Here is a 72,089-nt window from a genome sequence, read left to right on the forward strand (position 1 = left end):
TGTACATGTGATCAATTACTGACTAGTTTGTAATAATGTTAGAGAGAGAGCTCCAGGGTGCAGTCTGGATGGAACTCTTAAATAAAAGGACTATTCCTTACTTTGAGCTCTTTGTGTCTCATATATATTTGTCAGCACATCTGGGTGTCATTGAGGTGGAATACACAGAGAGTGTATATTCCACAGCAAACAAATGTGCTTTGCATGACTCATTCTTAAAGGACAACACATGAATTATTCCAAACATTTTATTGCCAACATGAGTACTCTTGGTATAATAAATTGAAATGGATTATAAAGTCATTTTTCATCAGACTTCAAGGATATTTTTGATTACTTTTGGTTAAATCCAAAAGTTCAGTTACTGTAAAACTTTAACCCTTATGATTTTGCTCTTTTTGAAACCTGAGGGACTTCATGATACTTCTTCAGAGAGTTCAACTCATGCCGCATCCCTTCACTAATCTCAGTCAACTTGACAAAGCTTTGCACGGACCAAGGATGATCTTATTTACGCTCATTGAACGTAACATCCAATCTATGATTTTTGATAAGCTGAGAAGTATCTTGGACCTGAAGGGTTAACATGTTGGTGGACACTTACTAAATAAGGGGAAGTTAGATACAAAACGTCATTTTTGTTCTGAGTTATTTAAAATGTGCAACTAAACAATTCTATTGGGTGTTTCCTTACCAAGCAGAGAGGACATGAGTGCCTTTGGATTTGAATATCTGTAATTTTATTTTCTTGAGGAAAGAGTTGATGATTAATAAATGTCCTGGGACCAAGAATGACATTTGCATTGAGATCGACTGATCATTAATATTGCAGCGACACAAAAAGTGGAAGAGCTCAAATTACATATTTGCTCAAATTAGGTAAGTACAGCACCCTTAATTTTTAACGCCTGTTTCTCCATCTAAGTAGGACTTTAATTACAGTGGTAAAACAGTAATAAGAAATTGTTAAATAAAAATTTGTTTCTATTTTAATGGTTTAGTGGCACTTTTATTTTCATCCTCATTCCCTAGCCCAGCCACTGCTCAGCTTTTGGGGATGGGATAGGTTCATGTTTCAAAAGTCTGCAACTGTACTCTAACCCCAACCTGCACTACTCACTCCTTTTGGGTACCAGCAAGGTAATAGCAACTATAGAACAGAGAACATTACAGCACTGTGCAGGCCCTTCAGCCCAGAATGTTGTGCTGACCTATGTAAACCTATTCCATAACCGTCTAAACCAATGGCTTTCAAACTGCCCCCCGAAACTCATACTCCACCTTAAGCAATCCCTGTGCCATACATTCTCTGTGATAAGTAAGGGTTTGCTTAAGGTGGGATGTGAGTGGGAAGGGAAGGTTGAGAATCACTGCTCGCGACCCAATTGTCACTGAAATATTTTGCTTGAGAAAAATTGTCACTGGCCCATTTCCTTTGCACATAATGAGTCAATTAGGTATGATTAAAACAGTGGTTTTCAAACTTTTTTCTTTCCACTCACATACCACTTTAAGCAATCCCTTACTAATCACAGAGGACTTATAGCATAGGGATTATTATGCTATAAGGTGGAATGTGAGTTTAGGGGGCAGTCTAATCCTTGCCTACCTCATACACAATATTCCTCTACATTTCTTACATCCAAAAAATATATATTTTTAAATGTCCCTATTGTAGCAGTCTCCATCACCAACCCTGGCAATGCATTCCTGGCACCCACCACTCTCTGTGGGGGTAAAAAAGATGACCTCTGACACCTCCCCTAAACCTCCTTCCATTCATCTTAAACAGATGTCCTCTGGTCTTGCTATTGTCATCAAGGGAAAAAGATGCTGGCTGTCAACCTCATAATCTTTTATACCTCCATTGTCAACTCTCATCCTTTGTCGTTCCAAAGAGAAAAGCCCTAGTTCTGTCAACCTTACTTCATATGACGTGCTCGCCAATGATTTTGCTTGATGGAGGTACACCAGTTATTTAAATGCAGCGAGCTCATGTCTTCTGAACCCTGTCGTGGCCTCTCCCAACTTGTCATCTGATCACCAGTGAACTTGCACCGATCCATGATCATTCCCAAATTCTGGACTTAGCTCAAGTCATCATCTGCTCCATCCAGATCAGTGATTGTTGCCGTTTAATAGCCTGCATAGATCTGAGGTCAGAAGATTCTCTCTAACCTCTTTGGTTACCTATCTTTCTTTCTTGTTTTAAGAAGCTCCTTAAAATGTATTATATTTTATTATTATTTACAACACGGTGAAAGCTGATTCTGGCCATTGACACCCGTTTCCAATTAACCTGTAATCCTGTACGTTTTGGAGGGTTGGAGGAAAGCAGAGCACCAATGCAGATCACGGTGAGAACGTATAAATACTTTACAGACTGCACTGGATTCGAACCTGTGTCGCTGACTCTGCAATAGCATCGTGCTAATTGCTAAGCTAACTGTGCCACAGGGATGGTGCAGAGTCTGATGTTCAGACAATGGTCAGTAGGATCTGCTGTTTGATGATGTCTAAGGTCAGAGGGCATAGGTATAAGGTGAGGAGTTGCCATAGAATGGCTATACGGCCTCCCCTTGGGTGCCACAGCACATTTAAGGGAGGCCAACGACTGAAATTATGATCTTTTAAAATGTTTTTTATGCTGTCTGGAAGGAGAAAAGTATGGAAGAAACCAACTAAACTGCTTCACAGGGAAGGGGGTTCATAAACTTTGAGCAGAGTCTTAAGGGGGCTATCGGCATAAAACAGCTAAGAATGGCTGCCATAGAACATAGAACAGTACAACACCGAAACAGGCCCTTTGGCCTAAATGCCTGTGCTGAACATGATGTCCTATTCAAGCTAAAAATGTGCTGCTTGCACTTGATCCCTCCATCATGTGTCTGGAGACCTCTTAAACGCAATGCCCATTCCAGGTATCCACCACTCTGTATAAAATATCTGCCCCATACATCTCCTTTCAACTTCCTCCCCTTTTTCTTTCTAAAATATTTTTATTGGTGTTTAGATAATCAACAATTAAACAGAATATTCTGCTATAAGATTCAAGAGAAAAAAAGAATGATTACAAAAGACTTCCCTCAAAATCCAGAACACAATCATGTTAAGGAAATAGAATCTAACAACACACACATTCCATTTCTTAACTTCTTCCCTGTCACCTTAAACTCATGCCCTTTGGTGCGTGGCACTTTTATCCTGGGGAAAGGATCCTGACTTTACACTCTCTCATGATGTTATAAACCTCTCTCAGCCTCCTACACTTCTCCTCATAACAAATCCACCTTCTCCTCATAACACATATCCTCTAAACCATTTTCCATTTCTAAGGACTCTCCCATTAAACATCACAAATAAAGAAAAACAGAAAACATTATCCTGAGATATTAGTTTTGCTTCTCTTGTCGGATTTATTGAATTTTTCGATCTACCTCTCTTTCTATTTGCTTTTTTTCTAAAGCGTCTCCAATATTCTCGTTCAGCTCCTTGATTTCAGTGTGTGAGGCCTTGGGAGAAAAGCACCTATGAAGTCATTCCCAATGCTAATTGGCTTCTCTCTATCTCTTTCCCTTGCCTAATTCCCAATGCTCTGCCTCCCATCCCAGTTTGCAGTGTTCAGCCTGATTGCTAATTACTTAGATCTGGTGTTTCCACAGTTACAGAGGTCTCCTTTGTTGCACTTGGGAGTAAAGTGCATGTCTATCTCCACTGAAATGTAACCCATGTGTAAGATATTTTTCAGTAGATCAACACTGATATTTTAACATGTTCCATTTCACATATTTAAAAAAATTTAAATTTAGACAGACGTACAGCATGGTAACAAGCCCTTTTGGCCCACGAGCCCATGCTGCTCATACCCCCAGTATGTTTTTGAATGGTGAGAGCACCTGGAGGAAACCCATGCAGACACAGGGAGAACGTACAAACTCTTTACAGACCACACGGGATTCGAACTCCAGTCCCAGTCAGTGGCACTGTAACAGTTCCTAAACTGTCTCCAGTCTTCCCCAAACATCAACTATGAGGTTAATGTTACCTGAGTAAGACATGGAACCAGATTCTAGCTCCCCTATTCAGATGGGTGTTAATGATACCCTCGCACTATTTTTTAAAGATGAACACCAGAATTGTGCTGGTATTCTGAGCAATGTTTAATTCTTAAACTGGTCATGTTCCAGATCATTTTCATACTTTGCGTCAAATTATTTTTCTCTCACATTTCTACAACAGTGACTGGTTTGTTGCTGGAACTCGCTAATCAGTAGTTATAGGTTTGCAACCTAGTCAAATGCACAAACAGATTCCAATTTCTCAGGGAGCAGGAGCCATCACTTTAAAGAGATGGCTTCCAGAGCCCGGCAAAGTTAAAGAGGCTAATTACAGCCTTAAACCCATACAGTACAAACCAATCTTCTCAGGTTGAACTGCAATGGAACTGGGCAGTAACTTTTGGTTTCATTCCACTGTTTGAAATGAGTACGAGCAAGTTTGGGACTTCAGTGCCTACTTAGTGGGAACTTGTTGAGAGTCTCTTTTTTTTAACAGTGCCAGTTGTTTCTAATGAAATCTTGCAGCAGAAGAGAAACTTGCCAACATTTTCCAGTTACTACCACGGGGAAACTGAAACTGATCTAGGGTTGGAGTGGTTGCCAGAAGTCAGTGCTGCTGCCTCACAGGTACATTAGCCCACGTCTGAACTTGAGTATGTGGAGCTTGCGAGTTCCCTCCTTTCAGTTCCCAAAGTTCTGCTTCAATTTTAATTTGAGATAAATAAGAAAGTCTGCCAGGCAGATGCTGAGGCCGAGTGCAAAACACACGAGTGCTGGATAAACTCAGCAGGTCATACAGCATCCAGAGGAAGTAAAAGGCAATCAAAGTTTCAGCCCTGAGCCCTTTCTCAGAAATCTTGAAAAATTTGTGGAAAAAAAAAGAAGGGATAGGGGGTAGGAGGAGAGGAGAGGAGAGAGGAAGGGACAGAGGGATGAGAATAGGTAGACAGGTAAGAGGTGGAAACAGCTGGGAGGTAGAGAGAATATAAGCTGAGGTAAAAGAAGGAGAAGGGTAAGGGGAGAGGGTTAATGTTAATTAGCTATTGTTAATTCATCTTTGATGTCAAAGAATAAAGAGAAAGCCAGAGACACACAGGAGACTCCAGAAGCTGTACAACTCTGTGAGATGTCGAACGGCTTGCACAGCTGCAATAACCTCAGTTGAAAGCCCATAGAAGTCCTCTATACCTGTGTAAGGGACATCTCTGCCCACAGATCTGAGAAACATGAAAAATACATTTTAAAATGTCGACCATTCTTTTTCTCCCACTGATATTACTCGACTCTGAGTTCCTCCTGTCGATTGAGTTTAGCATCTGATTCCAGCATCTGCAGTCTCCAAAAAAAACATAGCCTTTCATCATGTATGGTTTAGTGCTCCCTAGCCCTGGCAAGCTGCTATCCAATGTAATCAACCTGAAAAAGACCAATACATATGATGATAATGAGTTTATTGTCATCGACATGGTACAGTGTACATATGCCAGAAATTCTTATTTGCTGCAACCAAACAGGTATTTGTAAAACAAAATCTAAAATAATTAATTAATTCATTTCAATTAAAAGAGTCAATAAATGCAAAAGATAACTATTCCATAGAACCATAGAACATTATAACACAGAAACAGACCTTTCGACCCTTCTAGTCCATGCCAAATTATTATTCTCCCTAGTCCCACTGACTTGCACCCAGTCCATAGATGTCCATACCTCTCCAGTCTCTGTACCTGTCCAAATTCTTCTTAAAAAAATAAAATTGAGCCTGGAGACATGCTTCAGGTGTGGAGTGGAGCAGGGAACATTCGTTCATGCAACCTGGTCCTGTGCAAAGATAGCCCCATTTTGGCAGGATTTGGCCGACATACTAACCAGAATTAACGACCTTTCTGCCAAATCCAACATTGATTCTGCGGGGGATCCTTATGGACATGAGCAATAAATTAACTAAATTCCAAATTCAATATATATTTATTACTTTGACCATAGCAAAAAAATGCATATGATGACCTGGAAGTCTGACACCCCTCTTCTTATCAGTAAATGGATGACCGAGATGCATAGCTGTATTCCCATGGAAAAAATAACGTATAATCTTAGAAACTGACACAGCACCTTTGTTAAAATATGGCAGCCATATCTGATGCACACGGCAGCACAGCTGTAGCCACACCCCGATAAAATGGCTTACAGAGCTCTACCAATAGAATGATTAATAAAAGGGGGTGGCTCCACAGCCTCTATGGACCCTTACTGGAAATGCCGACAGCACATCTAGCCTCCTTCTTTCTTTCTTTCCCCTTTCTTTTCATTTTCTCTGTCTCTCCCTTTTTTTGGGGGGGGGGGTGGTGGGAATGGGAGGGGGAAAACACCACATGTATGTAGATTGCTGGGAGATGTTGATATATTCTGTAACAGTCAGTGATGTTATCTCCTTGTTTATTGATGGAAAACGAAAAATAAAATATTTAAAAAAAACTGAGCCTGCATTCACCACTTCAACTGGCAGCTCGTTCCACACTCCCCCCCCCCCCCCACCATTCTGTATGAAGAAGTTCCCTTTAAACTTTTCTCCTTTTTACCCTGAACCCATCTCACCTACCCTCAGTGGAAAAAGCTTATCTAACTCTGTCTAACCCTCTCATAATTTTAGATACCTCTATCAAAGGTATTTATTTCCCCTTATTTTTCTACATTCCAGGGGATAAAGTTCTAAACTGTTTAACCTTTCCTGTAACTCAGTTCCTAGTAAATCTTCTTTGAACTCTTTCAATCTTATTGATACTTTTCCTGTAGTTAGGTGACCAAAATTGCACACCATTCTCCAAATCCTGTACAATTTTACCATAACATCCCAATTTCTATGCACAATATATTGAGATATGAAGGCCAGTATGCCAAATGCTCTCTTTATAATCCCATCTACCTGTGACATCACTTTCAGGGAATTATGTATCTGTATTCCCAGATCTTTGTTCCACCGCACTCATTAGTGGACTACCATTTACCATATATGTCCTTTCTTGGTTTGTCTTTCTAAACTGCAACACCTAGCGTCTGAATATTTCTGACTAACCTCCCATATGAGACCTTGTCAAAGGCCTTACTAAAGTTCATGTATACAATGTCCACAGCCTTTCCCTCATCAACTCTCCTGGTAACTTCCTCAAAAAACTCTAAGATTGGTTAAACATGACCTACCACATAAAAGCCATGTTGACCATTACCAATCAGCCCCTGGTTATCCAAATATTTGTATATCCAATCCCCAAGAACACATTCCAATAACTTACCTAATTCTGACATCAGGCTCACCAGTCTATAATTTCTAGGGTTACTTTTGTAGCCTTTTTTAAACAATGGAACAATTTGAGCTACCCTCAAATCTTCTGGCACCATAACCATGGCTAAAGGCATTTTAAATATTTATGCCAGAATGCCTGGAATTTCTACACTAGTCTCCCTCAAGGTCCAAGGGAATACCTTGTCAGGCCTTGGGGATTTATCCGCCCTTATTTGCTTTAGGACAACAAGCACCTCCTCCTCTTTAATCTGTATAGGCTCCATGATCTCTGCTATTTTCTGTACTTCCCTAGACTCTGTGCCTACATTTTGAATAAATATTGATGCAAAAAACCCATTTACGATCTTCTCCATCTCTTTTGGCTCCATACATAGCCGACCACTCTGATCTTCAATGGGACCTATTTTGTTCCTTATTATCCTTTTGCTCTTAATATACCTGTAGAAACCCTTAGGACTTTAGAACATAGAACAGAACAGCACAGTACTGACCCTTCAGCCCTCAATGTTGTCCCAACCCTTATATTTCTTAAAGAAATACAAAACCTCCCTACCCATAACCTTCTATTTTTCTTTCAACCATGTGCCTGTCTAAGAGTCTCTTAAATGTCCCTAATGTTTCAATTTCCACCTCCATCCCTGGCAAGGCATTTTAGGCACCCACAACTCTATGTGTAAAAAAATAACGTGCCCCTGATATCTCCCCTATCTTCCCTCCCTTCACTTTGAACAAAAGTCCTCTGTGTTTGCTATTCCTTCTCTGAGAAAAAGGCGCTGCCTCTCCATCCCATATATGCATCTCATATCTTGTAGACCTCTATTAAGTCTCCTGTCATCCTTCTATGCTCCAAAGAGAAAAGTCCCTTGTTCTGCAAAATTTGCCTCATAAGACTTATTTTCCAATCCAAGCAACATCCTGATCAATCTCATCTACACCCTTTCCATAACTTCCACATCCTTCCTATAATGAGGTGACCAGAAATTAACACAATACTCCAAGTGTCATCTCACCAGAGATTTGTAAAGTTCCAACATGATATCTCGACTCTTGAACGCAATCACCCTATTAATGAAGCCTAGCATCCCATAGGCCTTCTTAATTATCCTATCAATCTTTATGCCGACCTTGAGGGATGCATGGATTTGGACCCCAAAGTCCCTCTGTTCATCCACACTCCTAAGTAACCAACCATTAACCCTATACTCAACCTTCTGGTTTGTCCTTCCAAAATGTATTACCTCATATTTATCCAGATTGAACTCTTCCTGCCAGTTTTCCACCCAATTCTGCATCCTGTCTATATTCTTTTGTAACCTATGACAACCTTCAGCTCCATCCATAACTTCTCCAACCTTTGTATCATCTGCAAATTTACTGACCCATCCATCTGCTTCTTCATCTAAAAAAGAGAAAGGGTCCCTGAACAGATCCTTGTGGAACTTCACTAGCCACTACCCTCTAGGCAGAATACTTTCCTTCCATTATTTCTCTGTGCTTTCAATATGCAAGCTATTTTTTAAAAACACACAGCCCAAGATTCATGGATCCCATGCCTCATGACTTTCTGAACTGTTCTCTCATAGGGTACCTTGTCAAATGCCTTACTAAAATTTATATGGACCGCATCCTCATCAATTTCCTTTGTTATCTCCTCAAAAATCTCAATTAGGTTTGTGAGGCATGACCTTCCCTTCACAAAGTCATGCTGACTATCCTTGAGTAGATTGTACTTTCTCTATTAGTTTGTCTGTCAAAGCAACCTTGTGTCTTCTTTTAGCCTTCTTGATTTTTTTTCTTGTTTTTTTTCTTGCATTTTTATACTCCTCGATTATCTCATTTGCCCTGTGTTGTCTAAACCTGCTATACGCCTCTTTCTTCTTCTGAACCAGATCCCCAATATCCCTTGAAAACTAAGGCTCCCTATCCCTGTTTACTTTGCCTTTAATCCTAACAGAATCATGCAAACTTTGTACACTCAAAATTTTACCTTTGAAGGCCTACCACTTACCTCGCACATCCTTGCCAGAAAACAACCTATCCCAATCCACACATTCAAGATCCTTTATCATTTCCTCAAAATTGGCCTTTCTCCATAATTAACTTGGAACGAATGGCATTATGATCATTGCACCCAAAATGTTGCCCTATACTTCTGTCACCTGTCCTGCCTCATTCCCTAATAGGAGATCCAGTCAAGTTGGTTCATCTATATATTGATTTAGAAAACTTTCCTGAACACATTTGACAAACTCCAAGTCATCCGGCTCTTTTACAGAATGGGAGTCCCACTCAATATGTGGAAAGTTAAAATCTCCTACGATCACAACCTAATGTTTCCTGCAGCTGTCTGCTATCTCTCTTCAGATTTACTCCTCCAATTCTCGTTGACTATTGGGCAGTCTAGAGATCATCCCCATGAGTGTGGTCCTACGTTTCCTTTTCCTTAGCCTCAGAAGATGAGCCCTCTGGTCTGTCCTGCCTGATCATGACTGTGATATTTTTCCTGATGAGCAATGCCACTCCCCCCCCTTTAATTTCTCATGTTCTCTCACGTATGAAACAATGGAAGTCCAGAATATTGAGCTGCTAGACCTGCCCCTCCTGCAACCATGTCTCACTGATAGCCACAATGTCATAATTCTGCATGCCCTCTATGTAATTGAGAATGGTTCCATCACATACACCTCTTTAACCTCTGATGTTACCTGCAATCTTCACTTCATCTTGTTCCCACCCCCCCCCCACCACCCACTCCCCTATCTACTCTGCTACTGTTGTTCCCATTCCTCTTCAAATCTAGTATAAACACCCCAGATCAGCACTAGCAAACCTTCCCACAATGCTATTAGTCCCACTCCAGGTACAAATCGTCCCATTGGAATAGGTCCCTTCTTCCCTGGAAGAGAACCCAGTGATCCAGAAACTTGAAGCCCTCCCTCCTGTACCATCGCTTTAGCCAAATGTAAGCTGCATAATCCTCCTATTTTTAATCTCACTAGCACATAGCATGGGTAGTATCTGGAGGTTCTGTCCTTCAACCTAATGCCTAACTCCCTGAACTCTCCTTCAGGACCTCCTCACCCTTCTTACCCAAGTAATTAGTCCCTATGAGGACCACAACATCTAGCTGCTCACCCTCCCTCCTGAGAATGGTGTGAACTCGATCTAATATCTCAGATCATGGCACCAAGATACCTTCCGGGATACTTGATCTCTTCCACAGAACCTCTTATTTGTCTCCCTATGGAATCCCCTATCAATATAGCTTGCCTCTTCTCCTTCTATCCCTCCTTAACCACAGGACCTGACTCCATGCCAGAGGCCTGACCACTGAGGCTTATTTCTGGTAGGCTGCTCCCCTCCCTCCCAACATTATCCAAAAAGGCATAGTTGTTATCAAAGGGAACGGCCACAGGAGAGCCCTGTACTGATTGCCAGTTCCCTTTCTCTCTCCTGTCACCTACCTACCTTCCTCCTGCCAGTAACCCAACGCAAAAATGACTTGCAATGGGCAAACAGTCCATGAATAGTGTACCAAGGGGAGGTTTAATAGCTTGATAGAAATAAGCTGTTCTTGATCCTTAAGGCGCTGATTATTAGGCTTCGGTACCTTCTATCCCATGGTAGCAGAGAGAAGAGGTTGTGAGCAGGGTGATTGGGGTTGTTGGCTGCCTTCTTGAGGCAGCACCTCATATAGCTGTTTGTAGTGGATGGGTGGTGAGCCTGTGATAGTCCCTATCATGTCCACTGTCTTCCGTAGCCTTCTGCATTCTCTGGCACATGCATTGCTAAATCAGAATGTAATGCAGCCTGTCAGTATACTTTCCACAGTGCACCTATGGAAGTTTGATAGGGTAGCTAACCACATGTCAATATTCCTTAGTCTCCTTGTTAGTTAGAAGCTGTTGTGTACCTTCATGGCTATCTCAATTTGCTGGCTCCAGGAGAGGTCTTCTGAGATATGGAGTCTCAGGATTCTCTCCACCTCCATCTCAAAATGCAGACAGGTGCGGTTCTCCTATCTAAAGTCAACAATAAGTTTGGTTTTGATGGCGTTAAGTGAGTGACTATTGTTCTGGCACCACCCAATCTCCACCCTGAATTCTAACTCGCCATTTCTAATTATTCGGCCTATAAACATATAAACTGCTCAGTGTATGAGACTTTTGATGGTTGTCTACCTGATTTCCCAATAACTTTGTTTGGCTAATAGGCAACTTTGTATTTTATTAGCACCCATCATGTTAGCGGAAGGGTTCCTCACAAGGATTGGTTACAGCTACCACCACGCTGAGTGTATGGAGACGGATGGCTTTAAAGACTCCAATAGGAAACCTCGGACCAGCAGCAGTTCTTGGGAAGAACTCTCCGACTTTCTGGACTGCACAGAAAGCAATGAGCTCAAGCAAAATGTTGCTGAAGAAAATTTACAAGATGGATCAGGGACCTCAGCTAACGCCACCCAACAGAAGGGCAAGCCAATGCTTGGTCAGAATGAAGGGGAAGCAACTGGAGAGAATTCCTGTGTGCCATTGTTTAATAGGGAAACATCTGACAGGTTAGACATCCCAAAGAACTCCACACGCATTGAAGCTGAGGTGGATCTGTACCAGTCTTGGTCCACCACTTGTCAGAGTTACACTGATCTGCAGATGGTAGGAGATAATATGACCCCACACAGTCTTCTGAGCTTGTCCACTTGCCCGGAGAGTGACAGTGAAAGCTGCAACTGGCCTGTCTTTCATACCAAGAGCATGTCCATGAGGCCACACCTGTCTGCCTCTTATTGCGAAGGCCTGCGATGCCCCAGGTCAGAAATATTCCATCAAAGTGACAGAAGCATTACCTTTCAGAAGGAACCATTATCCAACTCGGTGCTCAACAATTACATGGAGCAGAAGATCACTGAACTGTATAAGCAATACCTTGAAGAAAGCATGATAAAATATGCCTCTCCAACGAATATACTGGGCTCTCATTTCCTGATGAACAACATTGATCAAATTAGCCTGCATATTTCTCAAGAGAAAAATGTGGAGGCTTCAAAGGCAAAGGACCTTGTTCTAAATTGCCTTCTTAGTGTAGCTTGTGCAACAAATTCATCTGATATCTGTACTCCTAACTTGCAGATATCAAACCAACCAGCCCCAAGATTCTGAAAGTGCCTGTGAAATGAATGAATATCTTTGGAATTGGTTTAGAGATCCGTCTTTCATCCCAGGCCTGAGAGAATGGTTGGCTCAGATCAGACTTTCCATAATGCTGTAAAGTACATTTGAATCAAATCATCCGGTTTGCACTCAGACTGGGACCAAACTACTAGTCCTTGCATCTGCCTGGAACAATTTGCTCTTATCTTGATTAGCTTCTCTTTGGATTTTTCTCACTTTTTGCAAATCTCCAATATTTTCTCCCAACAACAACCAATCACATCTTTCTCTCCCCACCCCTTTCTGCTTACTGCTGGGACCACTCTCTCTTTGACTCTGTCTGTAAAATCCCTTCCTTGTCCCCAGGCACTTTCCCCCACAAGCGTTGAATGTTTACCACCTCTCCCTGCATTTCCTCCCTCAGTACCATCCAGGGATCTAAACAATGCTTTCAGGTGAGAGTTAAACAAGGAACTATATAGACACTGGGGTCGAATGCAATACGTAATGTGCTGGAAAAACTCAGAAGGTCATGCAGGATCCATAGGTAGTAAAAGGCAACCAACATTTCGGGTCTGAACCCTTTATCAGGAATCTGGAAAAAGAAGGTGGGAGGAGGAGGAGAGGAGAGGAAGGAGGATGAGGGAGGCTAGAGGTAATTGATGGATACAGTGGGAAGGTAGAAGGGAAGCAAACTGAGAAGTGATAGGGGAGATGACATAATGTTAGCTCTCTGATAGGAGACCAAAGAGAAAGAGATGGGGAGTTGGAGAAAAGGTCTTAGAGGAATAGAGAAAGAGAGAGGCCAAAGGGATGGGGTTAAAAGAAATTGATGGAGTCAGTATTGATGCAGTTGGGTTGGCGTCCGGAGTTTGGATGAGACCAAGATGCACCTGCACCCCTTCTAAACTCTGTCCACTTGATACCGTCCTCTATATCAGCGAGGCCAACCATAGACCAAGTGACTGCTTTACCAAGTACCTGCACTCTGTCCCAAATGGTCATCTAGATTTCCTGGTTGCAAGCCATTTTAACTCCCCACATTCCCATGCCACCCTCTCTGTCCTCTGTCACTTCCTCTGCCAGGGGAAAGCCAAATGCAAACTTGACGAAGAGCACCTCATATTTCTGCCTAAATAGTTGATAACCAAGCAACATGTACATTGTATTCTCCAAATGGGAATTTTGCACCTCTTCTCTATCCCTTCTCTCACCTGATCTGCCCAGGTCTTCTTGCACACAAGCTTCTTCTTAATCATGACCCCCTTCCACCCTCCTGTGGCCCAATTTCCTTACCCTCCCTGCCTATTCAATCTGCCTGTTAGCCATACACTCCCCAATGGGTCCCCTATCTTGACCCCTCACTATTCTCATCAGCCCACCATCACACCCTTGTTTTGTTCAATTCTTTACCATCCTTTCTTATCACATTCCATAATCTGCAGCCTCTTGCTGTCTCCATTCATCATTTCCTAGCGTTTGGCACTATCTTTTCCCTTCCCCTCCCTCCCCAGATGGGTCCACCGTCCATCAGTTTCTCCTCATTTGGATCCACCTATCACTTTCCAGCTCTAGACCCATCGCTCCACTGCACCCCTTTATCCTGGCAATCTCCTCTCTACTCTTCACATCCAAGACACCAATCTAAAACATCGGGCTGTCCATTACCCTCCAAGGATGCTGTCTTACCCACTGAGTACCTCCAGCAGTTTTTAAAGAAAGGTTTTTCAATTTTGATTACTGAGGAATGAACTCTTGTGTAAATTCTTTTACATATATTGTACTACAACATACTTGCTGGATGCATCGCAGCATAGTAGGGGAGCTGCTCTGCTCAAGATCAGAAGAAGCAACAGAAAGTGGTGAATGCAGCTGAGACTATAATGCAAACCTCTCTCCCCTTCCCAAGCTCTATCCACATCTTCTGCTGCTTAGGAAAGACAGCCAACATATTTAGGGATCCATCACACCCAGACACAATCTCTTCTCCCTCCTCCCATCAGGGAAAAGGCTCAAAAATGTGAAATTGACAGGCTTAAGGACAGTTTCCTCCCCGCAGGCTCCTGAATGAACCCCGCAACAATTCTCTCATGCTGCCTTTGCGTGGCGCTGATTGATCTTTCTTTCATGTACCTTTGCACTCCACAAATGTGCACCTGTTCTTCTGCTTTATACAACTGTTAAAGTTGACCCATTAAACTGTTTGTGACAGAACCTTCTCACTGTCCCAAGTATAATGTGAAAAATAAACTTCAACTGAACTGAACTATTTTTCAATGGACTCATTTCCTACTTAATCATGTGAAGCATAGATAAATAAGTAAGGGTAAGGTTTAGTTTGAAATTATGCATCAGACTTTAACCTATTATTCCAGCACAAAACTTCTAAAGATTAGAATTTATAGTCTTTGTAAAAGTACAATGTGCGATATAGTTTTGCAAATATATAATGCATTTTGAAATTCCTCCATCCCAATATTATGATAAATCCACCTACTAGATAGGTTCAGGTGAGCACAGATAAAATGTTGGATATTTTCGGATGGTTAAACAACACTTTAAAGTAGTTGCGGGTAAAACACAAAGGTCTGCAGACACCGTGATCGAAAAACACAATGGTGAAGAAAATATGGCAAAAATAAAGATTAATAATCTTGATGAAGGGCTCAAGCCTGAAACGTTGGTTATGTATCTTTCTTTGCTAAATGGTGAACTATTTGATCTGCTGAATTTCTCCAGCATTGAATTTTATTTTAAAGCTGTTGACCAGTTCAGAGAACTAAAAGTCATAGTGCTGTGTGGTGATATATATATATATTTATATACTGTTGCTACTCTGTGTACAAGTGGCTGACCCACCCACTGATGACTCAACCCATGTAACCCCTCCCCATGATCTGGCCATGAAGGTGGATCAGGCCAGCCGAAATCTAATGTGTATTAAAGCCTACTCAGCCTTTGGATTAATTGATAGAGCGTATCAGGCTGTTAAAACAGTTATTTAACTATGGTTGCTTAGCTGATAAAATGTGGTACAGATTTAGTTCAGTAGGTCTGGCTGAAGCTTCCTTCAATAGTCTTCATGTTGTCGTGTTTAAGAGCAGATTGGATGGCACTAAATGAGGGCTGCAGGTTTTCAAGGGAGATACTCCCTGCATCCAGCCTGAACTGTAGATATCCCCACTGTTGAGGTTCATATATTCAACTCTGTTGGCATAACAAAAATGGAAGAGCTTGAGTTCAGAGGACAAACTGACATGTATGTCTCCGTGACTTGTGGTCCTAATCCTTCACCACCATTGGGTGATCATTATTGGCTTCTAAAGACCAACCTTATCAACCCGCAAGGCCAGAACGCCCTTGTTTCAGTTTGTGGAAATCCAGTTGCTGGCCTGTTGTTTGGGTAGTTCTATTCCATATTTAATTGTAACATGAAATACAGAACATAAGACAGCACAATTGTGGTCTTTCTGCCCACAACTTTGACACAGACCATGATGGCAATCTAAACAAATCCAATCTCCCTGCACGTTGTCTATGTACCTTCATTCCCTGTCCATTCATGTCCATGTCTAAACACTCCTTAAATATTGATATAATCTCTGCCTTCAGGAGAATGAACCCAGGGCTTCATTCTTTCCCCCCTGCTCTACTTGCTATACACCTATGACTATGTGACTTGGTACGACAGCAACACCAAGTGCATATTCACTGATGATTCCATGGTAGTGGGTTGTATAAAAAGGGGCGATGAGTCAGCGTTCAGGAAGGAGATTGAAAACTTGGTTGAAGGGTGCACCTTCAACAACCTTGCACTCAATGTCACTCAAACCAAGGAGATGATTGTTTACTTTAGGAAAGGAAAGCCAGCAAGTGTATGATCCTCTGATCATTGGGGGATTCGAGGTGGAGAGGGTGAGTAAATTTAAGTTCTTGGGAGTCATTATCTCAGAGGATCTTTCCTGGACCCAACACACAAATGGCATTGTGAAGAAACCACGTTTGTGGAGGTTTGGTATGACGTTGAAAACCCTGGCAAAATTCTGGAGATGTGTGATGGAAAGTATGTTGATCGGCTGCATCATGGTCAGGTACAGGGACACCCTGAATGTAAAATGCTGTAAAAGGAGGTAGACACAGCTCAGGACATCCTCAGCATTGACAACATCTACAGGGAACACTGCCGTTGGAGAGCAGCAACAATCATCAGGGATCCACACCACCCAGCGCACACTCTGTTCTCAATGCTACCATCGGGAAAAAAGGTGCAGGTGCCACAAGACTGACACCACCAGTTTCAGGAACAGTTGCTACCCCTCCACCATCAGACTCAATTTAAGAACTCTTTTGCACTTTATTGAGTTTTCTTTCTTTCCTTGTTGCACAGTCAGTTTGTTTATATTTCCTCATTTGTTTACTTGAGTACAGTGTTTTGCACTGCCAATAAGTGGTCACTCAGCTTCATTCCCAAAAAAAAGTATCGCAGCATTGTATGAGATGTAATTTATGTACTCTGACAAGAAATCGGAATGTGAATCTCCTGACACGTCCCCTGGCAGTGCATTCCAGACACTTACCACTGAGAAAAACATGCCATGCACATTTCCCTTGAACCTTCTCCCTCTCAGCTTGAACCAAAGCCCTTTAGTATTTAACAGGTCCATCCTGGGAAAAAGACTGACTGTTTATCCTATCAATGGGTCGCATTACTTTATAAACTTTTATCGAGTGCTCCTGATCCTCTGACACAACAGAATAAACAATCCAAGCACATTCAACCTCTCTTTGTAACTTCTTCCCTCTGATCCAGGCTGTTTCCACTGGCAGGTGATACCAGAACTTGGGGGACATAGCCTCAACTGTTCCTGGATGGAGATGAGGAGGAACTGCTTCTTCCATAGACTAGTGAATCTGAGGAATTCACTGCTCAAGGAAGCAGTGGGAGGCTGCCTTGTTAAATATATTTAAGATATAGTTTTGAAGAATAGGAGATTTAGGGTTAGAGGGAACTGACGAGTAAATGGAGCTGAGCTATGATCTTATGGAATGCCAGACTAAGCTCAATGGACAAAGTGGCCTACTCCTGTTCCTGTTACTTGGGTTCAGGTGACATCTAGGTGAACTTCAAAGTCTCCATATCCTTTTTGTAATGCAGAGATCAGAACTGCACATAATTCTCCAAATGTGACCTGACATAGCTTGCCAACTTTTATACTCAAAACCCCACCTAATGAAGGCAAGCATGCCACTCAACTTCAGGGAGATGGACCTGTAACCCGTGATTTCTCTGTACATCAGTGGTCTGGAAGACAATGAAGGCAAGCATGCCAACCAATGAAGGCAAGCATGCCACCCAACTTCAGGGAGATGGACCTGTACCTTGTGATCTCTCTGTACATCAGTGGTCTGGAAGGCAATGAAGGCAAGCATGCCAACCAATGAAGGCAAGCATGCCACCCATCTTCAGGGAGATGGACCTGTAATGGTTTTAATGCTTGTTTTCATCTGATTTCACAAAATCCATTTGGGTTAAACTCCCAATTCCAAATTTTGATAATCACCCATGCCATTTATCATTGCCAGTGCATGTATTCGAAGAGATCCAATTGTTGACATTACACATGTCGTGTGTCAATCAGTCACCGTGACCTCTCTGAACATAGGTCATGGAACAGGCCCCTCAGCCCATGTGTCCGTGCCGAACATGGAGTCTCAAAGAAACTAAAACTCTGCTGCTTCCATCTGACAGATCCTCTTCATATTCATGTGTCTATCCAGAAGCTTCATTAAACACTACTATCGTATCTGTCTCCACCACTACTCCTGGCAGCCTGTTCCAGGCACCCACCTCTGTATTAAATTCTTGAACGCACATCTCCCCTAAACTTTCCCTCCCTTAAATACATTTCCCTACTCTGTGACATTTTTATCCTGGGTGGTAAAAGATTCTGACTGTTCATGACCATATCAATGCCTCTCGTGATTTTATAAACCTCTATAAGGCCTCCCTCAGCCTTCCACGCTCCAGAGAAAACAACCCAAGTTTGTCCATTCTCTCCCCATACTCTCTAAACTAGGGCAACATTCTGATAAACCTCTTCTGTACCCTTTCCAAATCCCAATTCTACATTATGTGCCCAATCCATATTCTGATCTCAGGGGCATCAGTCCACAGTTTGCAATTACTCTTGTCTATTTTTGCTACATTGATTTTAATTCAGCCATGACTCGGTTGTACATTTATTTTTTGCCTTTGATTGCAAAGCAGACATTCACACACAAGATAAGGTGCTTTAGCCTTGTAGTTGAAGGTAATAAAATTGTCTTTCTGAGTCACACAAGTGAAAGTGGTCAGTTCATTGAGCTTTTAGTGTTCTGCTTTATATCTTGGTATTTAACTAGGATTAACTTTTATTGCTGTTTTATTGGTAGCTAAATGATCATCTGACCATTAGAGGTGTCCTGATTGGCCAGATTTCGTTAGCGACACTGAAGAGCCCTCAAAACTGCCAATGAATTATTGATATTGAAGTGACAAGATGTTTAATTATGGAAAGGATATCTTTTTCAATTCAAGATAAGATGTCTTTTTATAAGTTGAAGTGGACTCAATTTGTTAAGTATATGCAATAAGTTTGATTTAAGTATGTTCCTAGATGTGATATTTTAGATCTGATAAATCTTTTTTTAAATTATTTTTATTTGTCATTTTTTTCTTTTTCTTTGTGTGTGTTTTTTTAATACATAATATTATTAATTTTACTAATTCTTCACTCTTTATTTTGGGGAGGGGAAGGGTGGGTTTTTTAAAAATATATAGATTTTTTTTAGTTCTTGTATATGTAGGGGGGGTTAGGTTGAATTAAGTTAGGTTATTAATGTTGTATTGTAATTATATTATTTTATTTTATATCTTTTCTTTAAATGTAATTTTTCTTTTTATTCCTGTGATAAAATCTTTAAATAAAGTTTAAAAAAAGAAGTGACAAGATTAAAATTCCTATTTTCTGAAAGTGTAAAATAAACAGCAAATTGCTAATAAGGTGTTTACAGCTTAGGGGTTTTGAATTAAAAAAAAACTTTATTTTTAATTATTCATACAATGTTTCCTATCGTTTTAGGGGGTTGGAGTTAGGGTGGAATTGTTAAGGGGGGTATAATCAATATCTTGTGGTTTTCATTTTTGACATCAATCTCTCAGAATCTATCTGTGTTTAGCAAAGGAGCTTTATGTATCCTGGTGTATTGCAACCGTGAAGCAAATGTAAATGCTCTCCAGCACATTTGTGTATGGTATTCAATCCCAGGATCCGCTGATTTTCTTGTTTAACAAGTTTCAACAGTGATCATTGTATCTGCCTGTGGATGATCAGAGCAATTTTCTGAAGAGAAGCACTCCCGCTTTGATCCATGACTGAACCATCGACTATAGAACCGTATAGCTCAGAAACAGTGTGCCAGACCTGCAGACCAGAGTTGTAGAGTGTGGCTTCAGCCCAACTTGCCCATGCCAACCAAAAGGCTCCACTCATACTTGTCCCACATTCCTTTATTTAGCCCATTTCCCTCTAAATCCATCCTATCCATGTATCCATCCAGTTTTTCTGAAACATTGCAATAGTATCTGCCTTTACCACCTCTGCTAACAGTCCATTCCATGCACCCACCTCCCTGTGTGTTAAAAAGTTACTCCTCAGGTTCCTATCAAATCTCTCCCTCCTCACCTTAAATCCATGTCCTCTGTTGACCAATTTCCCCAAGTGATATAGTCAGCAGATGTAACTTAGATTAAATTGACATGATGTACATTTAATTGCACGATGAATTATTTATGAAGGTGGTAAGTTCTCATCTTTTGGCCTATTTTATCTCGAATGAAAATGTGGTCACATACATAAAATGGAAATGCTAAAAGAAACAAGGGTTGCAGTGACTTGCATCAGGGAGATCCAGTTTAATTTCCCAATGAGCAAGATTTCAAGAAGGAAAATAGATAAAGGCTTGCAGTGGTGAAGGGCTCAGGTGCAAAATGTTGACCCCTTAATTCTTTCCATGGATGCTGAGCTCCTCCAGTACTGTTGTGTTTTGTACTAGCTCTTCCACATCTGAGGATGCCTACAAAAGGCTACTGATGAGTTACTCACACACATCTTGTAGAGTTGCTACCCCATCCCTTCAGGGTCCCGACACTTCAACCCTCATGTCAGATTTTGACTGTGTGAAGCTCGCACACTCCCTGTAACCATGTGGGTTTCCTCCCACATCCCAAGGATACGGGGGGGGGGGGTGGTGGGGGGGTTGGTACGATAATTGACCACAGATACCACTAGCTTGTAGGTGAATGGTGAAGTAGTGGGAAGCTCATGGAAATTGGGAAGAATATGAGACAAAATCAGTCTGCCTAACTTGTCCACGCTGACCAAATTGTCCATCCAAGCTGGTCCCATTGGCTTATGTTTGGCACATATTCCTTTTTTAAAAAATTTAACAGTGATGCCTTTTATCCCCACGTCTACCACTTCTTCCGGCAGCCCATTCCATATACCCACCCCCCTCTGTGAGAAGAAGATGCCCCTCACCTTTTAAATGTTTCCCCTCACACCTTTAATTTATCCCTCCACATTTAGATTTTCCTACACTGGGAAGAAGATGATAATGTTTTCTTATATATGACCCACCTGATTGTATAACTCTGTATAATCTCCCACCTCAGTCTCCTTTGGTCCAGGGAGAACAGCTCGTCCAGCCTCTCCACTTATAACTCAAACCTGGCAGTACTGGTAATATTTTCATGAATCTATTCTGCATCCCTTCCAACTTAATTAAAAAAAAATGCAAGTTCATTTACATTGCGGCAGAAGCCAGTTCCAGCCACTGAAACCTGTACGACCAATTAGCATCCAATTAACCTACCAATACTGCATGTTTTTGGATGGTTGGAGGAAATTGGAACACCTGGAGAAAACACACGCAGGTTACGGGGAGAGCATATGGATTTGAATCTGGGCCACTGGCGTTGTATTAGCGTTGCACCAACTACCACGCTAACCGTGCCACACAATGATATGTTTTTTACAGTTGCGTGACCAGAGCTGGGTACAATATTCCAGATTGTAAAACGATGACCCTCCTTCTGTGCTCAATGCCTTGAATGGTAAAGTCGAGCATGCTGAAAGCCTTCTTCACCCATCTGTTTCCCTGGGTCAGGCCATAGGCAAAATTAGTTGGGGAATGGGGCAGCTCTGTGAGCTGGCATTGATACAATGGGCCAAATAGCCTACTTTCTACATTGCAAGGGAATATGGGTCATGGTAAAGCACAAATTGGTTCATTTTCGAGCAAGTGTTATGATATATATCACAAAGCATGAATGGGAGAAGCAAGGATCAAGGAGCATTTTATAAGGATGCCAGAACAGCTCTCCACATTTTTTCATCAATCAACCAGATCATGGCTGGTCTGAATCACCCTGACATCCTATTTCACAAAGCTATTACACCTGAAATGTGTGTGTGTGTGTGTGTGTTTTGAAGTGAATCAGTCTGAATCAGTATCTCTGTAAAGGTGGATGATGTACACACTGCATGGATACAATTGCAGGACCCCAAAGTTGGTCAGATGAGCATGCTTTTTGTATTCAGACTACATCTAGATTGTAATTGGATGGAATCTGACCCTCGGTGGCCTGCTACTCCTTAAACCGCAGTCAGTGAGCAGTTAATCCATAGTGGGTCATCAGGAACACAGTGTACAAAACAAACTCTGTTCCACTGGCATTGATACAAAATAAAAGAGACTTCACGTAATAAAAACAGCATCATTAGGAAATCAGATGAAAGAGTCATATTTTAAAGCGTTTATCTTGCACTGAATCACAATGAGCTCTTTGAAAGATTGTAAAGGCTATGTTAACTCTTGATAAAGCAGGAACAACTGACCTTGATATTAAATGTCCAGGTACCCAATTATAGTCATAGAGTTTTACAGCATGAAAACAGACCCTTTGGCCCAATATCCATGCCAATTGCATTATCCACTTGGCCAGACTAATTTACGTACATTTGACCTTTGTTCTTCTAAACCAGTGGTTTTCAAACTTTTTCTTTCCATTCACATACCACTTTAAGTCTTTCTTTCTTTGGCTTGGCTTCGTGGACGAAGATTTATGGAGGGGTATGTCCACGTCTGCTGCAGGCTCGTTGGTGACTGACAAGTCCGATGCGGGACCGGCAGGCACGGTTGCAGCGGTTGCAAGGGAAAATTGGTTGGTTGGGGTTGGGTGTTGGGTTTTTCCTCCTTTGTCTTTTTTCAGTGAGGTTGGCTCTGCGGTCTTCTTCAAAGGAGGTTGCAGCCCGTCGAACTGTGAGGCACCAAGATGTATGGTTGGAGGCAATATCAGCCCACTGGTGGTGGTCAATGTGGCAGGCACCAAGAGATTTCTTTAAGCAGTTCTTGTACCTCTTCTTTGGTGCACCTCTGTCTCAGTGGCCAGTGGAGAGCTCACCATATAACACGATCTTGGGAAGGCGATGGTCCTCCATTCTGGAGACGTGACCCACCCAGCGCAGTTGGGTCTTCAGCAGCGTGGATTCGATGCTTGTGGACTCTGCCAGCTCGAGTACTTCGATGTTGGTGATGAAGTCATTCCAATGAATGTTGAGGATGGAGCGGAGACAGCGCAGATGGAAGTGTTCTAGGAGCCGTAGGTGATGCCGGTAGATGACCCATGATTCGGAGCCGAACAGGAGCGTGGGTATGACAACAGCTCTGTACACACTGATCTTTGTGTGTTTCTTCAGGTGATTGTTTTTCCAGACTCTTTTGTGTAGTCTTCCAAAGGCGCTATTTGCCTTGGCGAGTCTGTTGTCTATCTCTTTGTCGATCCTTGCATCAGATGAAATGGTGCAGCCGAGGTAGGTAAACTGGTTGACCGTTTTGAGTTCTGTGTGCCCGATGGAAATGTGGGGGGGCTGGTAGTCATGGTGGGGAGCTGGCTGATGGAGGACCTCAGTTTTCTTCAGGCTGACTTCCAGGCCAAACATTTTGGCAGTTTCTGCAAAACAGGACATCATGCGCTGGAGAGCTGGCTCTGAATGGGTAACTAAAGCGGCATCATCTGCAAAGAGTAGTTCATGGACAAGTTCTTGGGGTGTGAGCTTGCAGGCTCCTCAGATTGAAGAGGTCCGGATGTAAACAGCGTCTTCATTGTTAAGGTCTTTCATGGCTTGTTTCAGCATCATGCTGAATAAGATAGTAAAGAGAGTTGGTGCGAGGACGCAGCCTTGCTTCATGCCGTTGTCAGTGGAGAAGGGTTCGGAGAGCTCATTGCTGTATCTGACCTGACCTTGTTGGTTTTCGTGCAGTTGGATAACCAAGTTGAGGAACTTGGGGGGGCATCCAAGGCGCTCTAGTATTTGCCAAAGCCCTTTCCTGCTCACGGAGTCAAAGGCTTTGGTGAGGTCAACAAAGGTGATGTAGAGTCCTTTGTTTTGTTCTCTGCACTTTTCTTGGAGCTGTCTGAGGGCAAAGACCATGTCAGTAGTTCCTCTGTTTGCGCAAAAGCCACACTGTGATTCTGGGAGGACATTTTCGGCAACACTAGGTATTAGTCTATTAAGGAGAATCCTAGTGAAGATTTTGCCTGCAATGGAGAGTAGCGTGATTCCCCTGTAGTTTGAGCAGTCTGATTTCTCGCCTTTGTTTTTGTACAGGGTGATGATGATGGCATCACGAAGGTCCTGAGGCAGCTTTCCTTGGTCCCAGCAGAGCATGAAAAACTCATGCAGTTTGGTATGCAGAGCTTTGCCGCCAGCCTTCCAGATCTCTGGGGGGATTCCATCCATACCTGCTGCTTTGCCACTTTTCAGTTGTTCAGTTGCCTTATATGTCTCTTCCCGGTTAAGGACCTCATCCAGCTCTAGACTCAAGGGTTAGTAAGGGTAATTCCTTACTAATCACAGAGCACCCATGGTATAGGGAAAACTTAAGGTGGTATGTGAGTGGAAAGAAAAAGGTTGAAAAGCACTGCTCTAAACTTTTCCTATCGACAAACCTGTCCAAATGTCTTTTAAATATTGTATTTGTCCCTACCTCTACTACCTCTGGCAGCTTGCTTAGTGTACCTACTATCCTTTGTATGAAAAAGTTGCCCCTCACTCAGGTAAACTTTAAATCTTTCTCCTCTCATCTGAAATTTATGCCCTCTAATTTCAGGCTCCTCTACCCTAGCAAACAATTATGACTACTTACCGATCTAGAGGCCTCACACCTCACCCTTCTCAACGCAATGGAGAAAAGTCCTAGCCTATCCAGTATATCTTTATGACTAAATCTTTCATTCTGGGCAAAATCCTCAGGAATATTTTTATGGACCCTTTTGAACACAGTGATATTTTTCCTATAAATGGGCAATGAGAACTGCACACAATATTTCAAATGTAGTCTCCCAATGCCTTGTACAGTCATGACATGATGCCCCAACTTCTCAACTCAGTGCCCTTATTGATGAAGGCAAGCATACCAAATGTCTTCTTCCCAACCTGCCTACCTGTGTCACTTATTTCAGGGAACTCTGCACCTGCACCCCGAGGTCTCTCAGTTCCACCACATCTTCCAGAGTTTTACCATTCACTGAGTAACTCCAGCCCATTTGGACTTACCAATATGTTTCTCCACACACTTATCTGAGTTAGTCCACCTGCCATTCATTGGCCCATTTTCCCAGTTGGTCTTGGTCGTGTTCAAATCTCAGCTAATGTAGAACATACACCACTACCACACAGGCCCTCCAGGCCATCTAATCCATGACAAACTATTGACCTGCACCCAGACCATAGGCCTCCAAACCCCTCCCAACCAAATACCTATCCAATCATCACTTAAATGTTTCAATCAAACCCTCATAACTTGGTGTACTTTCATCAAATCGCTGATGCTCAAGGGAATAAAGTCCCAACCTATTCAACCTTTGCTTATAACTCCTCTTCTCAAGTCACAGCAACATCCTTTTGACCTTCCTGATTGTCTATTCTATGACCAATTTTGTGTCAACTGCAAACTTAATAACCATTGTCAAATCCCAGTGGCACATCATTATTCACAGGCCTTCGACCTGCAAACAACCCTTCACTTCCACCCTCTTACTGTTACCATAAAGCCAATATTGCATCCAATTGGCCAGCTCACCTTGGTTCCCTTGTGGTCTGACCTTCTACAACCTCCTACCATATGAGACCCTGTCAAAGAACCTCTAGTCACTAATGGACCACCAGACATTGCCTTGACCTGTTTCACAACAGTCAGTTCTGGTGCCACAGATAGATATGCCTGTGACTGCTGTCTTCCTTTAGAGGCTATCTCCCCCACGCCCCCACCCCCCCAAATGTATCCAAACCAGGATACTTGTTTGAGAGGGGGACAGTCACAGGGGAGGTGCCTGGCCCTTCTGGAGTTCACCTATGTATTTGAATGTGTGGTGTGACCACCTCCCTGAAGCCCCCAATCCTACAGGCTTTCTGCCACCTGTATCTTCTTCGGAGATCACAAATACTACTCCAAATGATCCATGTAGTCAGGAACTGGAACCGGAAATATGTCCTGCAGACAGTCATCAACAACACCAGAAGAGGGGCTCAGTCCGAGACATCGACGGGCTCTTACTTTTGACAGATGATGCATGACCCGTTGGGTTTCTCTAGCACTCGTGTGTGCTGAATCAGGGACTCTGAACTTGTCCCTGATATCCTGCGTCTGAAGTTCAAGTTCAAGTTTATCATTATCATACAATTCTGTAAGCATAACTTCAGCCCTTAGTGTAAAAACATGTGAACACATATATAGACATAGCACACATATTAACAAGTGATTTATATGCAGAACATATATAAACATAAATAAATATTGTTAAATAAATATTGTCGTCGAGTCTCAGAGGATCATTTAGCAGTCTTGCTGCTCTTGGGTCCTTTTATTGCAATGATCAAAGACATCTTCTTATCTGCTGGTAATGGACAGCTTATCATTTTGGGCTAGCTGAAAGCAGCAGCCCCCATTTGCCGCAGAACTTTGCAGGGAACTGCTTTGGCTGTGACATTCAGCAGATCAAACCCATTGCTCGACTTCACCTAACTATAGGAAAGATAGCAAGAATGCAGAGAAAATTTACTAGGCGTTGCCCTGGCTTCAGGAACTGAGTTACAGGGGTTAAACAGGTTATGACCTTATTCCCTGTAACGTAGAAGAATGAGGGGAGATTTGATAGAGGTATTTAAAATTATGAGGGGGATAGACAGAGTAAATGTAGATAGTCTTTTTCCACTGAGGGTAGGTGAGATACAATCCAGAGAACATGGGTTATGCGTGAAAGGGGAAAAGTTTAGGGGGAACATGAGGGGGAACTTCTTCACACAGAAAGTGGTGGAGGTGTGGAATGAGCTGTCAGCTGAAGAGGAGAATGCAGGTTCACTTTTACCATTTAAGAAGAATTTGGGCAGGTACATGGATGGGAGAGGTATGGAGGCCTATGGACCTGGTGGGACCAGGCAAAAAAGGTTTGGCACAGGCTAGAAGGGCCAAAGGGGCCTGTTTCTGTGCAGTGATGTTCTATGATTCTGTGCTTATCTCCGCTGATACTGTTACAGTGTTCTGTGTTGTGTATTGGCCTATGTGTTGTGTGGTTTTGTGTTGGAAAGTGACAGTTCACAAGGTGAAGGTGGACTGCTGAGAGAGTGAGAGATGGACTGGGCATGTGCAGAAAAGGATCTAAAAATTTCTGGACTTGGACGACAAACCACCACTGAAGGTGCTGTGGAGTGGAAGAAGGCTCAAAACATGAGTCATGGTCTGGAGGACAGTTTAGAATGTTGGGCATTTTAAAAGGGATGAACATTCTGAAGGCAGCCAGAAGGATCCGGACCAAGCCATTGTTCCTCTCTCTGCAGCAACATAAGATAACTTTGAATTTTGTGCTCTCTCTATCTCAAAGATCTTTTGGCTTCAGTTTACCAAACAAATTGAATTTTGTTTATGATCTTTGCTTCGGTTGAGACCGAAGTTTTGTTAGTCTTGTGTGTTTTGTGTTTGTTTTGTGTGGGTTGGTTGGAAATATAACTTAGACTTTAATTGCATATGTTATATTTAGGTTGGGAATTTTTTAGTTTTACACTGTTATAGAAATTTGCATATTAACCAATGGGCATTGTTATAAAAGGGGGATTTTTGAATTAAAGTTTGAAGGTGAATTTTTGTTAATAAAGTAATTGTTCATTTTTACCCCTGTGTGAGGTTGCTGGTTTGATCTTGTAACAATACCACATGAGCCAGTTGAGAACTTCCTGCTGGCTTATCCATGATTAGTTTGCAGGACTGTTGATTAGAAAGGAATTCTGGTGGTCGCACATCCCTACCACGACTGGTTGGTGTTGCAAAGGTGCAAATGGATTCCTGACTTAATGATAATGAGTTTCCTTTCATATACGTTGCACAATATACGGATGCCCTGAAATTCTTATCTGCTGCAGCAAAGCAGGACCTTGGTTAAAACAAAAACTGCAATAAATTGATAATAGATGTATAAAAATAAATAATACATATTCACAGTTACCATAGTGCAATAAAGATCGTGGCATTACAATAGAGCAGACAAATCTTTCTGTGGTGTTGAAGCCTTTGGAAACAAATTGTATTTGTACCTAGTGGTGCTGGTCTTCAGGTCTGTGTACATTCTATCTGACATTCTGTCTGAAGGGAGCAGTGAGAAGAGGTTGTGACCAGGGTGATAGGGGTCCTTGATGATGTTAACTGCCTTCTTGAGGCGCCGCCTCACATGGATATCTGCAGTGAGTGGGAGGCCAGAGCCTATGATGGACCTGGTCACCAACTGGCAAACACTGGGCTTGCAAATGTCTGGGTGGTCGCTGCCATGGCTGGGGGTCCCGGTGGCACTCCACTGGCTGAAGAACGACCATTCAGAGCACAGGCCAGTGCACTGGAAAGAAGTGAAAAAGGTACTGCCAAATTGAGGTCATCTGTAAATTGGAGGAACAACACACTCACCTCAGCAGTCTCCAACCAGGTGTCATCATCGGTAATTTTCCAAAGGTTAACTTTCAAGTTGAGTCGGTGGAGAGGAAGAGGAATAGGATCTCAGAGTAGGGATGTGATGTTGAGGCTTTATAAGGCACAGGTGAGGCTTCACTCGGAGTATGAGGTACAGTTTTGGGCTTATTATTTAAGAAAGGATAGAACATAGAATATGACAGCACAGTACAGGCCCTTCAGCCCACGATGCTGTGCCGACCTATATATACCACTAAAAAAAAGCACAACCTATCTCATAACCTTCTATCTTTCTTTCATCCATGTGCCTGTCTAAGTCTCTTAAATATCTCTATTCTTCCAGCCTCCACCACCATCCCTGGCAGGGCATTACAGGTAACCACAACTCTGTGTAAGAAACTTAAACCTGGTGTCTCTGCTAAACTTTTTTCGCTTTACTTTGAACAGATGCCCTCCATGTTTGCTACTCCCACCCTGAGAAAAAGCTGCTGACTGCCTACCTTATCTATGTCTCCCATGATCTTGCAGACCTCTATTAAGTCATCGCTCATGCTTCTTTACTTCAAAGAGAAAAGCCGTAGCTCTGCAAACCTTTCTTCATGTTTTCCAATCCAGGCAGCATCCTGGTAAATCTCCTCTACACCCTCTCCATGGCTTCCACATCCTTCCTCCAATCAGGTGACCAGAACTGAACATAATATTCTCACCTGAGATTTATAGAGCTGCAACAATAAATCACAACTCCTGAACTCAATCAAATGATCTCAATCTGACTAATGAAGTCCAGCATACAATAGATCTTCTAAACTATCCTATTAGCCTGCATGGCAAATTTGAGGGATCTATGAATTTGGAACACAATTTCCCTCTGTTCTTCCACACTATTAAGAATCTTACTAATAACCTACTACTCAGCCTTCTGGTTTGTCCTTCCAAAATGAATCATCTCACACTTATCCAGATTGAATTCCATCTGCCACTTTTCTGCCCAACTCTGCAACCTGTCCATATCCTGTTGTAGCCTACGACAATTTTCAACACTATCTAAAAAACCTCCAAACTTCGCATCATCCACAAAGTTACTCTCCCATCCGGAATTCAAATCCGGGCAGAATACCTTCTGTCCATAACTGCTCTCCAGTTTCTACAGGCAAACTAATTTTGAATCCAGACAGCCAAGGTTTCATAGATCCCATACATCATGACTTTCTGAATGAGAGGACCTTGTCAAATTACATCTACCACTCTACTTTTATCAATTTTTTTTAAAACCTGCAAACAAAAATCAATTTGGGACCTTTTCCTCACAAGCTATGCTGATTATCACTGAGAAGACTATATTTCTCTAAATGCTTTTAAATGCTGTCCTTAAGAACCCTCTCCAATAGTTTGGCCACCACTGATGTCGGTCTTATTGGCCTATAATTTCCAGGATTATCCCTACTACCTTTTTAAAACAAGGGGGCCACATTTGACATTCTCCGGCACCAAGAAGGATGTTAAAATCATTGCCAATGCCCCAGTAATCTCTTCCCTCCCTTCCCATAGCAACCTGGGGAATATTTCATCTAGTCCAGGGGATTACCAATTCTAACATTTTGAAAAAGATCCAACACTTCCTCTTAAACTCAACATGCTCCAGCACATAAGCTTGTTCTATTCTTATCTAATCTTGATGAAGGTCCTGTTCTCTGGTGAATACATAAGCTAAGTATTCATTTAGGACCTCCCGAACCTCCTCCGCCTCTAGAATCATGTGCCTCCATTTTCCTTAAGTAGCCCTACCTTCACTCTGGGCTTCTTTCCGTTCATCACATAGGCATAGAATGCCTTAGGATTTTCCTTAATCCTACTTCCTAAGGCCTTCTCATGCCCCCTTTGAGCTCTCCTAAGTTCTTTCTTACATTCCTTCCTGGCTATCATATATACTCCATGGATTGTCACCTTGTCGTGGAGGAGAAGCTCGTGTGGTCCTGATATCCCGAGAGTGATGCTATCTAAATATGCTCCTGGTAGGGTAACCCATAGTGGTAAGATCAAGGGTGAGGTCCCTGACAAAAAACAATCCAACCAAGACCTCAACGGTGGAACAGGCGGATGAAGATACTCTGAACTCAATGGCTGTGAAGGTGGATGAAGGCTGTGACAAATCCTTTTCTGCAGCTGTGATAACTATCTCTGAGCTGCAATGCTACTCCCCTCTTTTACCTCCCATCCTATCCCTTTTAAAACATCTAAACATCGGTTCCTGCATCAGCAAATCCAGTTCTTGTGTCAGCCATGTCTCTGAAATGGTCTCAACATCATATTTCTAAGTACTGATCCACGCTCCAAATTTATCTCCCTTATTCCTAACAGCTCTTGCATTGAAGTAAACATGATTCAATTCTTCCAACTGCCTACATCCATGCTTCCTCCCCTGCTTGTCCTTGATCACAAACCTACTGTATTGGGAAAGGTTGTGGCTGTCATGTGAGAGCACTGCCCCCTACCTAGAAAGAGGACACACCAACTGCCAATCAAGGTTTGGTTCCACCCCACCCATTAGTGCACACCTTGCTAGTGGTTCCACGTAAATGGACTGGACTCTCCAACCAGCCTGCACTTGGTCTGGGGCCATTGGCTGTTGTAATTGGATTAATCCTCCTGACACCAAGCCATTGGTTCCTGCTAACGATCTGGGCTGGACCCTCCAGCACTATAAAGGTGTCATGTGTTCTTTGTTCTCTCTCTTTGCTAGCTTGGGCCACCCTGCCTCACTTTAGGTGTGGAAATGAGGAAGGGTGCTGGAGAAACTGTTGGTAAGGTGTGCACTGTTTAAAAGGGTTGGGAATGTTTAATTAGTGTCCCTTGTAGCATAGAACCCTGCCTGCAATGAGTCAAGGGGTGGTGATTTTTCCTTGATCATTGTATATACCATTTGTATGTGTGTGTGTATTTTATTCCCACGCTATTTTCCCCACATTTGTTATTAATTGTCCACTATTTCTTTCCCAAGGTAGCTGTAAAGTGTGTGTACATACATGCTGCATCAGTTACCATTTCCCATACTTGCCTTCAGTAAATAAAATCCTTCCCTTCCAAAACTGTTTTCAGAGTCCTTCCCTTTGAGACCTACCAAACCTATTTCCTGACTCACCACCCCAGAACACATTGCATCATCCTTCTCACCTTCTGCCCTATTCTCAGCCCTCACATTCTGGTTCCCATCCCTCTCCCAAACTAGTTTAAACTCTCCCTAACAGTTCTAGCAAGCCTGCCCTCGGGATATTGGCCCCTCTCTAGTTCAGGTGAAGCCTGTCCTTTTTGTATCAGTTATACTTTCCCCAGAAGAGATCCCAATAATCTACAAATGTACACCACACATTCATCTGCCACAACTTCCTATTCCTACCCTCGTGTGTGTGTGTGTGTGTGTAGCACAGGCAGCAATCCTGAGATTGCCACCCTTGAGATCCTGCTTTTCAGCTTCTTTCCTAACTAGCTACATTCCTCCTTCAGGACCTCATCCCTATTCTAATTGATGTAGTTGTTACCAATGTGGACCATGATATCTGGCTGCTCACCTCCTGCTTCAGAATGTTGTGGACTCGATTAGAAATGTCCCTGACCCTAGCACTTGGTAGGCAACATATCGTCCGAGCCTCCTATTGATTCGCCCAACTATCAAATGCCCAATCACTATAGCTCTCCTCTTCTCCCCCTTTCCCTTCATAGCCGAAGAGCAATTAATCACCGAAGAGCTAGAGACTTGACCACTGCAACTTGTCCCTGGTAGATTGTCCCCCCTACAGTATGTAAAATGGTATATTTCATTTTGAGGGGAATGACCACAGAGGTGCTATGCATTGACTGCCTATTCCCCTGCTGTTTCCTCAGCTGCTCATTTTTCTGCCTCTTGCCTATTGGGTATGACTATCTCCCTATAGCTTCAATCTATCACTCCCCCTACCCCTCCAGGCCAACTGAATGATCTGGTTTATCCAGCTCCAGATACCTAACAAAGTCTATAAGGGGCTGCAGCTGGATTATTCCCTGCAGGTGTAGTCATCAGATGCAGATGCTCTTCCAGATTTCCTGCATCATACAATTGGAACGCTCCACTGCCCTAGTTGCCATCTCCACTACTTGCTCTTTGTTACTTTGCACAGATCTTACCTGACCTTACCTGTGGGATGTTCTCAGGTTCAGCTCACTGAAGCATCTCGCACCAAAGCCTCTAACTCGCCACTTCTACACTGGGCTGGCATTGAAGATGGTTCAGAGAAGACTCATAAGAATGATTCCTGGAGTGAAGGGGTCAAAAGGGGTTACTTATCTATCTTCAGTTAGTTGCGGGTGTTGGTGGTGGGTGCCCTGTTGAGTCAGCTGCGGGCTTCAGCAGTGTCCTGGGATTGAAGCTGCTGTTCTGCGCCATGTTGCATTGAGCATGCAGTTTTCTCTTCTGTCGGTTGGCGCATGAGCAGGGGTTTGGGCGTGAGAGTCTCATAGTTCGTTAGCTTTGGCAGGGCTGGCAGGTTGTATAAGGAAGGTGAGTGAGGCTTGCATATTTATAGACATTTGGAACATTAAAGAAGATGGTTACAATAGTCTTTATTATCTTCATTATCAATGGAACATCATGTTGTTATAGATCGTTGCAAGTCTTTTGTATGTTAATAAATAAACCATTTAAAACTCAACTAGACTTCGTGGTGAATCAATCAAAACACGTCACAAACAAGGCCCCCCACAGCCTCCAAGCTGCTTTTTTGGATAATAGTCGCTATAAAGGGATTAGCATATGAGGAATGTTTGACGGCTCTTGGCTGTACTTCAAGTTCAGAAGAATGAAGGGGGGAAACCTCTTGGAAGCAGTTTAAATGTTGAAATGCCTGGGCAAAGTTGTTTCCCACGGTTGGCGAGTCTAGGACAAGACAGTACAACTTCAGGATTGAAGGGCACCCATTTAAAGCAGAGATGCAGAGGAATTTCTTTAGCCAGAGAGGGATGAACCTCTAGAATTTGCTACCACAGGCGGGTGTGGAGCCCAGGTTGTTGGGTCTACTTAAGTCAGAGATTGATGGATATCTGAATAGTCAGGGGTCTCAAAGTTATAGTGAGAAGGCAGTGGAGTGGGGCTGTGTGAGAATAGATCAACTCGTGTTGGAACGGCAGAGCTGATTTGATGGGCCAAATGATTACTTCTGCTCTTCTATATCATGGTCTCCTTTCCATCTCACCACCCACTTCCTTTCTGTCAGCCCTCTACCCCCATCACCTCAAGTTCTTTTTCTTCCACCCTCCCTCCTATTACCTCTTACCTGGAGCTTCTCCCCTTCCTCCTCCTCCCATTTTTAAAATTTAGGTGTTGCCTGATTTTTTGACATTCCTGATAAAGGGCTCAAGCTGCCTTTTTCTTTCTGTGACCTGTTGTGTTTCCACTGAGACATTTGTGGTGCCAGTTCTCCAATGCAGAGAGCCATGCCATGGAAGCAGTCCTTTCAGCCGATCGTGCCAGTACTGATCAATAGGCAGTGTTCTCTCCATGTTCCCCTCAATATCGTAGATTCTAGGACTTGTCTGCAGTCCAGGATCAACTTATGGAGGCCCATTAACCTTTCAATCTGTGTGAAGAGTAAGAGGGAACTGAAGCACCCCATGAAAACCCACATGCTCACAGGGAGAAGGTGCAAACTCCACTGAGACAGTTAGAGGGATCAGAATTTAACTTGGGTCATTGATGCTGTGAGGCAACCACTCTATAGCTGTGCCTCTAGGCTGTCCTCAGCACACTTACTCTGGGTGACAGTAGGTCTCCACTATATCGGAGAGACAGACACAGACAGAGTGATCACTTCATTGAGCACCTCTGCTCTGTCTGCTGCAATAGCGTGCATCTCCCAGTGACCACCCATTCCAATTCCCCATCCCATTCCCTTGTTGACGTTGTCTCTCATGGTCTCATGCACTGCCAGTCTGAGAATACCCATACATTGGAGGAACAACACTTCATCTTCCAGCTGGACACTCTCCAACCGGATGACATTAATATGGGTTCTGGGATTCCTTAAAACCCCCAACCCACCCCCACCATCTTCCCCTGTGGCCTCCCCCCACTCTGTCTCACCCTTCCCCTTTCTCACCTTTCAATTTATCATATCATCCAATTAACACCTTTTGTTGATCTGGGTTCCTTCCCTCACCAGGATGGTCTGAATTCTGAGATTTTCTGCTCATTCTTCTTATTCCTTGAAGGGCTCAGGCTTGAAATGTCAGCAATAGATCATTGTCTCCTATGGATGCTTTAAAAATGGGGGAGTTTCTCCAGCATTTCTTGGTGTCTTTACTCCAATCACAGTGTCTGCAGCCTTTCGTGTTTCACTCCTCTCACAGTAGAACAGAAAATATCTCCAGAAAACCAGGGAGCAAGAGCAGTGATTTGTGAGGATTACATGGGATGGAGAGTATTAGCTGGAAGTAGAGGCTGAACAAGCTAGAATTGTTTATCCTGGAGTGACACTGCTCAACTCACTGAGTTCATCCAGCCCTCATCCATTCATCTCTATCTACCAATCATTCCCCTTGATACCTACCCCTGTGACAGCAAGAAATGCTACACTTGCATCTGCACTTCCTCCCTCAATACCATCCAAGGCCCCAAACAGTTCTTCCAAGTGAAGCAACAATTCATTTGTGAATCTCCAGGGACTATTTACTGCATCTGTTCTCCTGTTGCTGCTTCCTCTGCGTCGGAGAGACCAGATGCAGCCGGGGAAACCATTGCATTCAGCACATTTGCTCTATCTGCTGTAATAAGAGGGTCCTCCCAGGGGCCAACCATTTTAATTCCACACCGACATGTCCATCCATAAACTCATGTTGCCATATTGATGTTACCTGCAAAATGGAAGAACAACACCTAATATTTCTCCAATCAGACAGCATTAACATGGCCTTCTCCATTTTCCATTAAACCCTTCACCAGGGGTGCAGTGCTGCAGGAGCTCACAGGAGGGCTGCTCTAGGCACCTCCTTGTTTTCTGTGAGCTCCTGCACCTAAAGATTTAGCACTGCACCCCTGCCCCTCACCTGAGTCTCTCTCTTTCCCTACCTGTTTCCTTTTCTCGAGCTCCCCATTCTCTTCCCTCTTCTATTGAAGCCACCCCCTCCTTCTACTGTCTCAGATTTTTTTCTTTACTCTTCTGCCTCTATCCACCTATGACCTCTCACCTGTTGGTCTGTATTCCTCCCCATTTCTATTTAGGTGCTTGCCTACTTTTTGCTCATATCTTGATGAAGCGCTCAGCTGCAAAATGTTGGTTACTATTTACTTCTGGAGTTTCTCCAGCATATATGTGAATTAAACTACAATCACAGTGACTGCAGACTTTCTTGTTTCACTCTTCCTGCAGATTGTTTTCTTTTTGCTTTGGATTCTAGCATCTTTCTCCATTCTGTAAACTGCAGTGATCTTAAACTAGGAGTCTCGCGCTCTCTAGACCACAATGCTGAATCTTGCATCCATCAGAACATAGGAGCAGGAGGAGGGATCTGCCTCATCGAGCCTGTTCAGCCGTTCCATAAAATCTGCCCCTGGACTCAGCTCTATCTACCCGCCTATTCCCCATAACCCTTAATTACTGTTCAAAAATTATCCATCTGTATCTTATTTAACGAGACAAAATTTAGTGCTTCCTGAGGCAGAGAATTCCACAGATTAAGTGCTCTTCACCTCAGTCTTAAATCTATTCCCCCAAATCCTGAGGCCATGAGCAGTTCTTGTCTCACACCAATGAAAGCAACTTCCCTGCTTCCATCTTATCTATTCCTTTCAGAGTTAAACTCCAATGAGTTTTCCATGAGAGTAGAACTATTAGAACATAAAAAATAGAAAAATACTGCACAGTACAGGCCCTTAGGCCCTCAATGTTGTGTCGACCCATATATTCCTTCCAAAATAAGTACTTAACCCTCTATTTTACTTTCATCTGTGTGTCAGAGTCTCTTAAATGCCCACCACCATCTCTGGCAAGGCATTCCAGGCACCCACAACTTAAAAAAAAAAACTTACCCCTGATGTCTCCCCTAAACTTCCCTACTTTAACTTTGTACATCTGTCCTCTGGTGTTTGCTGATCCTGCTCTGAGAAACCTGATTCTCTACCTTATCTATGCCTCTCATAATCTTATAGACCTCTATCAAGTCTCCTCTCATCCTTCTACGCACCAAAGTGAAAAAACTCCAGCTCTGCTAACCTTGCCTCATAAGACTTGTTTTCCAATCCAGGCAACATCCTGTCAAATCTCCTCTGGACCCTCTCCATAGCTTCCACATCCTTCCTATAATGAGGTAACCAGAAATGAACAAAATACTCCAAGTGTGGTCTCACTAGAACTTTGTAGAGTTGTAACATGACCTCTCTACTCTTGAATTCAAGCCCCCCATTAATGAATCCCAGCATCCCATAGGCCTTCTTAACTATCCTATCAATCTGTTTGGCAACCTTGAGGCATATATGGATTTGAATCCTAAGGTCCCTCTGTTCATTCACACTCTTAAGTAACTGACCATTAACCCTGTTCTCTGCCTTCTAATTAGACCTTCCAAAATCCATAACCTCACATTTATCCAGATTGAAATCCATTTGCCATTTTTTCTGCCCAACTCTTCATCCTGTCTATATCTCCTTGTAACCATAGACAACCTCTGCAACTCCTCCTGCCTTAATGTCAACCGTAAACTTATTGACCCATCCTTCCACCTCTTCATCCAGGTCATTTATAAAAATCACAATGAGTAGAGGTCCCAGAACAGATCCCTGTGGCACTCCACTGGTCACCAACCTCCAGGCAGAATACTTTGCTTCTACTACTACTTTCCTTTCTTCCTACAAGCCAATTATTTATCCATACAGCCAATTTTCCACTGATCCAGTGACTCATGACTGTCTGGATGAGTCTCTTTCAGGGGACCTTAACAAAATGCCTTGCTAAAATTCAGGTAGGCAGCATCTACTAACCTGGTCTCATCATTTTCTTTTGTTACCTCCTCAAAAAACTCAAATGGACTTGTGAGGCACGACCTTCCCTTCACAAAGTCATGCTAACTATCCTTGAGTAGTCTGTACTTCTCCAAATTCTCATGGATTCTATCCTTAAGAATCCTGTCCATTAGTTTACACATCACTGATGTAAGACTCACTGTTCTGTAATTCCCAGGATTCTCCCTATTACCCATTTCAAATATTTGCCATTCTCCAATCCTCTGGCACCTCCCCTGTGGCCAAGGAAGATTCAAAGATCATAGCTACTGCTCCAGCTATCTCTTCTCTCACTTCCATCAGCAGCCTGGGGTATATTGCATCCAATTCCAGGGACTTACCAATCTTGATGTTTTTAAAAAGATCCAACACTTCCGCTTCCTTAATCTCCACATCATTGTCTAGTTCACAGGCCCATTCAATTCCTACCTCACTGTGATCAAGGCTCTTTTCTCTTGTGAATACAGATGCAAAGTATTCACTTAGGACTTCCCCAACCTCCTCTGACTCCAGCCACGTTTCCTCCTTTATCATTTAGCAGCCCCGCCTTCATTCTCGACATCCTGTTCTTCACATACGCATAGAACGCCTTGGGGATCTCCTTAATTCTACATGCCAAGGCCTTCTCGTGTTCCCTTTGAGCTCTCCCAGGTCCTTTCTTAAGCTCCTTTCTGGCTACCATATACTTTTCATGAACCCTTCCTACTTCCTATATCTAATGTATGTTTCCTTCTTCCTCTTAACTTGTTGCCTGACCCATTTCATCAGCACGATTCTTTTCCTAACATCTTTTCCTTGTCCCAGTGGGATGAACCTATCTTGATCCTGCACAAGCTAAACCTCCTCCATATTCCTTCTGTGCTTTTACCCTTAAACATCTGTTTCCAATTTACTCTTGCTAGTTGCTGCCTCATCCCTTCATAAATAGCCCTTCCCCAGTTAAACACTTTCCCAGTTTGAATGCTTTTTAAAAATCCTTTTCCATAGTTATGCTAAAGATGAGGAAGTTGTGGTCACTCGCATTAAAATGCTTCCCTACTGAGAGGTCTGTCACCTGACCAGGTTCATTCCCCAGAATCAGATCCAATATGTCCTCTCTTCTATTCAGCCGGTCCACATACTGTGTCAGGAACCCTTCTTGTACACACCCAACAAAATCAGCCCCATCTACCTCTCTTGCTGTCAGTAGGGAAGTTGAAATTACCTATAACTACAACTCTGTATTTCATGCACCATTTCAAAATCTGCCTGGTTATCTGCTCCTCTGAGGCCTATTTGGGGGTCTAAAGACTATTCCCAGCACAGTGATGGCTCCCTTCCCATTTCCGACTTCCACCCACAGCGACTCAGTGGACATTCCCTCTGCAGCGTCCTCCTTTCTATAGCTGTGATACTATCCCTGACTAGTAATGCTACCCCCCCCAACTTTTCTACCTCCCATCCTATTTTATAAAACACCTCACTAGAACTTTGTAAAGTTGTAACATTAAGGCCACAATCTTAACGGCCACCACGTACTGATTTATGTTCTAAGTTCATCCCCTTTATTCCTAATAATCCTAGCACTGAAAAACACATTTCAAAACCTTTAACTTGTTACCTCTATGTTTTGTCCCTTGCCCGTCCTTCCTCTCCAATTCTGAGCACATAGCATCATGCTTTTGTCCTTTTTCTGTTATGTCTGCCCTCGCATTCTGATTCCCACCCCCCTGCCAAACCCTCCCCAACAGCTCTAGCAAACTTGCCCACTAGGATATTGGTCCCCCTCCAGTTCAGGTGCAGCCCGTCCCTTTCGTACCGGTCAGACCTTCCCCAGAAGAGATCCCAATGATCCACAAATCGGAACCCCTGCCTCCTGGCCAGATTCTTCAGCCGCGCATTCATCTGCCACAACTTCCTGACCCTACCCTCTGTGCCATGTGGTGCAGGCAACGGTCCTGAGATGACCATTCCTGAGGCTCTGCTTTTTTAAAACTTGTTTCCTAACTCCCTATATTTCCTCCTCAGGATCCCATCCCTACTCTTATCTAATGACATTGGTCCCCATGTGGACTATGACATTCAGCTGCCACACTCCCCTTCCAGAATCCTATTCTGCAGGAATTCAACTCCAGAACTGAAGCCGGCACTTCAGTAATTAAGCTACATTGTGCAAACATAGTTCATGCACATGTAATTTCAGAAGCCAAATGCCAAGGCATTGTTGATCAGACCAAATTGCCCAAGGAGGTGAGGCTTACACAAAACACTCATAAAACAAAGTCCTTCAACCAACTTGCCCCCAACTATATTCCACCACCTTCTGACAACAAAGGTTCAGAATGAGGTTCGGGGAAATTTGGACCATTTCCCATATTTCAGGAGCCAAAACTCAGCAATAAGTCATTGACAATTAAATTTACTACAGCCTTTCCTGTGCTAGCATAGTCTTTGACCTCCTGAGAAAACTGTTGTGAGACTAAGCCCTCATGGGAATGAAGGACGTTCTGGCATTTTTGATGGGGGTTGGGATGTTTCATTTACAATCAGTTCATTTATCCACAGAATTCAGTGATCTCTGGGAAAGTTAAAAGGATACCTGAAGAACAACTTTCTCACTCAAACAAGCAGCCAGAGAAGGTGGTAGAAGTGAGTACAGTACTGTGTTTAAAGGGGATTTGGTCAACGCCATTGGGTGGTTTAGTAGCTGCAAAGCATGGGACTGGAAGTCAATACAGTGGATTATTGAGATGATCACTGGGAGCATTGCTTACATAAGGCTCAAAGAATTATTGATCTTTGATCTGCTACCATCAAGAAGGTGGTAAAGGAGCATCAAAATCAAGATTGCCAGGCTAGGAAATAACTTCTTCCCGGAGGCTCTGAGATTGATGGGCAGTATCCTGTAACTGAGTAAATAATTCCAAAATATTTGTATATATATTTATTTATTTAAAATTATATCTGGAAATGGTGGTGCTCCCAGAGCTGCTGGAATGGCAGCTGCTGCTGGTGCAGGCCAAGCTCCCATTGGAGAGCAGGGAGTGGAGACACAGTGGTCCCATGGGGCGCAACTGCTGTCAGCTCTGCTCGTTAATGGAGCTGATGGTGGTTTTATTTAAAAATTCTGTGACTGCAGGATCCATGCCCAAGATATTGGTGTCTATGATTGGCAGCAGCCGTGAGGGGTTGCGGACTTCAAGGAAGCAGAGGAGTAGCACAGGGCAGGAGAAAACGGGAGAACACTTCCCATTTGAGAAGAAGTGGAGGAGATGATCCTTGAGATGGCAGCCGACCAGTGAGGGGTTCTGTGGTAAGGACACATAGGCGGTGGGCTGTTAGTGACTTAGGCAAGGAGCATGTGGAGGCTGCAGGCTGCTAGCGACAGTAGTCGAGGATTCTCACCAAGCAGCGGACTGCTGGAGTCTGGCTGAAGGGGTACCAGGTATGGGAACTAGGATGCAAGAGGGTGTGGAGGGTGCTGAATGTTTCCTAATTGTTTTTAAGGTTTGGATCTGGAGCTCGGGTTATCAGTGGTTTGGAATGGACTTTGGGTGACTCAAAGGGCTGCAGGTGAATCCACGGACACTCGGTGACTCAGAGGGAACTCTCTTTTGTTCCTTTTTCTCTGACTGCAAGAGGTGCTTCAGGCAATTTCTGCCAATGACGAATCTTTCTGCCTCTGGCAAACAAAAGCAAATTCCATGCAATATTGCACTGACTTTAATAGATGACAATAAAGGAATCTTTGAGTCTTGAATATGTGAATATTATGTGCTGTGCATATTCTGTATGTATATACACAATCATCTGGAGAAACACAGCATCCTCTGTTTGTGTAGTTAGATGATAAACTTGAAATTGAACTACATGGATAAGAAAGGCTTAGAAGGATGTGGGCCAAGGACAGGAAAATGGATCTCGTTCAGTTGGACAACTTAGTTACATCTACAAGTTGGGCAGAAGGGCCTGTTTCTATGCGGCATAACTCTATGGCTCTGTAATGGAAATGGTCACATTGTTACAATGTTTCCATGATTAACTAAGTAAAAGCTGCTAACTTATTTAAAAAAAACTCATCTCAACCCAGCCACACTTTCTTCATCTTCCCATTGGGATGAAGATTCACTAGTGTGTGATCATTCACAGCCAGGTTCAGGACAATTTCTTTCCTACCATTATCAGTCACCTGAATGAACTGCACTCCAGTAAAACGATGCTGCCCCTTGCCCTGTAACATCAAGACACTCCGTATCTCTGCACTTCTGAATAAAATGATGCTGCCCTTGCCCTGTAACATCAAGGCACTCCGTATCTCTGCACTTCTGAATAAAACGATGCTGCCCTTGCCCTGTAACATCAAGGCACTCCGTATCTCTGCACTTCTGAATAAAACGATGCTGCCCTTGCCCTGTAACATCAAGGCACTATGTATCTCTGCACTTCTGAATAAAACGATGCTGCCCTTGCCCTGTAACATCAAGGCTCTCTGTAATTCTGCACTTCTGAACGGTTTTTCTTTTTGCTCTTTGTATGGGTTGTCTAGCTTGACTGCTCGCAGAAGAAACATTCTCACTGCACCTTGGTGCGTGTCACAATAAACTTGAGCTCGCTTATTCCTACATTTCCATGATTGTTTAGAACTTCCTTTCTCAAGCTCAGATTATCTGAATGAATAAACATCAATCAGCTCTATTTTTGTATCAACGTTTATAAAATTTTATCTTTGTTTCAAAGCAAACAATGTGGTATCACTATTCTCACAAGAATATTTACCAGTAATGTCATGGCAGCTCTCACAGTGATGGACTTGAACACATACTAGTTTGGATTGTTTACTTGATATTTCACTAAAACGATTTATTGCATCAGATAAGGTGGCAATTTGGACTCCTATGGTCTATTTTATTCCACTTGGTGTCATTGTGGCTCATCTAAGATCAGTGAGTCAGAAGAATCTGTTCCCATAGGTCTCTCTTTGGCTTGGCTTCACGGACGAAGATTTATGGAGGGGTAATATCCACATCAGCTGCAGGCTCGTTTGTGGCTGACAAGTCCGATGCGGGACAGGCAGTCATGGTTGCAGCGGTTGCAAGGGAAAATTGGTTGGTTGGGGTTGGGTGTTGGGGTTTTCCTCCTTTGTCTTTTGTCAGTGAGGTGGTCTCTGCGGTCTTCTTCAAAGGAGGTTGCTGCCCGCCGAACTCTGAGGCGCCAAGATGCACGGTTTGAGGCGATATCAGCCCACTGGTGGTGGTCAATGTGCCAGGCACCAAGAGATTTCTTTAGGCAGTCCTTGTACCTCTTCTTTGGTGCACCTCTGTCTCGGTGGCCAGTAGAGAGCTCGCCATAGAACACGATCTTGGGAAGGCGATGGTCCTCCATTCTGGAGACGTGACCCACCCAGCGCAGTTGGATCTTCAGCAGCGTGGATTCGATGCTGTCGGCCTCTGCCATTTCGAGTACTTCGATGTTAGGGATGAAGTCGCTCCAATGAATGTTGAGGATGGAGCGGAGACAACGCTGGTGGAAGTGTTCTAGGAGCCGTAGGTGATGCCAGTAGAGGACCCATGATTCGGAGCCGAACAGGAGTGTGGGTATGACAACGGCTCTGTATACGTTAATCTTTGTGAGGTTTTTCAGTTGGTTGTTTTTCCAGACTCTTTTGTGTAGTCTTCCAAAGGCGCTATTTGCCTTGGCGAGTCTGTTGTCTATCTCATTGTCGATCCTTGCATCTGATGAAATGGTGCAGCCAAGATAGGTAAACTGGTTGACCGTTTTGAGTTATGTGTGCCTGATGGAGATGTGGGGGGGGGGCTGGTAGTCATGGTGGTGAGCTGGCTGATGGAGGACCTCAGTTTTCTTCAGGCTGACTTCCAGGCCAAACATTTTGGCAGTTTCCGCAAAACAGGACGTCAAGCGCTGAACAGCTGGCTCTGAATGGGCAACTAAAGCGGCATCGTCTGCAAAGAGTAACCTCAAGGCAAATGTCAACTGCTGTTGCAAGATTATTAACTTGGGGACAGATGTACTTTGGTGTGTCAGAACTTGTTGGTCTTCCAGCACAAAGAGCTGTCAGCAAGCAAATGGTCAAGGACAAGAGGTGCATGGTGGAGGACGTACTGAAGCTTGTTGCAGCCACTGCAAAGCCTCTGTGTGGAAGCACTCAGTCTAGATCTTGGCACCATGGACACAGAGGCTAGGTCCCATGTAACAGCCTCACAAATGCTTAATGGGCGCATTGTTTATTGACGATTACATGGATGTGCACCTACGGAGTGAAGAACCTGTCGCAGCAGGTGTTACCTGCAGTGAATGTGCCGAATGATTTACCACGCTGTACTTTTGTGTTCCTCTGGCAGGAAGCTGTTTGCAAACCACTTCAGCCAATTTACGATTGTCCTTTTCAGGTCTTACGATGCCACTCAAAGACTTTTGTGATCAACAGGAACAGAAAAGCTGACACAGTTTCCATAGACAGGTTGAAGCCAATGTCTATAGATGGTCCATGTTCTTCATTCAAGCCAGTCACACCCTTGCCAGTTGGCCTGTGCATCACCTGCTTTGCACTGTTGTGCGAGGTCAGGCCGAACTGTCAGCCCTCTGGACCATCACATTAAGGCACAGACGACATGGAGCTGTTAAGAAGAATCCACATCAATATTTAGACAATAGCCTTGAATAGATTAGTTGTACGCACAGTCTTTTCCCCAGAGTAGGGGAGTTGGTAACCAGAGGACATAGGTCTAAGGTGGAGGGTGGCAGAGATTTAACAGGGACCTGAGGATCACTTTTTTTGACGCAGAATGTTGAGTGTATGGAGTAGGATGCTGCAGGAGGTGGTTGAGGCAAGTATATCCCAACATTCAAGATGGATAAGATGGGTTTAGCAGGATATGGGTCAAACGTGGGCAGATGGAACTGGTGTGGGTGGGGCTTTTTGGTCCACCTGGGCAAGTTGGGCCAAAGGGCCTATGCTGTACGACTTCCTCCAATAGGATAAAGTCGAGGTAAGAATGGATCAGGCATTAGGCATCATTACATTAGAGAATTAAGGTTACATGGGCATAAGGAGAGGGCTCTGCCTCAAGGTGCATTCATTGGGAGACCTGAGAGAATGATCTGTCCATCAGACTTATCAAAAATGGTCATAGTCACATCTGATAGGCTGTCAGGCATCTGTTGCATGTTATTGTACCCCACACCGATAAAGCACAATGTTCTGTGATTGTCGGGAGACTCGGCCATTTGATTGCCCTTGGTTGCTTGCTTGTGGTAAGATCTCCTGTTCGGCCCTTTGTGTAGGCCTTCACTCACTCTTCAGCCCTCACCCTGACAACCATTAGTCATTTCTCCCATCCCACCGAAGTAAGAATAATTTGTTGTGGAGGTCATGAAATCAACTATTATCTTCAGACATTTTTCTCTAAGAGTTAAATTCTAAGAAAAAGGTTTTTACAAACCAGGGTTTGGTTCCTTAAAAAGTTAATATTATTGGTTTTCAGGATATTGAGAAGAATTTCTGATGTCTGTGAAGTGCTGATCAATGAGCTTTGTTTAGTCACAGAAATGAATAAATTTTCACTACAATCTTTTTAACTTTGTCCATCGATTATTGGTAAGAGTATTTGTTTAGCAAAGACGTGATGGAATGTCAGATCGAAGATGTATTTAGTTAGGCCATAGATAAGCAATGTGAAATGGTCTTGTTTAAATTGCCCACTCTTGTTCCTCTGTTTAATGAATTAAATGCTTCCAACTTGAAGGAGCTAATGCACTGAGTGCTTTTAATAGTGTGTAATCGTGGATAATTGATGAATTAAATATCACTGGTAGAGCTGTTTATTGAGTTGTCTATTTGCAGTTGTGGGTAATTATTTGATGCAGTACTTCCAATTGTGGGCTGTATATATGGAAAATGAGTTCAGCTTATTCACATTTAATATACATTTTATCAGCTTGTTTTACCAAACATATTCTTCCCCAGTTTATTCCACTCCATTGACAAATGCTAAGTTCATGAAGCTGCAATTATCTCTTCGCATGCAACGTTTGCTGTTGCTGTGAACATTTTGTATCAGATCATCTGAAGCAGGATACAATACAGGAACTCAGTCTTTACAGAACTTTTTCCAGCTCAATGTTTCGAACAGCAACAGAACCTGTGAGCAATTCGCAGAAATTGAGACCGAATTTCATCCAGTCATGAAAGCAATGGGTGCACTTCTTGGAAAGGAGCAGAACTGTAAATTGCTCAATTAAAAAAGACTTCAAAACAATGAAACAAAATCACTGAATCCAAGTGGAAAAGCACAATGTTCATTTTCAGTTAATATCACATATCCATGCCCCAAACCTTGACTAAACACAGTGTAAATACATCTTGCATTTGTTGACCATATTTATATTGGTCAGTGTAACAATTCACAAATGATCTCAGATGAGTACAACAGATTGATTTGCCACTTGATCATTATCAAGGACAATTGATTACTCTCGATATAAAACCACCTTCAGCCTTCAAGATTAATGATCCTAAGAATGGAATACATCCCACAGTACTGGGCAAATGAGACCTTGGCACAAAATTTACACTTAAATAAATGAAGGCCAGAACCAAGGCAGTTTCCTCTAACAAAAGCTGATTCAATGGGAACATCAAGGACATAGGCAATACAAAACAACTGAAAGTGCATTGGTTTAAAACAAGCATAGAAACAGAGACACTCGCCTGCTATTTGACAATTGAAAATCAGTTACAGCAGGCTGTTGAATCAAAGTCTAAAATCGGATCTGCATCCAAAGGCACTTTTAACCCCTTGTGTGCCAATATTGTTCAAGAAATAACAGTCTGCAGATGTTGGGGTCAAGGGCAATGCACAAATGCACTGGGGAAACTCAACAGGTCACACAGCATCCATAAGAAGTAAAGGGCAACCATCATTTCGGACCTGGGGCCTTCGACCTTACTTGATGAAGGGACCAAGCCTGAAACTTTGGTTACCCTTTACTTACTAAGAGTGCTGCATGACTTGTTGGGTTTCTGCAGCACATTTATGTATTGAGCCAAGGGTAATATTACTTCGGTTAACTGAAGATCTGACTAACTGTTTTGGATGGAATATCAGAGAAATGTTCTTCAATATAATGTCCTCCCACTGATATTCGGACCACTGATTGCTCATTCAGGAGCTTGGGGACTTTGTTCTCCTCATTCTCCCTGCTCTACCTACTGCTGGAGAGTCACAAGAATGTTAGTATTTAAAAAAAAACTTCCTCATGCTCAAGAACTTCCTGGACAATAAAAAGGTTTTTATTTCAAAAATATGCAAAGGAAAATGGGACAAAGTCTTTTTACTTTCTTAATGGCATTTTGTCCGTTTGCACAGAAATCTCATGAGGGACTGAGAGCAGGAGGAGTAAAGGTTTAAAAAAAAGCAATGAGACAGGCAGATGCCAATTAGCCGTAGCCAATAAAACGGAGTGGCTAGTGTGTGAGTGCCCCAGTTTAGGAGTAGGGGATTTAGAAGCTTTAGCGAGTTGAAGCCAGACAACAGGTAAGATCTTGGCATAGTAACAAAGAAAGGTAGTGGAGGGGAGATGGCAAGTGGGGCAGTGGAATGTTCTGATTGGAAGATATGGGAAATCTGGGAGAGCACAATTGTCCCTGATGACTACACCTGCAAGAGTTGCAGGTGTTCATCCAGTGGAGCTGGATGGACTCTAGATCATTCAGGAGGCAGAGAGGGTGCTAGAGAGAAGCTGTAGGGAGACAGTCACACCCAACAGGGTCGAGACAGCTAATTGGGTGAGTTAGGAGGGAGAAATGGAATAAGCTCCCCTGTGGCTGTACCTCTTAATAAAAAATATACTTTTCTGGATACTGTTGGGGAGGAAATGATCTACCAGGGACAAGTCGTAGTGGTCCAGTCTCTGACACAGAGTTTAGCCATTTAGCTGAGAAGAGATGGATGGAGGAGAGGAGATTGGGGATTTGATATTGAGGTGAATTGGTAGGAGGTTCTGTGATCAAGATCAAGACTCCCAGATGGTATGTTGCCTCCTAGGTGCCATGGTCAGGGATGTCTCAGATTGAGTCCACAGCATTCTGAAGCTGGAAGGTGAACAGCCAAATGTCATGGTTCTTATTGGTAACAATGACGTAGCTAGGAGTAGGGATGTAAGGAGTTAGTAAGGAAGATGAAAAGCAGGACCTCAAGGGTGGTAATCTCATGATTGCTGCCTGTGCCACATGCCAGTGAGGTTAGGAGCAGGAAATAGTGTCCAATAAATGCGTTGGCTGAAGAACTGGTGCAAGAGGCAGGGGTTCAGATTTGTGGATCATTGGGATCTCTTCTGGGGAGGGTCTGATCTGTACAAAAAGGACAGGCTGCACCTGAACTGAAGAGGGACCTATATCCTGGTGGGCAGGTTTATCATAGAGCTGGGGGGGGGGGGGGGGGAAGGGGAGTTTAAATGGGTTTGGCAGGGAGATAGGAACCAGATTGTGAGGGCAGAAGGCGAAAAGGATAATGCAACGTGTAGTGGGTTTGTTATGAAGGACAGACGGAGGAGGAAATGCAAATGTCATTGTAGATGTGATTAATGTGATTTATCAGGATGTTGCCTGAATTAGAAACTAAGTCTTGTGAGACAGCCAGCACCATTCCCCCCCCCCACCCCAGAGCAGGAATAGCAAACACCAGAGGACATCTGTATAAAGTGACGGGAAGAATGTTTAGGGGCAACACCAGGGGTAAGTTTTTATTTACACAGTTGTGGATGCCTAGAACGCATTGCCAGTGATTGTGGTGGAGGCTGGAACAATAGGGGTATTAAGAGACTCTGAGATGGGCACGTAGATGAAAAGAAAATAGAGAGTTATGAGGTGGGGAGAGCTTAGTAATTTTCTTTGGTCTGTATATATGTCAAGTCAACTTTATTTATCGATTATACCATGCTTGCATGGAAAAGGCGAGATAGCATTTCTCCAGGACCACATTTACATATATATAAGTTGGAATAAAATATTAAAATGTTAAGATGTATACAGTAAAAGTCCACAGTACCCTATCCACATAGGTCCTAGGGGTTCAGGAGCCTGAGGGCTTGGGTGAAAAAACTATGGCCCAATCTGGATGTAATGACCCGAGTGCTACGGTACCTCCTACCAGATGGCAGAAGGGAGAAAAGTTTACTTGAGGGGTGTGTGGAGTCCTTCACAATGTTCTTTGCCTTTCGCCTGCATCGAGTGTTGGGGATGCCCTTCATGGTAGGAAGAGAGCCCCCGATGATCTTTTCCGCTGATTTCATTATCCTCTGCGGGGTCTCACGGTCCAAGGAGGTACAGCTTCCAAACCAGGCAGTGATGCAGTTGTTCAGGATGCTCTCGATACCTCCTCTGTAGAATGTAGTGAAGATGGAAGATGGGAGATGAACTTTCCTCAGCCTTTGCAGGAAGTAGAGGCTCTTGGCTATGGAGCTGGTGCTCAGGGACCAGGTTAGATTCTCCGCTAAGGGCAAACCAAGAAACTTGATAATCTTGATTACATTAGCAGTTGAGCCGTCAATGGTCAGTGGCGTGTGGTTGTGTTCTGCCCCCCCCCCCCCTCCCCCACCACCCCGGGCCCTCCTGAAGTCAACAACCTCTCTTTTGTTTTATTAACGTACAGATACAGGTTTTGGTCCATTTTGTTCATCAGGGCACAAATGTTGGCAAGCAGCATGGATGGCAGAGTCTGGTGGCAAGGTTCGCCTTCAGCCTAGCACGAACCCCTGCTCACTTACCGCACTTCCTCCACCTCGCACAGTGCTTTCTACTCCTCCGCGATCCCGAGGTTGGCACAACTTCGTGGGTTGAAGGACCTGTACCGTGCTGTCAAGTTCTATGTTCTCTGTTCTTTTTATGTACATTATAGTGTTAGCTAATCATTATACTATATTGCCTCTCATGTGACCCCATGAGATTACTCCTTCAGTTACTTGAGAGTTTTCTCCACCACTGTAACATCACTCCTTTTGCACTACACCAACTGTGCATATCTATTTCTGTTTTATGTTCATGTTTCTTTTGGTAATGTAGTTTATACTTGTTGCTCATTGGTCTATTCTCTGTGTCATTAGGATTGCCGTAAGCAGATTTAATTTCATTGAATTTGTGCATCTTATGTGAATGAGAATAAACTCTCATCTCTCTAGTGCTGCCATTAAGGAGTTTGTACATGCTCCCTGTAACCTGCCTGGGTTTAGTCTGGGTGCTCTAGTTTTCTCTCAAGTTCCAAGGATTGTACAGCATTGATGTGAATTGGTAATTATGTGGCATGGGTTAATGAGCCTTCCACTGTTAAACTTCTACAAAACAAACAGACTCTTGTCCATTCAACTCCCTCCTGAGTTTCTTCTGCCACAGAAACAAATCTTTTGCCAAGAAGTTTCACTTCATGATATCAAAGATCCAGAGAGTTCTGGGTACGCCAATGGTCATGGGACTAGAAATCTGCCAGATCTGCAACTCTGGACATCCCCTTGCAGCTGAGCCATAAAGGCCAGAAAGTATGAAAGCAAATACTTGTCTGCTTTGCCCGGACAATTTAACAGAGCAGGAAACAATTTCTTCATTTGAGGTTAATTATTCATAATTTATTATAGTTCTGTTTCACCATTGTCTAGGCATAATCTCTGATTACTTTTGGGACCTCTGCAAGACATTAAAGCAATAGGTTAGATGAATGCACAGTCTTTTGCTCAGAGTAGGGAATCAGTAACGAGATGACATGAGTTTCAGGTGAAGGGAGAGAGATTTAACAGGGTCCTGAAAGGTAGATTATTGTATAAAGAGGGTGGTGGGTGTATGGAAGGGCTGCTGAAGGAGGTGGTTGTGGCAGTTATTATTGTGATATTTAATAAGAAATTGGACAAATAAGTGAAAGGGATGGGTTTAGAAGGATCTAGGCCAAATGCAGGCAGGCAGGATTTGTGTGGGAGGGACACTTTGGGCAAGTTGGAGTGAAGGGCCTGTTCCCATGCTCTTTGACTCCGTCTGCAGTTTAGACCTAACAGTGTTTTATAAAGGCTCAGTATGAGTTTGTTGCTTTTGTGTTTAATACCTCTCTATACAAAGAAGAAATCCTGATGCAGGATTCAGACCCATTTTACTTATGGATCCTGTGGGATCTGCTGAGTTTCTCCATACGTTTGTCCACTGTACCAGACCCCAGAATCTGCAGATTTTCTAATTCAACACCATATTTTTTATAACCTTATTAGCTTTAATAAGGTTATAAAATTGCCAGCTCTCAAGCCTCTCTGCTTTTGCACACTTACAAATATTCTAATTTATTTCATACAATCTGTCACTTACATGCCAATTTCATCTCATTCTCCCCTATATTAAAATATTGCCTGCCCTGTCTTTCCCCGGCCTGCCCTTATATGCTGTGCATCATTTTTTTAATGCTTTGTTTCATCCACACACTTTGATGTTCATTAAATCCGACATCAATAATGCAATACTAAAGAATCAAATTCTGTAATACACAAGCATGCTGGAGAAACTCAGCAGGTCACACAGATTCCGTAGGAAGTAAAAGAGTATGCTTCCAGCCTGGGATCTTCATCAGGTTGGATCAAAAATAGGCAGTCGCCTGAATAAAATGTGGGATGAAGGGGAGAGGAGGAGAGAGGATGGGGAAGGGTAGATGTTGAAAATGCTGAGGTGATAGGAGAGAGGGTATCTCTGATGGGAGGAAGGGAAGGGGATTGGGAGCTGGAAGAAAGGAGCCAGAGGAACAGGAAAAGAAAGAGACGGCAGAGGTGTTGAATAGAAATTGAAGATTGATGTTAATGCCGTCTGGTTGGAGAGTGCTCAGTTGGATTAGAAGATGTTCCTTCAATTTGCAGGTAGCCTTGGTTTGGATGACAGTTATGTCAGTGTGGGAATAGTGTGTGGAATTGAAATGGTTGGCAACTGGGAGGTCCTTGCTGTTGTGGCAAATACCGTCTCCTTGGGAACAGAATTTTACCGCAATGTCACTTTCCCACAACGTCACTGTTTCCTTCAACTTGTGGATCTCAGTTGTGTCCAATTTAATGGCCATTGAGACTGACTTCAGCAAAAACCTAGAAAGTCTCTGCTGAATATTTAAGATTTGAAATGAATTCATTAAATTAACAAAGTTGCCTCAGCAAAACACGGCTGTAGTTGTGCTTATGCAAAACAAACCGCATTCTAGAACTCTTTCTGCTGAACTACCCAAGTTGTTTATTGATTTTTCACACTTTATTAGCAGCCCCGTGTACCTAGATGTTGATGTCATGGACTTTAATCTGATTTGTGTGATATGATTTAATACCTTGGAATGCTGCAAGAATTGTTTCAATTTCTTTTGACAGGGTCTCATCATTTTGCCGGATTTAGAATGTTCATTTAAGGTATTCTGCTGAGGTACAGCATGGATACAAGCCATATTTTGTTAACCATGTAGTCAGTGAGATAAGACTAGAAGAAATGGTTTCATCATAAAGTTTTAGAATAGGGAAACAGGCCCTTTGGTCCAACGCATCCATGCCAATCCAACTAGTTCCATTTGTCTGTGTTTGGCTCATATGGATCTGAACCTTTGCTATCTGTGTACCTGTCCAAATGCCTTTTAAATACTGTAATTCTACCTGCCTCTACTACTTCCTTTGGCAGCTTGTTCAACATGCCTAAAATCCTTTGTCTGAAAGTTATGCCTCAAGTCCCATTTAAATCTTTCCCCTCTCATCCTAAATCAATGTTCTCTTGTCTTGGTCATAGTCTTTCTCGAGGCTAGAGAGTCTATTTACCTATCTATGGCCCTTATTATTTGATAAACCTTTCCTCCACACCAGCCTTCCATGGTCCCTGGAAAAAGTCCTAGCCCATCAAACCTCACATTATAACTTGAGTCCTGATAAATTCCTTGTTAATCTTTTCTGCAACTTTTCCAGTTGAATAACATCTTTCCTATAGCTGGCTGCACACAGTTCTCCCAGGTGTGCTCTCGCTATCGATATGACATCACAATCTCTGTGTTCAGTGGCTTGAACAATGAAGGCAAGTGTGCCAAATGGCTTCTTCACCACCCTGTCAACTTGTGTTGATACTTTCAAGGGACCATGTACCTGTACCCACAGACTCTCTGTTCTACAAGAGTGGGACAGTTTAAGAAAGTGAGTAAATTTATTTTACAGTGACCAGAAGTTGAGGTAAGAGTGTGTGAGTGTGGGACAATTTAAGGCGGTGAGTGGTATAAGCAGAACAGCCTTCATTGGACTGACCAATGTCTGAGTGGACAAGAGTTAGGTTGGTGAATGGAGGCTTTGGATCAGAGGCTTCAGTGAGAAGAGACCGAGACTGAGGAAGTCTCTGGTGAGAGCTTAGTATTATTTATTGTTTGACCTTGCATTAGTGCCTAGTGGAATAGTCAGAATGGCCACAAGGTTTAGATATGGGAACTCTGGAGACTTGCATGAGGTGTATCAAGTTGCAGCTCCTGACAGTCAATGTAGGGGAACTGGAGCTGCGCTCGATGATCTTCAGCCTGCAAGGGAGAATGAAGAGCTCAATAGATAGGAGCTACAGCGAGGCAGGCACACCGAAGCTGTAGGAGATGGTTAGATGGGGGTTTGTGTCAGGAAAGGTAAAGCAAGCAGGCAGTTCTCTTCAATGCACTGCTTTTTGATATTGCTGGTGGTGGTGTAGGAGGAGGAGGGGGGGGGGGGTGGAAATTGACCTATCAGGTCAAAGCTACAGTGACTGGGATGGAGAAAAAAAGAGTGCTGGTGACCGGGGATTCAATAGTTAGAGGAGCAGACAGGAGATTCTATGGACATGAGAGAGACTCCTGGATATTGTCTCCCCAATACCAGGATCAGGGACATTTTGTAGCAGTCCTTGGCATCCTGAGAAGAGAGGGTGAGTAGCCAGAGATCGTGGTACATAGTGGTACCGATGATATAGGAAGGAAAAAGGATGAGGTCCTGAAGAGAGAATACAGGGAGCTAGGTAGGAAGCTGAAAGGCAGGACGTGGGATTGCTACCAGTGCCATATGCAGTGAGGATAAGAATAGGATGATATGGTAGATTAATGCGTGGCTGTTAAATTTGTACAGGGGACAGGGTTTATGGGTCATTGATAACTCTTCTGGGAAAGGTGCAATCTGTACAAAAAGGACGGTCTACAACTGAACTGGAAGGGGAACAATATCCTGGGAGAGAGGTTTTCTAGAGCAGTTGGGCAAGGGGTTAAACTAGTTTGGCAAGGAAGGGATCCAGAGTGAGAGGACAGAGATGGGGGAAAGGTTAATGCAATATGTAGTGAGACTGAGGAAGGACAGGCAGTGGAGGGAGCAGTTGGAAGGATTGGAATATATTTGCATTCAAGGAGTATTAGAAATAAAGGAGATGAACTTGGAGCATGGATCATATGATGTTGTGGCCATTACAGAGACTTGGCTGACTCAAGGATGGGATTGACTGATGCAAGAACTGGAGTTTAGATGTTTCAAATGGGATAGGAAGGGATGTAAAAGAGGGAGAACCCATGCAGTCACAGGGATAATGTAAAAACTCCTTACAGATAGGGCCCAATTTGAACCTGGGTCGCTGGCTCTGTAATACCTTAGTGCTAACTATTACGCTAACATTGCCTCGAGACGGACAGACAAGTTTTGCACTTTCTGCGGTTTCAGCTGAAAAAGCGGGTGGAAGGTCGTAAGGGGATGGAAGAGGAGGCTATGGAGTCTCGGGGAGATTTACCCCTGAGAAAAATGGAGAAGGGTGGAAAGGGGATGATTGATGGTAGTGGGGTTGCGCTGAAGTTGGGAGAAAGTGTAGGAGATAACGCAACGGATGCCAAGCCGGTGGTGAGACTCTGTCCTTGGGCTGCCTGGTCACATTATGAAGTCAAGGCGGACAAATCCAACACACTGCCAGATTTCTGCCCAATCTTGCAGCACTTCATCAACTATTTAAAAACTGGTGGACACTGAAGGTGGGAGAGAAATAATCTCTTCAAGGGGAAACCCTGCCTGCAAGTCCATTTTGGCGTATCATACCATCAACTTTGTGCTAGATCTTGCTTGCAATGTTTCCGTGCAGGTGAGGCAGTGATTAGCAAAGCTGTGGATTTTTTTAATTTGGAAAGGGAGGATGGAAACCAGCCATTATTGGCAAAAAGATTGTGGCAGATCTTGAAAACAATGGATTAAATTAATTAAAAAAAACCCAATTATTTAATGATTTAATCCAATCATAGACAGGCTGGTTACTGGGGGCCATTGTTTTATATTCATTGGTACCATAGTAATTGATGGGGACCTGGAACTCATGGCTTGAAGGGGTGATAGAGCCAATAACCCCTATCACAGTTAAATATCTGGGTGACCATCTGAGAGGGTAATGTACAAAGAGCTGGAATGTGGGATTAACCATCCTGAGCATTGGGCTGAACAGCCTTTTATTATGCTTTCCAATCAGGATCCTAAGATGGATGGTACGTTAACACCATTGGTATCTGAATTAACACCTGTGCTGAGATGATGGTACAGTGAACAAGCCGGAGCCTTGGTCAAACCTGTAAATCTTGTCAATAAGTTCAGTCAGAATTAAAAGAAATAAAATGTGTAATTGTAACTGTGTTCCTTGAAGGAATGTGTCATATAACTGCTCACTGGACTGCAATAATGTGCACAGAAAGTTTCAGGGGGAAGTTAATGAAAAGACTTAATTAGATAAATTTAATCTGTTTCTAGATTTCTGAATTAGTCTGGATGATCAAAGTATTCCTTCCTGAATTCCTGCCTTTCACCTTGGCAAATATAGATGAAACATATTCATGGATCCATTGAGAGATAAAGCATGGAAACAGGCCCTTTGGCCCATCGATTCCACTCTACCATTAGCCACACATTTACACTGATCCTTTTTACACTGTTTCCTTGCACAGATGCTGCTTGTCCCACTGAATTCTTCTTGCAATTAGTTTATTTTGTACCACTTGTAAGATGTTGTTTTACCCAGATGCATCTGCTCCTTATCTTCCCCAGACCTTGTATGTCTTCCCTCCACCCCCCCCCCCCCGTCCCATTTGACCTTAATTAATTGACTAATCTTGTTCTAAGGGACGGTTAGTGTAGCGGTTAGTGCAATGCTGTTACAGCGCTAGTGACTGGGGTTTGAATCTGGCGCTATCCATAAGGAATTTGTAAGTTTTCCTACCGAGGGGCGGTGTTCCAGTTTTCCCCCCGCCATTCAAAAACTTACCGGGGATGGGAGGGGAGGTTGTAGGTTAATTGGGTGTAATTGGGTGGCATGAGCTTATGGACCAAAAGGGACTGTTACAGTGGTGTATGTCTAAATTAAGAAAAAATCCATAGCTACCTTGAAATATACAGAATTATATTGCTCCCCACCAACTCTTCTACCACCTGCTCATTTCCATTATCTGAGAAGCTCAAGTATTGTCCTGTCTTCAATATGGCTATCCACATGGATCATCAGCAGAGAAAAGTTCAGCGTAGGAGCAGGCAGATATCCCTCCAAACCCAACCATGGAAATTATAGGCTGGTGAGCCTGACGTCAGTAGTAGGTAAATTATTGGAAAATGTTTTGAGTGATCGGATATACAATTGTTTGGATAGCCAGGGACTGAATAGGGATAGTGAACATGGCTTTGTGCATAGTAGGTTGTGTTTCACCAATATTATAGTTTTTCAGGAGGTTACCAGGAAATATGATGTAGGAAAGGCTGTAGATGTTGTCTGCATGGACATTAGTAAGGCTTTTGACAAGGTCTAACATGGGAGGTTAGTCAGGAAGGTTCCAAAGCTGGGTATTCATGGTGATGTAGTGAACTGGATTCAACAATGGCTGAATGGGAGAAGCCAGTGAGTAGTGGTGGATGATTGCTTCTCAGACTGGAGGCCTGTGACTAGTGTGTGCCTCAGGGATTTGTGCTGGGATCATTGTTGTTTGCCATCTATATCAATGATCTGGATGATAATATGGTAAATTGGGATCTGCAAGTTTGCTTCCACTGGGCCACCTTTAACTGAGACACTAATTGCTTTTCCACTGAACACTCATCCCTAGTTGAGGTATATTTTACCTTCAACTGGAAACAATGACTTTCTGCCGATCCTTTTCCACTGGCTTTATCAGCACACCAAGGATATGAATAGGGATAGAGGCAGTTAATCCCTGGCATGAAATGATGCCATTTGACACTGGCATTTGGACAGTGTTCCTTTTCCAAGTGACAATGTTCCAGTAAATTCCCAGTGGAGTGCCAGTGGAAAAGGGGCTTCTGATTAGAGGTGTTGTTGACAACAAAGAAAGGTTTCAAAGCTTGCAGAAGGATCTCAACCAGCTGGAAAAATGGCAGATGGAATTTAATGCAGACAAGGTGAAATGTTGCATTTTGGAAGGACAAACCAAGAAAAGACATACACTGAGGAGTGTGATGGATCTGGGAATACAGATACATCATTGCCTGAAAGTGGCGTCACAGGTGGATAGGGTCATAAAGAGAGCTTTTTGGCATATTGGCCTTCATAAATCAAATTATTGAGTATTAGTGAGACCAAATTTGGAGTATTGTGTGCAGTTTTGGTCACTTAACTACAGGAAAGATATCAATAAGATAGAAAAAGTGCAGAGAAGATTTACTAGGATGTTGCCTGGACTTTAGGAACTGAATTACAGGGAAAGGTTAAACGGGTTAGAAGTTTATTCCCTGGAGTGTAGAAGAATGAGGAGAGATTTGAGAGAGGTATTTAAAATTGAGGGGGATGGACAGAGTAAATGTAGATAGGCTTTTTCCACTGAGGGTGAGTGAGATACAAACCAGAAAACATGGGTTAAGAGTGAAAGGGGAAAAGTTTAGGGGGAACATGAAGGGGAACAACTTCACACAGTGAGTGGTGGGAGTGTGGAACTAGCTTCCAGCTGAAGTGGTGATTGTGAGCTCCATTTTAACATTTAAGAGGAGTTTGGACAGGTACATGGATGGGAGAGGTATGGAGGGCGATGGACTGGGCGCAGGTCAGTGGGACTAGGCAAAAAAAAAAGGTTAGGCACAGACTAGAAGTGCTAAATAGGCCTGTTTTCTGTGCTGTAATGTTATATGGTTCTATGATTCTAACAAATTCTGTCCCTTTATGCCCCTTTTTACTAAGCCAATCCCTAGTTCAATCTGTTGCATTATCAATATTGGGAATGTTAAATTCCCCAATGGTACATTTTTCTGCAGTTCACTTATCTTTTCCTCTAATTCTCTGGGAAATCTACAATAATATCCCAGCAAAGTGATGGCTCATGTCTTAATCATACATTCTGCCCAAATGGCCTCTTTGGACATTTCATAAGAACACAAGACAAAGGAACAGAACCAGGCCACTAGGCCCATCGAGTCTGTTCCATAAATCTACACTAAACTACTCTACACTAGTTCCAATTTCTGGCCTTTTCCCCATATCCCTTGATGCCCACACTAATGAGATACCTGTTTATTTCTTGTTTAAATACTCCCAGTGATCTGGCTTCCACTGCTGTATGCGACAGTGAGTTCCACAGATCCATGACCCTCTAGCTAAAGAAGTTCTTCCTAATCTCTGTCTTATATGGATAACCTCTAATATTCAGACTATGCCCCCTTGTCCTTGATCCACCCATTAAGGGAAACCTCTTACCTGCATCCACACTATCTAAAACTTTCAAAGTTCAAAATGCCTCTGAGATCTCCTCTCATTCTCCTATACTCCAATTAATACAACCAAAGAGCTGCCAAATGATCCTCGTATGTTAGCCCTTGCATTCCTAGTAAATCATCCTAGTAAATCTCCTCTGCACCCTTTTCAACAGCATCACATCCTTTTTAAGATAAGGGGCCCAAAACTGCACACAGTACCCCATAGAATTTCATCAACACCTCTTTACTCTTATACACTCTATAAGCATTTGGAAAAGCAGAGGATTCTTAGAGAAGTTCAGAATGTGTTTGTATGGAGAGATCCTGTCTCACAAATTTGTTTTGGAGAAAGTGACCAAGTTGATTGATGAGGGCAGGTAAGTAGATGCTGTATACATGATCTTAGGGTAAGGAATATGACAAGGTCCCTCTTAGAAGATTGTCACATTTGGATTTACAGTGAATTGGTAAATTGGATACAAAATTGGCTTGGTTATAGTAGAAGTGGTTGATGGGTGTTTCTCTGATCAGAGGTCTAAGACCAGTGGTGTTGCACATGATTTTAGTACCATAGAACAGTGCAGCATGGAATCAGTCCTTTCAGTTCATCTAGCCCCTGCAGAACTATTAATCCACCAAGTCTCATCAACCTTTCCCTGGACCCTAGCTCTCCATAGCCCTTCCATCCATGTGCCTATCCAAACTTAAATGTTGAAGTCAAACATGCATCCACCACGTCATCTTGCACTCTCACTGCCCTCTGACTAAAATTCCCCATCACGTTTCCCTTGAACCTATGTCCTCTCATTCTTGATTCACCCAGCTTCAGAGGAAAAAGCCTACTTGCATGTGCCCTATCTCTACAAGTGGGTTTGGGTGATGAACGTCAGGGCCATAATGTGAGGTAAGGTGGGAGGTACAGGGAGAGGCTGAGAATTGATCCATGGAGGCTAGTGTGAAGAAGTTATGACAGGCAATTCCCAGCCTCCAACTGAAAGATGGCGCAGATAACAGTATCAACAGCACTGAGAAGCCTAAAAAGCACAGAGAGGATTTAGAGTACCAGTATCACAGTGAACGTGATAAAAGGAGCTTAACCAGACCTGCATGGAGATGGATTTCCTGACCCTTGTGGGACAATGATGACAGACCTACCAAAGGCTTACCATCATTGGGAGGCTAATAGGTTGGCAAGATGGAACAAAAGATTAAATATAGAAGAATGGCTAGAGTGGATGATGCATGGGCAGTATCGGATTTATCTTGTAATCTCAAGAAATTGTCTTGCCAAATTGCATCAGATCTGCTGGGATTAATTGCAAGAGAACAGAAAATCCAGGGCCATTGTCATTGTAGCCAGTTATTGAAAGCTTTCCGAGTAAAAGATAATCAGGTTGATTTAGATGACACAGAGCGAGAGGATGTTGTGCAAATCAGCGGAGAGATCTATCGGTACAGAAGGACAAAAATGCTAAGAGTAGAAAAGGAAACCAGATAGGACTGCCTTCAAGCACACAGGTTGGGACATTGTAATCAGGGATGAATCTTTCTTCAGTATATTCCACAAACACATTATTAACAGCAGACAGAATGGCTTGCCTTGAGATTGAACTCCAAATACAAAGAAGGTTAGCAGATGGAAGGGAGGGTCATGTAGGCACGGGGGTGGTTGAGGAAGGGACAGGTAGGCATGGGGGAGGTTGATAAAGGGACAGAAAGCCATAGGGGTGGTCAATGAAGGGGATAGGTAGGAACCAAGGTGGCTAATGAAGGGGATAGTAGGTATAAGGATGGTTGATGAAAGGGGATAGGTAAGTAACATTTCAAAGGACTAAACAGCCATTGGAGGAGAAATTGGAACAATGTTCCCTGTTGGAAAATTTGGGCTGTTTGTTATGATACACTTGAGGCAGTAACTAATCTGGACAACTGAGATTGGGCAAAAAAAAGTGTTAACTGCTGAAGAGGAGCTTGGGGGATACAGAGCAGCCCAGGGGAAGGACGGCAGATTGGACGATGGAAGGTAGGGAGCAAATATGAGAGGTGAAGAGGTTAGAGGGAGGACAGAAGGCTGAAAGAGAGATGAGGGGAACGGAAATTGTTATGCAAAATGTGAGCTGAGGGAGAAGAGAGTTTGGATGAGAAGGGAGGAATCATGGCGAAAGAAAGTTTGCAGGAGAGCAAATCCAGTGGAGGAGATGGGATGGGAGGAGTGGGATCAGGTCAGATTTGGAGAGGAGATAGAAAGAGCTAACTGTCAGAGAGATGACAGGGCAACAAATGGGAAGAGATGGGAGTGAGAGGAGATTGTTGAAGATACTCAAAAAGAGAGAAAAAAATTGGAGAAGCTGAGTTCAGAAAGAAAATATTGGAGTAAGTCTGGGAGTGGGAAACAAAAGGGAGATGGAATTGGAGGATTCAAGTCAAGTTTATTGCCATCTGATTGTACAAGTACAACCTGACCAAATAGCGTTTTCTGGTTCTCTGTCCAAAACCACCAGACACATAAGCAGACATAACACACATACAAAAATAATACTTATGCTGGACAAATATTTTATCTATAAAAATAAATGAGAATCTTGGATGGTTAGTGGGAGCAGTTCCTTTGGTCGTTCAGCATTCTCATTGCCCGTGGGAAGAAACTGTTCCTCAGCCTGGTGGTGCTGGCTCTGATCCTCCTGTATCTTTTTTCCTATGGGAGCAGCTGAAGGATGCTGTGTGCAGGGTGGAAGGGGTCCTCAATGATTTTGCGCACTCTTCAGAGAGCGATCCTGGTACATCATGTCGATGGGGTGGGGGGGGGAGGAGGAGGTCAATCCATTTCTCTGTAGCAATTTCTTTTCAGGATAGAAGAGGATGATGGGGATAAGAGAGAAGGGTAATTTGGAGAGTGGGAGATTGGAAGAAAATTGGAGGGAGTAAAGAAATAGGAGAACGGAGCGAGGAGACATTGGAGTTGTGAGTAAAATTGGAGGTAGAAAAGATGATTGTGTTTAGGATGGATAGGATTCAGAAAAGAATGGCAGGACCTTTATAGGGTTATTGATGTACAGAAGGCTCTTGGGGTGCAAGTCACAGTTGTCTGAAAGTGGCAACACTAGTAGACTGGGTGGTAAAGACTATATATGGCATACCTGCCTTCATCGATTGGGGCTAAAAGTTGGTTAGTATCTTTCAACTGTATAAAACTGATTAGGCCACATTGGGAGAACAGGTCAAGTACCCCTTATCCAAAATGCTTGGGACCAGATTTTTTAAATTTTGTTTTGGAACTAAGCAGCAGAGTAGTGTCAGGAGAATAACATGTATCAGTAGTTAAACAGCAGCAACAAACAATGGCCAGCTTTTTCAGCGCTGACACACTAATGGCATCATGAAGAAAGCATGTCTGTGCCTCTACTTCCTCAGGAGTTTGCAGAGGTTTTGTCAGAAACCCTGACAAATTTCTACAGAAGTATGGTGGAAAGTGTGTTGACTGGATGCATCACAGTCTGTTCTGGGGATACCGATGCCCTTGAGCATAAAGCCCTCCAAAAGGTAGTGGACATAGTCCAGGACATTACAGGCAAAACCCTCCCCACTACTGAGTATATCTACAAGTAGTGCTGCCATTGGAGAACAGGAGCAATCATCAAAGACCCACACCACCCAGCACACACTCTGTTCTCACTGCTGCCATCAGGAAAGAGGTGTAGGTGGCACAAGACTCGCACCACCAGGTTCAGGAACAGCTGCTACCCCTCCACCATCAGACCCCTCAACAACAAACTCAATCAGGGACTCATTTAAGGACTCTTACTTGTGCACTTTATTGATTTTCTTTGCTCTCCCTGTATAATTTAGTATTTGTTTAGTTCTTTTGATTGTTTACATGTTCACGCTGTGCACAGTTAATTTTTGCACTACCAATTAGCGGTAATTCTGCTGTGCCCACAGGAAGAAGGAATCTCAGAGTTGTATGTGAAGTCATGTATGTACTCTGACAATAAATCTGAAATGTCCCAATTGGCAGAGGGCATTTAAAAATGGAGAATTTCCATAAAAAGAGACAACATGGCAGAACAATTCAAAGATACTTAGGATGTACAAGATGTTGATGCTGTGTTAGCCACCTGTCATTATCAGAGCATTCATGTGGGCACCAGTCGTTTGGCACTGACCAGCTCATCAGCAATGGAAATGAGAAAGTAAAGATAACAAGCTGGAGAAACTCAGCGGGGCAGTATGCATGAGTAAAAATGGTCAGTAAACTTTTCATAAAACACCACAGCACAGAGACAGGCTCTTCAGCCCTTTCAGTTCATGCCCAATTCATTATACCACCTAGTCTCATTGACCTGCACTTGGACCATTGCCCTCCATACCCCACCCATCTGTGTACCTATCCAAACTTCAAGCCCACATTCATTACTTCAGCTGGCAGTTCATTTCACACTCTCTGCATGAAGAGGTTCTCCTTAAACCAATGATTCTCAAACCTTTTTCTTTCCACTCTCATACCACTTTAAGTAATCCCTACACCATCGGTGCTCTGTGATTAGTAAGGGATTGCTTAAGGTGGGATGTGAATGGGAAAGGAAGGTTGAGAATCACTGTTCTAGATCCAATTGTTACTGAAATATTTTGCTTGAGAAAAATTGTCATTAGCCCATTTCCTTTGGAGTTCTGAAACCATTCACAAACGAGTCAATTAGGTATGATTAAAACAGCAGTTTTCAAACTTTTTCTTTCCACCCACATACCAACTTCAATAATCCCTTACTAATCACAGAGCACCTGTGGCATAGGGAATATTTAAAGTGGTATGTGAGCGGAAAGAAAAATGTTGAGAACCACTGCCTTAAACATTTCCCCTTTCATTTCTACCCCATATTCCCTTGTTTCACCCAATCATAAAGCATGTTTGCATTGAAATCCCTCATAATTTTGTAAACCATGATCAAATTTCCACCCATTCTTCCCCGTTCCAGGGAATAAAGTCCTAACCTGTTTAACCTTCCTCTGTAACTCAGGTCTTCAAGTCCTGACAACAAAACCTTTTAAATTTCCTCTACACGCTTTCAATCTTTCCCATAGAGAAGTGACTAAAACTGCACACAATACTCCAAATTTATACAACTTCACGCAACATCCCAACCCCTGTGCTCTATACTGTGATTTATGAAAACCAATGTTTCCAAAGCTTTCTTCACAACCCTATCTTTTTGTGACTCCACTTCCTTTCTTTTAAAAATATTTTTATTGATTTTTATCAGAAAAACAACTTGCAGATTTACAAATGATATCATACGGTACAGTAGCAATATGACAATTCTAAATCCAATAAACAGTAATACATATAATATTATATGAGATAAATAAGAAAAAAATATTCAAACTCACAGCAATCAAGGTTAAAATTCATATTGTGTGCAGTGTTAAATCCGAACAAGTGGCCTCTGGGGATCGAAACAATCACGCCCAGTAATGTTCATCATCACATCTAACGAGTGAAACGATGGGAGTCAGCTAGAAATGGGCCCCAAGTCTTATCAAAAGAAACCATGATTTTCATGACATTATGCCTAATATCTATGTATAGGTGGGTACTCATCTTTCCATTTTAACAGAATTGTTCTTCTTGCTAATAAAGTGGAGAATGCTATAAACCTGTCTTTGATTAGAATGTAAAATGATATTACGCTTTCAAAGAATTGTATCTTTATTTTCAGATCTTCCACGTTCCACAGTTCCTTTCCAAATTTGCTGATCCAATTTAGCACATTATCATCTAGCTCGTTGATATAGATGCCAAACAACAATGGACAGGCCCCTAGTCCCTGACCAGACCACTATTCACGGGGGGGGGGGGGGTAGATTCTTGTGATAGGAATGTTTCAACATAGGGTCCCCGTTTCCATTTTGTGAATAATCTGTAAATGAAAATATCTTGTACGGTTTAAGTGTGAAGAATGAGGATTTTACAAATTGAATATCATCAGGTCATGGTATATATGTGGTGCAAGTCATGTCATGGTCATGAGATATAAGTCATGTCATGGTCATAGGATATATATGGTGCATGTCATGGTCATGGGATATAAGTCATGTCATGGTCATGGGATATATGTGGTGCAGGTCATGGGATATATGTGGTGCAGGTCATGGGATATATGTGGTGCAAGTAATGCATCTTATCTCTAATAGACCTGTAATGGTAAGAACAGTTCAGTAATTATTGTAGCCCCAGGCTATACATCAGATGAGCATTTTCTATGGGCATGATCTATGCACCTAAACACATATTTTCCTGATGTAAAAGTATTCATGTTCAAGTTGTTTATTGTCGCATGTAGCAAGATGCACTGAAATTAGACATTAAGTCTAATTTACACACACACTCTCTCCATCCCCCCCAAAGGGGTCACCTTCAATCCATATCTTACTATTGCCTGTGCTACAGCACCACTAAGGTGTGTTGGACAGAGTGATGGAGCCCAGTGGGTGAAGGGGGAACGTAAGCACAAATCTCCTTGAATGTACCGATCTCTCGCTTGCACAAAAGATATAAATAATTCCCCCGAAAGGTAAAAAAGGAAATTTCTGTAGAATGGAACAAAAAAAGGTGTCTTTGATCACAATGTGCAGAGTCCTTGGGTCAAGGTGTATCATTAATTTCATTGGAGCCTAATACTGTTGTCATTGTTCCTGGGTGCATATTAAGTGCCACATTATTTGCACTTGAATGTCTCTCCACCTTTTTGTTTTTTTTTGCAAGATGGATTCCAGAGAAACTTGGAATTGCTAACTTCCCTAATGGATTAGAGCTGGATGGAGCTTTTAAAAAGTTATCTTAATAGTCTTTTAAGAGCTCCCAGAAAAAGAAAGATATTATGTTTATTGTTTAAACAATTTAGCAGCTTCATAACAGCTCAAATTGTTTATTGGTTCTGTTAATGAATGGAATAGTGATGATTTTTGTAATTCTTCACAGTCTTTTAAGTGAATTCTTCACAAGATTGTTTTTTTCATTGAACCTGACAATGCTTTTTCATTCTCCTAGACTCAACCAAATGACATTTTCAGCTGCAAAGGAAATGTTCAGGGACTTTTTCAATGGTCAAACGAGCGAAAATATGGAAAGACTTTCACTGCCTGTCCTTGACTGGCTTTAATCTTCAGATAAGAATTAAAGGGTATATTCTTTCTGTCTAGACCTTTTTTTAAACTGCACCAAGTTCTGGAACTGTGAAAACAAAAGCATATTACAAAATGAAAACTCAATCTTCCACAGTTGTCATATGTGATTGTGATAGAAGTAATTGTGTGTTCAGAATCCCTAACCGAACATCTAACTGAAGGACTTGGCCATTGTTTTCATGTTTTAATTCTTTTCTAAAGGTTTGCAGACAAAAGCAGCTTCACAAATTTTGACTCTGGAGTAGAGAGAGAGCAGCTGAAGATGCTGGAATCGTGAACAGACAATGAATTGCTGGAGGAACTCAGCAGTTCAGACAGCATTCATGAGTAGAAATGGTCAATCAACATTTTGGGTCAGGATCCTTCATCCAAGACTAGGATAGAATGTGTAAAACTATATTTATTAAAGGGGAAAAAGCTGGGAGAGGGGCTGAGATGTGATTGAGGTGTGAGCGGTAGAGTCACTTTAAATGTAGACATACAGCACAATAATGGCCCATGACCCCTGATATTTCTCGAACCATATAACTAACCATATAACTGTTTACGGCGTGGAAACAGGCCATGTCGGCCCTTCAAGTCCACGCCGGTATGCCTAAATTTTAAACATTAAAGCCAAATGGTATATCAAGGACAGGACCCAGGAAATTAAAGCACATGCTGGAATGTGAAAGACAAAAAAAAACACGCAGGAAGAACTCAAGGGTCAAGCAACAGTGAGAGAAAAAGAAAGGTTAATGTCCAGGCCAGACAGGACTGCAAAGATTCCATTTCAAAACATTGACAATTTTAAAAAAAATCTCCCCACGGTTATGCTCTATTCCCAAGGAGAGGTTCCAGCATGTGGAATATGGTGGGAAGAAACTGGAGTCCCTGGAGGAAACCCACACAGACTTGGGGAGAATGTACCAACTCTTTACAGACAGTGCGGGATACCAAGCCCAGTCCCGATCACTGCACTGACTGCTATGCCCCATAAATAAGAAGGCACAACAGTGACTCTACTTTCAAAGGAGTCTGAGGAAATTTGCCATTTCATCAGACACTCTTATCAATTTTTACAGGTGCACTGTCGAAAGTAAACCAATTGGTTTGGTAATTCAAGTGCCCAGGTACTAAGAAGGCAACAGAAGCTAGCAAACATATCCAGGCCCATCACAGACCTCCCATCCGTTGTGCCATGAGTAGCCTAGGATGGATCTGAGACAGCGGAAATGGAATCTGTTAAGATGTTCTTGCTTTCTATCTGTGACCCAGGATTCCCAGCCGTAGAAAAGAGTACTCAGCACACAGGGCTCATAGACTCGGATCTTCAACTTGGTGGAGAGGTGGCAGTTATCCCACCGCAGGCACGGAGGCGACCGAAGGTAGTGGATGCTTTTCCCAGGCGTGTGTCCAGTTCTGCATTGAGTGAGTTCGTTGTTGTCATGGTGGAGCCCAAGTATCAGAATTTCTCTACATTGGTGAGCACTGACCCATTGATGTTAACTGATGGAATGTTGTGGGCTTGTTGGCTAAAGATGACCTTCTTGCCCAGGCTAATTTTCAGACCAAATTCAGTGCAGGCAGATGCAAATGCATTCAATAGATAGTCAATAATCAGCAAGTAATTATTTCCATCCATATGGAACAGATCAGTCCCACTGTCTGCCATGGATCTGTTGGTAACTCAGTTATTATCATGGGTTCCTTTGTTTGCTTTGCATGATGTTTCAAACAGGTCTCACAGCTGGAAACCATCCTGTCAATGCAGCATTTATTCCTGGTCAATAAACAGCAGTTCTGGCCCTCCTCTTGCATTTTACCATTCTCAGATCCCCCTCACACACCTTTTTCAGCATCTCTTGTCACAGTGATTGAGGAATGTTAATTCTGCTCATTCTGAGTAGAAGCCCATTGACAACAGTCAGCTCAGCTGTAGTATGGCTGACATTCACCTTTAGGCCATCCTTCATTCAGATTCTTGATGACCTTCTGTAGAACCATGCCTTTTTATGTATCAGCTGTGATCTGCTTAGATTTCATGTCAGATACGAGAAGAGATTCAGTGATCAGATTCACACCTGACTCTGTGGAACTCTCAATGAGTGCTTCACTTTGCGTCGTTGCCCTGGATAATGCATCAGCTAACACAATAACATTGTAGCTTCATTGTTAGTTTGGATTCTGGGCAACATTTCAATGAGATTTTTCTTGATTATGGCTATTAATGGCCTGTGGTCTGTCATTGCCAGGAATGTTGGTAGACCATACTCATAACTGTGGAATTTCTTGAGTACATAGACCAGACCAAGACACTCTGTCTCATTCTGTGCATGCTCACTGTCAATGTATTACACCCTCTTGACTAGGCTCAAGTTTTCACATGCTTTGTCACCAAGCATTAATTCATATCCATCTGGGACTACTGCAAACCTGAGGCGGTGCTCTTTATTTTTAACTTTCATCTTGAGTTTACATGTACCTTTCATGTTGATGCTCTGTCCATTGTAGGCTTTGAGCTGTACAGGATTTGCATGGATGTATGGCTTTATCATCATTGCCCTGATGTCATGCTCACAGATCAAACTGACCTTTGCCCCTGTGTCCAGCTTGAAAGGAATATTTGTACCATTTGCATGCAATGACACAGTCCACTTATCATGTTCAACTCTGTTCACGCGTGGCAGTTTAGTGTCGATTAGTTTATAACCTACCTGCACTACCGTGACAACAAAAAATGTATCACTAAGAGCAGTTTCTTCTACAGTGTGTACAGTTTCACTTCTGTTTTGTTTCTCTTTGGTAAAACATTGCTTTGCATAGTGATTCCGCCCTTTACACTTATTACAGACTTTTCCACAGGTGGGGCATTGTTTTGGTGCATATTAAGTGCCACATTATTTGCACTTGAATGTCTCTCCACCTTTTTGTTTTCTCTATCTCGTTTTTTTTGTTCGTGTGTGGACACACACTGTGGCTACGGCTATGTCTTCATTTTCACTGGCTTTTGCACTCTCACCAAACTTTTTCATGTGCTGCAGATCTAATTCACTGATGTGGCATATCTTCACAGCTTCAACTAAGGTAAGCTCTGTCTCTTATTTCTTATCAATAATTCTGAACATAATTTGATCACGGATCATTGAATCTTCCAGCAATCCAAAATTGCATGTTTTTGCTTTTAATTTCAAGACATTAAAAAAATTTCAAAGCTCTCCCTTGCAGCTGCATGTGTGAGCAAAACACGACCCTCTCAAATGTTTCATTTTTCTTTGGTGAACCTTGTCGAACGAGCTAGTCTGCCTCTGCAAAAACAGATATATTGAAAACCTCTAGTGGTTGACGTCCTACCATGGTAAGTAGCAGTGCAATCTTCCATGCATCAGGTTTGCTATTGATTCCAGTGGCCTGCAGGTACAGCATGAATCTGTGGCGGCACACCACTAGGCAGGCGAACCGGCCCCGCTTGTAATCGGCGGGGCAGCTGGCCAAAGTGGCGCCGTCAGGGGTTTCCCCTTCTTCTCAGCACAGGGCTCAGAAGCCTGCGCTGGGGGACCATGTGATGCCCGGGTGACGTCAGCGCCCCCCAGTGCGGTTCTTAGCCAGGTCCGGGCTGGGAGTATAAGTCCTGTCCAGCAGCCTCCAATAAATCAGTTCTGCTCACTGAGCTCAACCCGTCTGGTTGTGTGTTCATTCAGTAGTAGTGTAGCTGCTGCTACAATTGGTGACCCTGACTGGTTCAAACGTCTTTGAACCCATCATGAACGAACTTGGGATCAATGCTATAGCCATCAAACTGCCTGACTTCTGGGTTCAGGAGCTGGAGACCTGGTTCGGCCACGCGGAGGCTCAGTTTCACCTCCGCCAGATTTCATCTGACACAACCAAATTCTACCATGTGGTCGCCACCCTGGAACATGCCATCGCCAAACATGTGCTGCACCTTGTTCAGCATCCACCCACCGAAGACAAATACAAGATCATCAAGCGAGTGCTCACCGGATCCCTCGGACTATCCAGGCGCCAGCCTGCCACTCGGATGTGCACCTCGATGCTTTGGGGGACAGGTCCCCGATGGAGCTGATGGACGAGATGCTCACACTCATGGGTGATCACACCAACTGCCCACTCTTTGACCGCATTTTCCTTGACCATCTGCCTGAGGATATCCGGCCGTTATTGGCCCAAGAGAGCTGTTCCGACCCAAGGAAGGTTGCTCAGAAGGCCCAAGAGCTATGGCTCAAGCGATTCCCGGAGGGCTCGGCAGTCCAGCAGGTCACGAGGCATTGGCATGACCATGTCAAGCCTGCCCCTAGTGCTGCAGTAGAGCATCTGGCCCCTGTAGAAGCCACCAAGAGCATAACCTAGGGCACAGCACCCACTCCAGGCCTCTGCTTCTACAAGCAAGCAGGCTGGCCGCTGTTAATGGCTGTGGCGGCTGGCCAAGGACACAGCCTCCTCTACCTGTGGGACTCAGTCAGCGGCTGGCAGTTCCTCATCGACACTGGGGCCCACATCAGAGTCATTCCGGCCATGGCCGAGTCCAGGAACCGAACTCGAGGACATCCCCTCTGTGCAGCCAACACAACAGAGATCCAGATGTACAGAGACAAGACATTCCACTTCCAGATTGGCTGACGAAAGTTCTCGTGGAGGTTCATCGTCTCGTCCCTTCCAACCGCCATCCTGGGTGCCGATTTCCTCCTCGCCCACCGGCTTCTGGTGGACATTCGGGGTAGGTGCCTGGTGGACACCCTACTTTCCAGGCTGTTCGCCTCAACGCCTCCTGCACAGTGCAGCCACAGATTGCCATGATCAGCATGCCCAGAGATGAGTTCCAGTGAATACTGGACGAGTTTCCGACCCTCCTCAAGCCACAGTTCTCTGCTACCTTGCCGTGTCATGGGGTGTTCAATCACATGCCCACCCAGGGCCCACCGGTTCACGCCAAGGCATGCCGGCTCCCACCTGACAAGCTCCAGGTGGCGAAGGAGGAGTTTTCACATCCGTTGGAGCTGGGGATCATTTGGCGGTCTGACAGCCCATGGGCCTCATCGCTCCACCTGGTCCCGAAAGCATCTGGCGGCTGGTGCCCCTGTGGAGACTATCGACGGCTCAACAAGGCGACAGTTCCTGACCGTTACCCCATCTCTCACATCCAGGACTTTATGGCCAACCTGCATGGTGTGCGGGTATCACCAAATCCCAGTGCACCCTGAGGACATACCCAAGACAGCTATCATTACCCCCCTTCGGCTTGTTTGAATTCCTTCGCATACTGTTTGGGCTCAAGAATTCCGCTCAGACGTTCCAGTGCCTCATGGACTCAGTGGGCAGGGACCTGAATTTCTTCTTCATTTACTTAGACGACATCCTCGTTGCCAGCAGAGATCGGGCGCAACACAAGGCCCACCTGCGCACCTTTTCTCCCGGCTGGCTGACTTCGTCCTCACCATCAACCCAGCCAAGTGCCAGTTTGAGAAAGAGTCCATGCAGTTTCTGGGCCATACCATCACGGTCAAGGGAGTCACGCCCGCCGCTATCAAGGAGTTCCCATGTCTGGACAATCTCAAGGGGTTGCAGGAGTTTGTGGGTTTGGTCAATTTCTACAACTGATTCATCCCGGGAGCTGTGTGCATCATGCAGCCACTATTCGCCCTAATCGCAGCCAAGCACAAAATGCTCACCTGGACCCCAGAGCCTGCAGTGCATTTGAAGCCACCAAGGATACCCTCACGAAGGCTACCATGCTTGCCCACCCACACACCAACCAGCATATGGCGCTATCTGTCGATGCCTCTGCCACATCCGTCAGCACCATCCTGGAGCAGCAGGTGAACGGACAATGGAAGCTGCTGGCATTCTTCAGCTGGCTTCTCCGCCCACCAGAGCTCAAGTATAGAGCTGTGTGGCATTTCTGCAATTTCTTGGAGGGGAGGACTTTTACCATCTTCACTAACCACAAACCCCTCACCCAGGTACTCATGATGGTGAAGGACCCCTGGTCAGCCCGCCAGCAGCGTCACCTCTCCTTTGTGTTGGAGCTTACCACCGACATTTGGTATAAGGCAGGGAAGGACAATGTGGTCGCCGATGCACTCTCGCGACTGGCCATCTGTGCACTGATGCCTGGCCTCAACTTCGACCTGCTTTTCTGGGACCAGAAGTCTGATGAGGAGACATGAGCCTTTAGGTCTGCCATCATGGGCCTGCGGTTCCGAGACCTCCCGACTCTGAGTGGCAGGAGCACCGTCCTGTGCGATGTCTCTATGGGCACCCCGCGGCCAGTTGTTCTCCAGCAGTGGTGCAGGCAAGTCTTCCACCACATCCATGACCTTTCGCACCCATCCATCAGGTCCACGGTCCGGATGGTGGCAGAATAGTTCATCTGGCATGGGCTGCGGAAGCAGATTGTGGGCTGGGCCAGAACATGCACCCATTGCCAGATGTCCAAGGTACACAGGCACACCAGGGCGTCCATGCAAGAGTTTGAGCACATCTGGGAATGGTTCAGCCACATTCACGTGGACATAGTTTGGCCTTGACCCGTTTCCCGGAGCAACCGTTACCTGTTCACAGTGGTGGACAGCACCACTCGTTGGCCTGAGGCGATCCGATGCTGGACGCCTCCGCGGACTCCTGCTCCCGAG

The 72,089-nt window shown here is 43.4% G+C and overlaps 1 protein-coding gene and 1 long non-coding RNA gene across 2 annotated transcripts; both read left to right on the forward strand.

The window, feature by feature from the left end:
* The first annotated feature begins 614 nt into the window (after positions 1-614).
* LOC138741740 (TLR adapter interacting with SLC15A4 on the lysosome-like) lies at positions 615-14,775 on the forward strand. Its single transcript, XM_069896034.1, has 2 exons — positions 615-879; positions 11,593-14,775. Exon 2 carries the CDS (start codon positions 11,601-11,603, stop codon positions 12,516-12,518), a length of 918 nt encoding a protein of 305 aa, XP_069752135.1. The 5' UTR covers positions 615-879; positions 11,593-11,600; the 3' UTR covers positions 12,519-14,775.
* A 16,532-nt stretch (positions 14,776-31,307) lies between these two features.
* LOC138741741 (uncharacterized) lies at positions 31,308-41,356 on the forward strand. The gene is made up of 3 exons (XR_011343727.1): positions 31,308-31,366; positions 40,132-40,215; positions 41,074-41,356. It is a non-coding gene; the product is annotated as an uncharacterized lncRNA (long non-coding RNA).
* The last annotated feature ends 30,733 nt before the right edge of the window (positions 41,357-72,089 follow it).

This window comes from Narcine bancroftii, chromosome 8 (genome assembly GCF_036971445.1).
Source record: "Narcine bancroftii isolate sNarBan1 chromosome 8, sNarBan1.hap1, whole genome shotgun sequence".
Lineage (NCBI taxonomy): Eukaryota > Metazoa > Chordata > Chondrichthyes > Torpediniformes > Narcinidae > Narcine > Narcine bancroftii.

Coding starts and splice junctions, on each gene's coding strand:
- LOC138741740 (XM_069896034.1), top strand. CDS start 11,601: ATGTTAGCGGAAGGGTTCCTCACAAGGATTGGTTACAGCTACCACCAC.